Here is a 65,232-nt window from a genome sequence, read left to right on the forward strand (position 1 = left end):
AAACCAAAGATTTACATAGGTATTATTTATTGAAGGGGAAAAATTACCAAGAAAAATTTGTTTAGAATACTCTTCAGATAACCTGTTTTTAATTTTATAGAGGCTATCAGATAAACTCTGCAAATGTAAATATGGATTTCTCACACAGTAGGGAGAGGCCATGACTTGTAGATATTTTCATGAGCATCGTGCACCGTGACCGTAATTTGTATTATGGACGTACTTTACAACCTTTCTTTGTTTGTGTGTGTTTGTAGATGTTTTTATACAAGTCATGATAATAAACATCTTTTATCTGATTCCTCATTATCTAATTGCATTACCTGTATTATTTGTCTTTGATGAGGTCTCATTTTGTATGATGTTGTGCATAATGAATGCGCGTCTTGTGAGACGTTGTCCCTTCTCACAGTAGAATTGTAATGAGCATGTTCCTCTCCTCCCCGTTGTGAGCAGCATGCCTACCTGGGGAACTGAGGTGACAAGACAAACTCATATTGTCAAATAATACCTACCTTTGTCACAGCTCCATGCTATTATCTTACGAGATGGGCATGCCGACTTCAGGAGGTGGATACACATACAGTGGGGGGTTCTACTGTCTCATCTGTCTTCATTAAAAGCAGCACACCACTGGGGGAATTGAAAAATCAACATAGACAGTGCTGCTAATTTATGTATTCATCATTGTTGCTACATGGAAATCTTTGTTTGTCGCTGCTCCCCATGCCCAGTGAAGCTACTCACCAGGCTGATTAACCAAGCTGATAAGTCAGGATACACACCAGCCAGTTTCTTTATTGGAAATGGTTTTATTTAAATATAAATATGTGTACAAAGGTACAAGCAACGATAGCTCATTTTTAGCAAATAAAATTCTTAATACATTATTAAAAGAATGAACAAACAAATGGCAATTAGTTGTGTTCCAAAAAAAGCATAGTAACTGCATTCAATGATTGATGAACAACTTAGACAAGAAAATCTGTGGGCCCAAATAAATCAACCAAGATAGATACATATATGTATATAAAGATACTTTACAATAGAGCAGCTTACACGCTGTACATTAAGGCTTATATAAAATATAAAAATAAAGAGAAGCGATGATGTTTGCCTCCTCACTTTAAGTGACATTTGTTCTCTCATCAGGCTGCCTGATAACAGCTTTTTTAGACAAATGGCAGTACAGGCATCCAAAGTGACACATCCAGGAAGTGGAATGCAACCGGGCCAGGTGAAGAAATCAATGTCTCAAACATGAAATGGACATGAATATAAACGCTGAAGATTTTCACTAGACACGTCATTTGCATGCAACAGAGAGAAAGTATGGGCTCAGCCATTTGTACAGATACTTAGTGTTTCAGGGTAGTACTGTTTCTTGTAAACATACTGAGACAATTTGATTGAGTTGTAAAACTTGAGTGTATGGTCCACATTAGAGGACTGTCTTTCCCCAACTGAGCCTGCTGAAGTTGACACTGCATTCAAGTTTACTTCAATTTCAGGATTGCCACCATTCCAAACCACCTCTTTTGATTGTTCTGGTAAAAGCCCACTCTTCATTTTACAATCAGAAAACAGTACCAGGGGTAGGACAGTAGTATTCAGCCTCAGCTCGCTCTTTTCCCCCCATAAAATTATCACCATCTTTGGGTTGTCACGGCCTTACCTTGTCCAACAATACACAGTTAACAAATAGTCCCCCATTACAATGAAGGCAAAAATACACATTCTCCCCTGATGTCCTTTTGCGGTAAGCATTACTGCAAAGTCCAACATGTTTAGGGTTATTATCAGAAGAAGCTCCAGGAATACAGCTCAGGCCAGGAGTATTCCACCGCTGATTAGACTCTTCATACAGTAGAGTGCCTGTAGCACTTGTTGGTCAGTAGAGCTAGCCTGTTGTGCAGAATAGTTTATGTCTTTCTCAGTGGATAGCTCAGTCAGTTGTTGATGACAGAGACACAAATGTGCTTAGAATTCCTTTCGCATGCCAACAAAACACCAAATGACAGACAACGATAGGTTGTTCTTATCTGTTTTTTTTCCTCAAATATGTCGTAGCTTGTCATATCATCTTTCAAAGTATTTTAGAGGTCATGTTTGACATTAAGTTGTTGTAGTAGTTGTTGACACAAAGTAAACCCTGGAAGGCAGGTAAACAGCTACCCCATTCATCTGGACCGCCCATATTCTCAAGATGCATTTGTTGGCCCTTGAGCTGGCAGAATATCTCCACAGGTTGTGGGTGGTCATCAGGTAGAGATAACCTGGTGAGGTATCACGCTGCAAGTTTGACTTCAACATCACAGTCTGCTGATTTCTCCAGCACAATAGCTCCACAGAGAGCATCGTTGTAGATCCCACAAACCATCACAACAAATAAAGATCGGTTATCCCATAACCTAAAATCACGTGACTCCCTCCAAATACTGTCCAAACACCTCCTTGAAAGACTGAGTAAAGAAAGTCTCTGTTCATGTTAGTCCAGCCACACCTGTGTGTGGAGGTGACAATGGTTATCTATTCACTGTTCCTGTACTCTTCTTTCTTCAAATTTTTTTTGTCCGATCAAACATGCGTCTGCATACGTTGGGAGGGCCGGCCATAGTCAGACTGCTGGGAGGACACTTGTGAGGAGGCATAAGAGAAGCGAGATGAGCTGGACACCTTGCTGGCCTGATCTGATTGGTCATACGCATCCACCTTCTCATAGGAAGCGGGCTTAACATAGCTGGTAAAGGCGCGGCCATAGGTAGCAGGTAGGTAAGCAGAGCCACTGTAGATGGGATCAGTGGGGTAAATGCTGGCAGGCTGGGTGGGCTGCTGCTGGGCAGCTTGCTGCTGTTCATATGCGGTTCTGCCTGCTGTGGTGGTTGCATATCGGTGGGAGAAGTCATATATACGAGGCTGGGTGCCATGCTGACCGTACATGGGGCTGGGGGAGGGCAGCTGTGATGGAGTGTACACTGGCCGAGAGTTAGGCACATATTCAGAGAATCCACTGCCGCGGATATGGCGGTCCTCATGGCCACGGACATTGTAGTAGCCATTGGTGGGATCCTATAAGAGAAAATTACATCATGAACTTTGCATAGGTCACTGTTCTGTATGATGGATAAAAATAATGCACTCTTCCTATCTTGAAAGTGTTTCTTCAAGTAAGTGTTTTCAGTTTTACCTTTATGTCCGATCTCTCATCCTCCTCCTCTTCCAGGAGGTCGCTGTGTTCTGTGCGCGACGTCCCAGGAGACTCGCTGCTGTTTGGAGCCTGAGGGAACACCATGCATTTTTGAAGAATTACTTGAATGAACAAGACCTCACTTGAATGAGAATAAAACAACATCTGAATATTATATCACAGTGTTAATGTGAATTTTCCCTAACATCAACAGAAATATCTGGCACGCAGAGATGATGAACATAGAAATTTACCATGGGCTCTTTGACATCCTCCTCATCATCATTGCCACGTGTAGCGTTGTGATCACTGTGAACAATCTGAACTCTGATGTCGCTCTTGGAAAGACGGGTGCACCGTTTACCTATGGGGATTGAAAATAAGGGGCAGACTTGTACATCAAAATTTACACCAAAAATTGAAGTGAAATGATGCACAAATTGAACAAAAACTGCTCAATTTTCAGCACACACATTAAAAAGACATAAGTCAGTTTGATCTGAAGAATTGGCTGTTGACCCTCTTGCCCATACTAACCGTTGAGCTCACCTTTTCCTGTGTGCCTGCAGCAGAGGGAGACCAGAGTGATGACGCAGATGAGCAGGACACAGCCTCCACCTACTGCTCCACCAACAATTATCAGCATAGGCAGGGCTTCTGTAACAAGAGCAGCAATGGAGGGGAAGTGTGGTGTAGAGGCAGATGGTTGTCAAGAGAAGGGGAGGGATGAAATGAGAGACAATAGAGTAAAAGTGTCAGTGTCAAGAAGATGCAGATCAGAGCAAAAAAACAAAAAAAACAAAAAAAACAACAAATAAACAAAAAACAGAGATCCATTCATTTGTCTTGCTAATACCAGAAACGTCAGTGCCTGTATGAATTCATCCGCAGTAATCCCTGGGCTGCTCACAGCTAGCATATACTCATGCAGGAATCCAGCAATCCACAGCCGGGCTATTGTCTCTAATCTCTTTGAAAGAAGGGTAACAAGGCCTGACACGCAATGAAGCAACAGACAGTAATCTAATTAGAGATTCCACGAGATACCGCTGCCCATTTCTCTGGAGACCCCACTCTGCTACATTGATGTAAATTACTGGCGAGGACCTTATTTTTGGTGTCTGCCGCAACAAAAGCTTCCACATGGATCAGTGAAGTAGTAATACTGCCTAATTCTGAGATCACTTAGATGCTGGACTTGGCTCTGAGACAATGATAGAGAATATGAGTCCAACCACAAACACATGTGACTTCCTCTAATTGACTTTTGTTCCTAATCAATATCTGTGTTATGGGGCAAACATATTCATTAAAGGAACCATCTACTGATTAAATCATATCGATTAGATGAGTATAATTAAGATAAGCACAAGACAGGAGCACTGCTTTCACCTAATCTGGCCTCCTTCACAGCTAGAATTGAGAGCATCACTACAACTTCCGCAGAGGGCTCTGGTGGGGATTATTACTCCTCAGTGATAGTGTGTACCTTGCTCTTTCAGTGTGACCAGGGCGGTGCCAGTGCCGAAGCGGTTCCAGGCGGTACAGTTGTAGCGCAGCTGGAAATCCTGTGCCAAAGTCTCAGAAAGCACCAGAGAAGACACGACCCCATGATCGCTGGTTACTGTCTGCACAGAGTAACGACCGGAGGAACCAGAGGACAGGCTCATGTCTCCAAAGGTCCACACCTGTGGAGAGAAGCAAGAGAATAGACAACAGGAAGTAAGTCACTTTTCTATGAAGAATTACTCACTGGTGAGCAAAGCAGAGGGCTGCAAGCCTGTTTATCCTTAGATCCCTGCCTGCCATGGACTGAACACCAGTATCTCTCTCTGCTCTGCTTTCTCTCTGTCGACCTCTAAGATGCTCTGTGGCTGACACAGCTCACAGGCTCATGTTTAAGCTGCCTCCCACGTCTGCCCTGCAGGTGAGGCCTAAGGAGGGTTAGGTAGCTGCACTATGAAATAAGGCTCCTCTCTGCCGACTCCAGCGCAGGGCCAGCAGGGCACCTGTCTCTCACTCCTCCTCACACCCTAATTATCCTCTCTCAGCCCAGCGTACATTCAGCAGTTCAACAGGGTCAGCCGAGTGATGCCTCTTGGGCCGCTAATTGAATGTGGTTTGGCTGAAACCTGCAGGAAGCCAGTCTCCCACAGCTCCCCCAACTCACCTATCTCTCCAGTCAGTGTCTGTGCAATTATAGTTGTGAATATGTGTGTATATGCATTTGTTAGCGTGTGAGGTGGAGATGTGCTGGTGCAAAGGTGTGAAGGTGAGGTCAGGGATAAAACTACAGTGAGTGATCCATCTCATGTGGGTGTGGCTAGGAGGAGCTCCCAAACACAAGTGAATGATGTGCAACCCAAATGAAAGGCTCACTTACAATCTTATCAGGTGGGGGACTGCTTCCCACTCGACACTCCAGCTTGCCCTTGGAGTGCTTGACAGCATGCTGTGTGGCGTCCGCTGTGATGATAGGTGGGCCTGGTGGGGAGATGAAAGAAAGACAGAGCAGAACAGAGAAATGAAAAAAGGTTATTCTGACGTATTGACCAATGTCAAATTTTCAGATATAGATGCTGATGCTGTTTATTCAATAAATCTGTCCAAACATAACAAGCAACCCTGTAGGGTTGGCCACTCACCGTTTACAGTTAGAGTGACATCTCTTTCTCCAACTCCAATCCGGGGCACGATGGCCTTGCAGGTGTATGTTCCAGCATCCTCCTGGGTAACAGCCTTCAGCTGCAGGGTGTTACCATTACTGAGCACCTAGTGAGAATTCAAAAGAGACAAGTGAGAAGCATGTCAGAGAGCGAGCGAGTGAGCGAGAGAGAGAGAGAGAGAGAGAGAGTGAAGCGGTGTGGAGGAAAGGCAGACAATGGAGACTGGGACCTTTATCAGTGACCCACTCATTGTGGAGGAAGCGCAGAGGTGGGCTGACCACTGTAACAAATGCTGGTGGTTTGAGTTTAATTTCATTGTGAAGAGCTTTAATCACAACATTAAGCACTCCTGCCACCGCTGAGTGACCGTGCTGCTGGGGAGATTGTTGTAATTAGACAGTGGGGACAGAACAGAGGGTACTACGGTGTGAGTGGGCCCTAGCCTTTGGAGCCACTACCCTCACTTACTCCTTAGCTCATTGATCCTGCCATTCCATCAAGCTGTGATTAATCCATTTACCCCCCCTCTTTGCCCCCCCACCCCCCCTCACACTCACCATTTTTTTATTTCAACACACTTATGGAGTAACCCAATTAATCCATTACTCATGGCTGTGTGAGGGACAGTGGCCGTGGGTGGATTAGAAAAAATGCCTGCGCTATTCCCTCAGAGGGGCTGAAAGCGTTCACTCTCTGAAATGACAGCATCGCTTACGCCATTCCCGCAGCATTCTTTAGTGGGGGTGTTTTTTTCTCCGGCATCGCCTCAGAAATTATATTAGTTGCCAGGAGAGAAGCTCCTGTGGGATGTACCCACCGATAGCGTGTGTGCGCTAAGGTTTTTACCAGGATGATGTAAAGTGAAGGTGGAAATGTCACATTTGTTCCACCTACGAAATTGACTTTGAGGAAATGGATACTCAAGCGCAGTCGAGTCTTTTTAATGCCTAAGAGGCAGAGATGCTGCTCTAAAAGTTGCAGCGCATGTTGTAATTCTACCACAGCTTGGCTCGCTGGTTTACTGACTGATTGACTGAGCGATTGATTGAGTTAGAGTTAAGGCAGCACGTCATTTGCCTTGATGATGCAGTATGAATCTGTCAGTGGACAGATAGTTTTCTGCCAGAGGCTTTAGCCCTCAGGGGGCAGGGAGAGAGGAGGTGTTGAAGATTCAGCCTGGAAAAGAATGTGTGGGGGAAAAGCGTGAAGGATTCATGCCTGAAGGCCATGTGTGAATGTTTCTCTCTAGAGGGATGGTGTTGAAGCTTCACCTTACCAAGAGGATAAAGTGGTGACTAGTGTTTGTTGCCTTACCACACTAGAGCCCTGTTTTGTCCAGGCCAGGGTCAGGGGAGGATTTCCAGTCCATGCACAAGTAAAGGCTGCATCCATCCCTGTATCCACTGTCATTGGCTTAGGCTCTGACAGCAGTCTGGGGCCAACTAGGGTGAAGCAACACACAGACCCACAATCACAATCAATATAAGAGATATAAGCTTTTAAAATAACACAGACCTCGAGAAAATGTCAAAATACACAGCTTAGCCGCACTACATAGAATGTTGGCTAAAATGAAACTTACACTGGACGTCGACCAGGGTGCTGACATTGGTGCTGCCCACAGAGTTGGACACCTCACAGGAGACAGGATCTGTGAAGTAAGAGTAGTCCACCGTGACCTCAAGGCTGTCCCCATTTGCTTCAGAGATGGGGACTCCTCCTTTTGACCACCTGGGACACATGAATAATCACATTATACAGTTGCATTAGTTCAGGGAAGGTACTTAGCCATGCGTATCAAAGTGGCTATTAGCTGATTCGTGGCTTGTGCCAGTCACAATCAAATGCTGCCAATCAAACAGACCATTTAACACAATGAAGCTAATGACATTTGCATGTTTGTACTGATTTTTTGGATGACACCTTCACTCTGGCTAGCATGTCCACAGCATGTAATATATCGAAACAGTTGCGTGATTGTAGTGTATCATCATCCTATAATGAATGAAGGATGGATACCTGTATCCAGTGATTTCAGGATTAGCCGAAGCAGAGCAGATGAAGAGAACCTTGGCTCCTTCAGTCACAGTCTGAGGCTGGACTGACAGAGTCACTGAGGGAGGGTCTGTGAGAAGGAAAAGCCTTATTACTGACATGAATGTACAATTTAGGTGTTCACTGGATTTAGTAATCTTACAGTGTCACCGATTTAAATGTGTTTTCCAGATTACTTAAGATACCATGCACTATTTTGGTGGTTTTTATAGACAAGCTGCTGCTGGAACACTCACGCTGGACATTGATGGTGACCGATGTCTGTCGTCCAGCAGGGGCAGCTGGGTTAAGAACCCTGCAGGTGTAGGTGCGTCCAGTGTCACTATCCTCAGGGATGATGGGAAGCATACTGACGGCCACCTCCCTCTTCCCGTCCTCCATCAGTGTCTGTGGAGTGGCAGAATAATTCAGAGTAACTGTTAGATGCCGCTGGTTTGGAAACTGTACTTTTAAAAAGAGACTCCATTACAACACAACTGAACTCAGCTCAATGTCACACAAGCCAGTCACTTGCCATTTGTGATCACACCACTTAGGAATATCTCTATGACACTGCAGGTCTTATTTTTTCATGCATGAGGCATTAAAATTGTCATCCTGTTCTCTGGCATGGCAGTTAAATCACATATTTTATGATGCAGCAGGGGATATTGTGCTGTTCCCACATTTCTGAGAGTGTTCCCCGTCAGCGCTCCTTGTTTGTCATCATCTTTTAAATCTATTTACTGCTCACAAAAATCAATACGCCTAAGTGAGGAAAGGTGTAGATTCTGAGAATATGGCTCAGTGCTCTCTCACTTTCTCCCTTTCTTCCTTACACACATACATGTACACACCCACACACAAAGAAAAAAACCTGCAATGGTCAAGGTGCCTGTGTGTTTTTGGTGACAGAGAAGAAGTGTCACACATCTTTGGAAAAGAGCAAGGGCAAGCTGAGCCTTTTCCCTGGACAGCCAAATCAATGGAAGCAGGCTTTCACTTCCTCAGCCAGCCACACAAAAAGCATTTTTATGCTAGATCAAATCACATCACTCCCTGTCATCACCCCTCACTCGGACAAAGCTTTGTTTTTAGCCCGAGTCTCCCTTCTTAACGTTGGAAATTCTGTTTTTTCACAAAGCTATCTCACTAGACAACTCTATATTCTTTATTCCCTTGTATCTCTCTTTTTCTCTCCAATCCCCTTCCCTCCCTTCTCACTGCAGGCTCTCGGCTCCTTAAATGTGGCGCTTAGCGTCGTTTAGCGTCGTTTAGCGTGGTCAGAGAGCATGAAAAATGTGACACTTTCCCAGCCGTGGCTGGCTTACGCTCTGGCGCATCCCCATTGTGTTTCTGCATTGTTGTGGGTGATTTCTTCTCTGCAGAAACTCTACTGTATGAAACACTCATGCCTGTCTGAGCTTTGGCATGCTCCAGTTATGCTGTAGTGTCGCTGCATTAGCGAGCAAAAGGGGTGGAGGGGTTAGCGAGTTTGGGGGTGGGGGGTGGGAGGTGGGGTGGAGAGAGAGAGAGAGAAGGGGGGTGAGAAGGGGGGTCAGGCTTGAGTGAAAATGGGAGGGGGACTGCAGAGAGTGAGCGAACAAATCGCATGTGAGAGTACAGTGGTGATGAAATAAAAACAACCTGTAAGACCATGGTAGAAAGATGAGAAAAATAAAAGAGAAACAGAAGAAAAAGAGGAATATTATACCCTAAGAGAAAATATTTCTGTTTTGAATAGCTTTCCATTTATCTCTGCTCGCTGTGAGGTTTTGTAATATCATGTGGGTGTTAGTGATTGAATGATAATGCTCAGCATAGATCTGTTCTCACTGTACCTTGGAATAAATTGCAGACTCCATGACCTCTCCATCTCTGTACCAGGTGATCTCAGCAGCAGGTTTGGCTCCCGAGGCTTTGCAGGTGAGGTTGTGTGGTGTGTGGGCCTTAAGACGTACAACAGGGCCACCCTCCACCACAGGGTCTGAAGGAGGAACTGTAAAGCAGAACAAACATACCACTCAAAACAAAAAAACTCATTACAGCTCCAGGCCAGCACAGAGCCAGAAAGCAGTCATACTGATATTGAGTTTACTATTGTTCTTAGCTCAGCCAGCATCAATATATCGCTACAGCAAAAGAAGCAAACAATATCTCCTTATGGCCATGTGTCTGTTTAACAAGGTGTAGTTTCAGACAGGAGAAAACACCACGAGCAGTTGTCCATTGAAAAAAAGAAATATAAAAACAGACTCAACCTTATTTATTTCCTTATTTCTTGGGACTAGCATTATTACTCTATTTGCTCTTACTGTTGCAGAGTGATGTTTCAACTGAATTGCTTATTTGTTCATTTATTTGCATGGTTTCGCACGCACCACTGGCAAGCCAAGCGTGCCACCCCTGATGAAGGCGTCTATCTCCCCAACCAATAAGAGAAGGCGTAAACATGAGGTTTGTGCTGGCCTTTTTCGCCTCCTCCACCGAACCAATTTCACTGTGTGTATCTGAATTGTCAGAGGTCCTTCCGCTACTGCGGCACGGACACTAATGGAATCCGAGTGCTAGGTGATTTTAATTTCCATGCCGATTCCCCTGACTGCACTCCTGCCGTTGACTCCTTTGACTGTGCAGGATTGCTTTGGTCTCATCTGGCCACATTGATTTACACACACACGCATGCACATACACTTACAGGCATGTGCACGCCCATACACATGCACAGACCCCCCCCCCCCTCCCCCCCCCCAACACAAATAAACTGCAGGTTCTTGAGTGATGCAATTGATTTCATTGATATGTTTATGAAATGCACATAATCTTCAAGAACCACAAGTCTTTCGGACTTAATGTAGAAAGGCAGGCTTATAAACTTTCTGTTCTGCCTCCAGGTGTGCATCGTTATGGCTGTATGTGGGCATGTGAAGACCGCACTGCTTTGTGCTGTTCTGTGCAGCTTTGACAGCGACACGCTGGAAGGTGGGCTGATGAACACAGGTGAGCTTTCTCTGAATCTAATCATTTAGTTGAAATGTTCTCCCACACTGCTCGTGATCTCAGTCTGCTTGCCTTCCCATGGCAACCCTATCTGCACCTCTTGCCTCTCAAACTCAAGCTACACACCATACTGGCAACATATTCAAGAACAACAGGCCCTGGAATGAAAGCTTTGTGTTGTGGCATAAACTGCAACATCATGCCTGTATAGTTGCTCCCTCTGTAAAATATTTACTTTAGGTAAATATATGGACAAATGATGAGACTAATTAATGAGTAATATTCCTTTGCGTGCCACCAGATGCCAGCAGTGCTTTGCCGATTATAATTCCCACAAGACCTGGCCCTCCCCCTCCTCACCCACCCCGCACATCTGAACGCCTGTGAGAAGAAGTAGATCACTCACATCATGTTAATGTAAAAACCGCCTTGCGTTTGACAAATGTTGTGGCTCACTGTAAAATGTGCTAACTGTGCAGACCCTGACTTTCAAGCGACTACGCAAGTCATTTGTGACTGCAGCAATCACATTATCCTAGACGTCCACAGTCTTGATTACTGAGAGCAGAGAGGTTTCATTTTTTTTCCTAGATAAATCTCTTGGCTGAGGCTTGCTTGGTTTGAATTATACTTTCAGGACATGATTTTTTATTTATTTTTTTTCCCCGAGGAAACTAGATTTAGAATGGGGTTATCTTTGAGTGGTGATAAGAGATTGTTTTATGAATTGCAAATCACTTGAAGTGTGTTTTGATGAATTTTTTATTTGCCTATGATAAGTTGGGTTTTGAATGTGATTATCTTTTGTGAAGTACACATGTGTTGTTTGTATATTTGTCTACATGCTTTTGTGTTTTGTGATGAAGACACTCCCCTGATTGTTCACAAGCGCTGCCAGCCTGAAGGCCTTGGCACGAGGGCTGGCTGTGAGAATCATGCATGAGCTGTGTATCTTACCTAGTACAGTGAGCTTGGCACGGTGGGAGCGCAGACCCGCCTGTGTAGCCTGACACTCATACATCGCGTCATCCGCCAACTCTGCCGAATCGATCAGCAAGCTGTGCTCGCCTGATAGCGGGTCGCCCATTAAGGAATAGCGCGTCCAGCCTGTGTGACGCCAGCACAGAGAATAGAGTCAGAGACAAACGAGCCAACTGACAACAAACACATGAGGACAAGACTATAAAATGAACAGACTTGTGCCTTGAACAAAGGCGAGAGAGACAAGGGAAGGCTCTGTAAGACACAAATGAAAGCAAGCAGCACCTCGCTGGGCCAGGAGTTGAGCCGTATTGCTAGTGTAAAGCTGGAAATGCAACACGTGAGAAGGCTGCTGCATGAGGAGTCTGTCCTTTAAACACAGACGCAATAAAGATGGGTGGCTAAGGTCAAGAGGAAGCCTCTCCACCTTCTCTCTAGTCTGCCACACATTTAAATGTCAGTGCGTGACAAAAGCCAATTGATTATCTACCTTCCTACAAGAGCCTTAAAATGCTAAGCAACAAATTAAAGTTCGCCGTGTGCAGCAGCCACTGACCTGTCTGCAGTACATTGTTCTCAAAACATTAATTTGTGTAAAACTCCAACGTTTGACAGAGAGAGACTTGGTCTCTAATGAGACCTGGCAGAAAGAGCAATAAACACTCAGAAAGCAGTAGAGGAAAGGGAGCAGGAGACAGACACACAGACAGACAGAAATAAGAAGAAAGTGATAATACCTGGTAGGTCTCTCTCTCCACCCAGTGCCAGGCCATCTTTGGTCCACTGCACCATTCCACGATAACCCACAATGACACAGGGCAGAGTCACTGACTGACCAGCCACAACCACCTGGTCCTGGGGCTGCTGGGAGAAGTAGGCTGCTTGGGTGGCAGCTGGTAGAAAAGAGAGAAAGTATGATGAGAATATAACATCCCTCGGAGTTCATATTTTCATGATGGTAGATGGACAGTTCACACTGAAATTCACAAAACAGATCTAAAATATATATGCACACAGAGTACTGTTGGCATTTCAGAGGAAGTAATGGCGGTATGTTTCTGCAGAGCCAGCAGCTAGCCTGCAATGTAAGGGTTATGAAAAAAAAATTATGAGTTATGAAAGACAGCAGACTCCCATGAACTGTTCTGCTCACTCACTTGTTTTCATCACACTTGCAGAGAGCATGGACAAGGCTTGCATGTGTGAAAATATTTTTTTTTTTTCCTGATAAATGTGGCTTCTAAGAGGAAGAGTCAGCTGTGCCTCATAACTTATTTAACTCTTTCCCAAGGCCATATGGTTATATGCTCGCTAACATGAAGCAAACACACTTCTGGAGAGAAAAATCTGCCACTCTTTCTGTGTGCTTTTTGTAAAAATGGATGTTAAACAATCAAAACTCCATTAAAGTTCCCGGGGGACCCATCCGTTTGAGCCTGCTGAAAGTCAGCAGAGACACCTGCTGCCGTTCCGCTGCGGTGTTTAAGTACGCCACACAGTCTCACCGGATTGGTTGGCCTGCCTTCACACGTACACAGAAACACAGCGTGAATATGGATCCACGTTTCCAACTGTTTGTGCCTCTATGCTAAAGATTGAGTATTACAAACCCTACTGGCAGGGGAAGATGGCAACACTCCAGAGGTAACTAATCCGCAGGGGAAGGTAGGAGGAGAGCAAGAAAAGCAGTTGGTTGGTTATCTAAGTGGGGTGTCTGTGTGAGTCGGGAAGAGGACTTAAAAAAAAACTTGCCTCATTCTTCTTCTCTCTTTCTTTGTTGCTCAGTGGAGAATGGAAGGGAAGGGGGACAGAGGAAGATAAAGAGGGTTCTATTCAGGCATGGCTAAGCCCCCCCTGAACTGCTTCTTTTGGTGGGAGCGCTTAAACAGACAGGGTTGCTCCCCCCCTTCCAGCGAAGAAAGCCTCTGAAAGGAGGGCAACATACGGCGGCCAGAGACGCGCTATTGTCCCCTTGTCCCTCTCTTTTAATAGGCCTCTTCATTTCCAATCAATCCTGCTAAATGCAAGTTTAATAGCTTTTCAATAGCAGCTTTTCCCCCCAGAGGGTAGCTGGGATTTTCTCTCTCTCTCACTCTCTCGCTCTCTCACCCCTTTTCTCTTTGCCTGTCTCTTCCCCCTCTTTCTGGCTCTGTTCTCTCCAGTTTTTCTTTGTTTTTGAAAGGGGGGCTTCCGAGGTTGTTGGCAGTGTTTATTCCGCACTCAATTATCCACTTCATCTCGGGGTGCACCGTGGACTGAACCCTGCCCCTCACCTCCCCTTTCCCTTTGCACCCTCCTGCCTCTGTGTCCCAACAGCACAATTAAAGCCGCCAAACAGTGAGTTCATCAGGAACGTGACTCCTCCATGGCTCAGACTGTTGTAGTTCTCATCAACTGCTTCAAAACCAATTTTCATATGCGCCTATGCTCTCTTACTCTCCATCTGTGCCACAGGAGATGTTAATGGATAGATGAACATTAAAAAAAAAAAATCAGAAAACAGTGCAAGTTAGCTCACCGGTGATGTCTCCCTGTACATCATTTTACCAATGCTGATCGAGCTGAGGATGCAAACAGGTAGGCTGTATGTGTGTATGTGTGTCACGCACTGTGGATCAAAAGAGGCCAATTTAAGAGCGTCAATGAGAAGTGAAACGTCTTCTAGCTGAGGCTATTAGGCGTTTAGCGAAGGCTGGCATTTTCCCATCATACCTTCAAAAATGCTGTTTTTACAGTCTCGCTGCCTATCCCTAACATCGTGCCTTTATGAGCTATTGAGCGTTTTCATTTGCCTCGCCTTCCAGAGCGGGTTGGGGATTTTCTTCTTTTAGCTTGCAACAGTACAGACATTTTTAAGTATCTTGCCCAGAGTATCTAAATGTTTACAACGGGTAACAATTCACTGCATTGGTTGATTGTTCAGATGGATTACATGCATTGAATTGTTTCTCTTTACCTCACCCACATACAATTTCTCATGCTCGCATATGGCAATTAACGCCACGTGCACTCGCACATACAAATGCAGGCGTACAAATATAGAGTACAGACTATGTGCTGTATCGAATGTCTTCACACTATATGAGTGATTCATTGCTCTCCAGATCCCTTATTGAAAATGCTCAACAGAACATCTCGACGGGCTAATGACTCATGCCAGATTCCTTTAATTCCTCCTTGCTGAATTAGACAATTCTTTGACGGTGTATTAGCAGCTTAATTACATGAATACATTTCTGACGGGGAGAGAGGGAGGAACAGAACCAGACAAAGAAACAGTGGAGGAGAGTCAGTCAGAAGAAGTGGAGAGCTGTGGGTGTGAGGAAGCTTGTGCTCAGTGTGCTGCAGTGTCAGGCACACACATTCGTGCACACACACACACCACAACACCATAACTCTCAGTGTTTTCACCAGACTCAAAATGAGGAGCTTGTGTTTTGGCTGCAGTTTAATCGCGTTCAAGTTGAATCCCCTTGAAATCCCAACATTGCTGCAGTAGATGTAGGTTTATTTACCATGTTGTCTTGAATGTTATGCAGGTGAATATGAATAGAGTAGATTATTTGTACAACATGTGGTGTGCTAACGTCACTTTAACGGCAGTCAGAATTTAGATTTACAGGTCCTCATTACAAAAAATGCAACATTTACTGCATTTCTTACCTTTACACTCTCTCTCTCTCTCTATCTCTCACTCTGTGTATGTGTGAATGTGCGCTTTTCCATCCCCCAGTAACAAGGTCGAAACACATTTGGCCTGATGCATTTAAATCTGGATTTCTCTAAATGGAATATCATTTCACGCTGCTGGAAACACGTAGGACTAACTTTATGTGTGCATGCATTTCTGCCTGACTGCGTGAGCTCAGTGTGTGTTTGCCTGTCTAAAAATGTGCCATGTATGTTTATGTCTGCATGTGTGTGTGTGTGCATCTGCATGTGTGAATGAATGTGGAGGGTGGGGCAGTGTTAATAGGAAAAGCAACTTGTCAGGCACCGGAGGGCACATTTAGCAGTTACTTTGACACAGTGACTTTGCTGTTGCTGTCACATGGTCAGAGTTAAGTGCAAAACAGCCTCTCTGACTTGGACACAACCTATTAAAGAGCTTTGTGTCGATCCTGGCACTGCCTGCACTCTCTCTGCTTCATCTGAACTGATAGGGATATACTCACATCAGGAAGGATCAGGAAGAGATGGACAGATGTCAGCAATGATCCGTCCACCACTGGACATCTGCCCTGATAGAATTAGATTGAACCAGTCACTGTGTGTGTGTGTGTGTGTTTGTGTGTGTGTGTTGTACTGAGAATGTGTATGTGTAAATGCCAGTCATGATGCTAAAGACTGAGAAAGATAATGGCACAGCAGATAACCTTTAGATAAAATGTACTTTACTACCAAGCCACCACAGTCATAATCTGTTACACCATTCTGGTAACCTGGGAAAAAATGCATTAAATAAATTTAACCCAGGTCCTTCAAATAAAACATAAACTCACAATAGACTCTCTTGTTTGTTAATGCTCAGCCGATGCACTCTGTCCATTTGCCCATGTTTTACAATGACACTCAACTGCATATGTTCATTCACTCTAAGAGGCTACAAGCTGCATTCGTAGAGAGTTCCTATTTTAGTGCTGATTTTATCCCATGTCCTCATTCCCATCCAGTGCAAAGAGTGCAACATGCAGTCCTGTGGGGTCTATAAATATAAGTGCTCTCAACTTGACTGGACAATTTGCTCTGTGCAGTAATAATTTAAAATGTTTTTTTAAAAAAAGCACCCAATATCTACTTGCATTTTGGCCCCAGTTGTGGAGGCAGAATCCTGCGCCCAACTGGTGTGAGTTTTCCACAGTAAAAGCCAGAGAAGAGAGAATGATGAGGGAGGGAAAAAAGAAGCGTAGCACAAAACAAGGCAATTGGCAAAAAAGTGTCAAGCTTGGAATAAACAACCCCTTTCCCCAAATGCCATCCATTGTGCCTTGTCTAGATAAGGCTTCTAAATCGGGCTGGAAAATGCAAGCTCCATTTCTCTCTGTATGGAATTATTATCCCTTTGTTTTGAGTCAGGCTCTTTTGTCTTCCACTTCCTGTGTGTGTGTGTGTGTGTGTGTGTGCTATACAAAGTAGACAGTAGTGCTGAGGTAGCTGAACCAAAGAGTATGTCCCAAAGGGGACCGTGCACCCATCTCATGTTTGATCTGGCTACTAAGCTCATTACCAAGACTCCTACTGAACTTCTGAGGACTCAAAGGGGACTAACAACAGATACCACCCACCAACCCAGGGCAGTATGGCAGCCAACACATGCTCTACATGTGTGAGCACCTCTGTGTTTTTCTTTGACTTGGACCGTTGCAAAACAGCCTCAGCTTGTGCCGCTGCAGATGGCCTCCTCTCTCACACCTTAATGCGTCCCGTCCTCTCTTCAATCCTTTCTCTGCCACACTGCATTCCAGCTGCACTTCCCACCCACCCACTCTCACTATCTTTTCTCCCATTCTGCGTTTTTGTGCCCAAATTGCAGTCTAACAGCTTTTTAAGAGCTGTTTTGCTGGAGTTTAATCCTCCTAGCCTCCCCTTTCAGCCTTTATTCCATTGTGAAAATCTTGGCTCAGACCTAGACCCTTTTTAGAGAGTGGACCCGCTCATCCACCCAGCCCCCTCTGCTGCTCTGCTGATACCCCCAGCCAGGGCATTCCCCCTCATTCCTGCATCCCTCTACAATCCGACTCCATCCTCTCATTCCTCTGTTTATCACTCATACGTCTACAGTCAGTGAGCCATGATCCCTGAAATCAATGCCTTGCAGGCTCCCTCTGAGAGTTATATAAAGTGTTGCTAATTGTTGATTTGCTTTCTCCATGCCCCTTTCTGCCATCACTCCGCTTTTCCAGACTCCGTGTCAGCTGTCATCTCTTGCCAGCCTCTCCCTTGCACTTTCTCTCCCCATCCTCTTCCCTGTATCCCCTGTCCCTTTCTCTCGCTCTCTGCATCCCTGGTGTGAAAATCACAGGGGTTTGTGTCAGCCTGTCAACACAACACTCAAGAAAGCAGGGTAGAGGGAACAACAAGAAAAAAAAAAAGAGCCACTACATGTTCGAAAGACCGGAAAAAGTGAGGAAAGGTAAAAATGGAAAAAGTGGGCTCCTGTCAGCTTCCAATTGCAAAGAAGCAGGTCTGAGAGGGGATTGATGGAACGCTGTAATCAGTCTGTCTCCGAGGCTGTCACCACGAGGTTTTTCTCTGCTGGAATAGGGCACTGTTCGATCAGGGGAGCAGTGAGGCTCATCACAGTGGCAGAGTTTCTCCCTGATACCTGCTACAACAGATGCAGTGGATAGAGTAATAGAGTGGTATGCATACAAGGAGGAGAACAAGGGAGGGGAGGGGGGGCCAACAGTGCTGATGTGACATAGTCAGTGTGTGAGAGTGTGTGAATGGTCCGTGCAGTCACTGTGCTGCAGCGCCAGCATACCATGTGCCATAAATACACTCAATCTTATACTGTCTTCTCGCACTTGAAGCACACACATGCACACATAGATGCACACTCACTGTCAGAGTAACATATCTTTAGGGTTTCTAGTGGGCAGAAGCATCTCTCTGAGTATAATTCTAGCTTTTAAACAGCTCCCCCACTCTGAAGCCAAGAGCCAAAAGAGCTGACTCCATGTAGACAGATAGCAAGTGACTGGCTGGCTGGCAGGAGGACAGGAAATAAAAAGCCATATAAAAAAAGAGAGAAAAGGGGAGGGAGTCAGCGGCGGTGGTATGAAATTGTCTGTGCACATCAGCCAGCAGTGTTGACAAGATGTTGATTGAGCTAGTCTTGTCATTTCGTGTCATTCCTGCTTACCCCGTGGTGTTTTCACTGCAAGACAGCTGCTGGCTGGATCTGTGTCACAGTTCCAGCCCTTTTCTGTCCCCCCCACCCGCCTCGCTTTCTCTCTCTGTCTCTCTGTCTCTCTCTCTCTCTCTCCCTCTCTCTGTCTCCCCCCACCCCCCCCCCTCGCTTTTTATTTCTGTATCCCAATTTACCTCTCTGGCTTCCTCCCCCTCTTTCACCAATGTTTGGATGGAAGGGCTTTCAGTATAATTTACTGTGCTTTTAAATCATTAACTTCTTGTGCTGTTTGCAAAAGCCGTGGTTTAGTGTGTGCATAACAGCTGACATGGTGGATAAAACAGCAATTGTACGCAACATGTGACGGAAAGGATTCTCAAAGATGGGACAGGATTTTTTTCAAAAAAGCAAATCTTTTCATTCCCTGCCACAGACATGACAAGCAAATGAAACAAACAAATATATAAATAAATAATAGATTAAACATCCATAAAACAATGAAGAGATCGTGTTAAAATTGCCTCCATCTCTTGCTTTTTCTAAAAGGTAGTGGAAATGAAAACAAAGGAATTCTCTACATAGATTCTGTACTGGGACTCTGGGCCTAATGCCCTGGAGTGTCAATTAATTTAGTCTTGGGATTTGCGGCCTACTCTTCCTAATTGAGCCCGATGGAGACCCCCTTGGCTCTTCATGATGGGAAGTAGTGCGTTTCATAATTAATATTTTTTTTCCCCTTTATTATTATTATTTTTTAATGAGGGTGGTAATGTTGTAAATGTATGCATCTCATTAGAGTAAAAGGGCCATCTACGCTATTGTTCACTTCTGCAGTGTTTGCTGCTGGTGAGATGAATAAGAAAGACAACCTCATTCAGAAGCAGCAATGGCACATTAAAGTCAAAACTATGCTTTTGTGTGTGTTTGAATATAAAACAGAGCTAGCTCAATGAGAGTCTCATTAGTGTTGCTTAATATGTGTGCTTTTTAAAGCTTAGAGGTTAATGCCCGACTTGCCTCCATTTCAGTGGAGCTCTCTTTAATTTGATGCGTAATTCTTTTTTGTCAGCAGCTGACAAGAGCCCCTTCAGAGAAAGCAGCTGAGTTGTGTTGTGAACTCTGCATCCAACAGGAAAACAAAGGCGCAACAACACTTCTAATTAAACCTGTTTAAAATGTTTTTCTTCACTTTTCTTCTCATGCTCACTCCACATTATAGAAGATATTTCAGAACTATCCTATCTTCCCATCTCTCTGTCCAGAGAACATAACTCGTGGCGATTAAACAAATTACCTCCTCTCCCAGGAGAGCCATGGATCCAGTGGAAACAATAAGAGTGTGATTCACAATGCTGCCACCTCTCCGTTCTTACAAACCGCCTTCAAATTGCCATTTATTAATCACTGTCTGCGGTCAGTCTGTGACCAGAATTCCTTTTCCCCTTTCATCTAGAGGTGGAGAAAAGGCGAGTTTTAATTTAACATCAAAATTTTTATTCTCTTCATCATATTGTCTGTAACTTGAATGATTCCTTTAAAATTACTGATGACTAAGAGCTTCGAGAACACAAGAAAACGAGGGAAAAAATGTTACCTGCCGACCTCAATACATCCTGCTTTGTGCTGAGAAAAAGAAGGGAAGGGGAAAACTAATTTCCTGAAACTCCATTTCTTAAGCGTTGATTAGTAAAGGAGCATAATTAGAGTGAAATGTAAAGTCAGGGTTTTTTCAGATTGCACCGCTTCCTCTAGAAAAATCAGGCCATGATTAATGAATAAATGATTAATGAGTGAACTAATTAATCAATTAATTATTAAGCAAGCACTCTGAACAAGAAATGGGTAGGATGGCGGTGAACAGTGGATATAAAAGATGGTTAGGTTGTGTGTTAGAGAAAAAGGGATTCAGGATAATCTGCCTGTTTGTTCTGTCAGTTTGTTTTATCTCCTCTTACAGGGGAGGATGAGGAAGAGGGCGGATGGGAGGAGAAGGAAGGCTCAGCCCTCGTCTTGAGCTTCCTGAGCCTTGTATATCTCAGGGTCAGGTCTTTAGGCTACGCAGCAGTGAAGCCATGGCATAACATTTGCAAACTACAGTTGATGATGCTTGCACTGAGTTGTGAAAGGCCACGCGAGTCACAGTCAACACCCCGAAAAGGGAAAAGAGTGATGCAAAGCTCCTGTCTCTAACCAGTCGTCTCTCCTCCCCCTGTCTTTAACTAGGACACCCCATCAATCTTTGATAATGTGCAGTGTGGGTCTCTCCTGTGTGACCAGGCTGATGAGACATCACAGCAGGGATTGATGTATGAAATGCTGGCTTCGAATGTAACTGTGATATACTGGACCGTTTCAAGTAAGGTTTGACCTTTTTTTGCCGGATATTAATCGCTGCAGTGAAAGAATATATATGTGATATATCCCTCCCCCATGAGCTCCTCACACTTTATTCTTTGGCATGGGCTTCTTCTATACCTTTAGCGTAGTGGTGGTGGGGGCTTTTTCAAGTCTGCCAAAAGTCCCCAGGGCTGCTACACAACAGGATATGGGGCACAAAATATTATTTTATAAGCGGACGGGTTTATTGTTTCTATTAAAATGCAGCATTACTCTATAAAGCTGCATTTTCCCCTACCTCCCCTCGACACCCGGAAACACATCCTCAAAGCGAGGAACATGAGAGAAGGATCTTTCATCCCTGCATATCTTTCCTGGCGTTTACTGCTGGCCTTATTAACAGAGTTGTGAGTGACAGAGGCAGAGTGTTCTGGGAGAATCTCAAGAGGCTTTGATGGAGGCAAGCGATGGAGCTGCAGCAAGCTGAGGGCAAGATCATGCTTACGTTTATCCGCTCAAAGTGCTTTGTAAAAGTTCTTTGTCTACCTGCTCTTTTCCCTAACACTCCTTTTTCTTTTCTGTCTTTTCTCGTCTATTGTTTTTTATCTAACTGCCACTGGCTGGACTAGTGCTGCATTCTGTCCTAATCATACCATGGCATTGCAGATTTCCTCAGAGTCAACTGGCTGTGAATAGGTCTTTGTCGTGCTGGGTGGGTTGGCTCATTGACTGTGAAACCCTGGACATATGGTGGCAGTGTGTTGGGATGTATCATGGCAGAGAATGCTGTGGGTTGGGCTCTTGACCCGACCCTGGCCTTTAACACCTTACCGGCTGCACCAGACTCTGTGGCTTGATGAACTTAAACACTTTATTGTGTAGTCTGTTTTGGGGTGTGTTTTCTTTCGGGTTTTACTCTGGATGAAGAATGTACGGTTCACGGTAGGGGCAGATGTGCGCTGTGTGACCGTTTTACCAAACACGTAGCACGCGCCTTTTCTCACAGTGGCAGGCTGCAGTGGCACACTCAGAAGGACACACACTTTTTCTGTAACACACTGTTTGCATGGTAGGAGTAAACAGTGCTTATATCTTTGATGGCCAGACTTCTACAGAGGAATTTCCTTTTGTCCTGGTGCGATAAGACTGTTAATTAAGTGTCCAACAGGAACGTCTACAGCTTCCACTATGGTGACATTGCCACCCGAATAGAACAACATTACACAGGGAATTGAACTGAGCCTCTTCTGGACATACTTAAAAAGACAACAAAGGCAAACTTTAAACCTCTGAAACCTTTTGTCTCTCATAAAATCTATCTGTCTGTCAGCAAAACAAGACTTTCTTTGCAGGTCACATCTACTGAAAGTCCCCAGGTTTGGGGCTCTGATAAACAAGTGGAGCGTTACATGCTCTTAAGCCCATCTGGTAAGATGATCGATCATTAGACAGAGGGTGGAGATAACTCCGTCAGCTTGCCTGCTGGCTACCACTGATCCCATATCACCCTAGCGGGATATGGTATGAATCACAGGAAGTTGAGCTCAATCTATATAGATTGTGCCGCTTGATTACAAATGAAAAAAAAAAATCCCATTCAGCTTAGCCACTTGAACGCCTCAGTGTCTGGCTGCATTTGTGTGAATGTGTGGGTGTGTGCAATGTGCACATCTATGTGTGTAAAATAATAGCTTTTCAAATTTCTCCTTTTACTGATTTCTGATATTTGCTGAGCCGTCTCTACAATCAGCCCTACCTTCATTCATTTACTTTGCTTAGTCCATCCTGCTCTTAAATCTCCCTTCTTGAGGGAGTCGTCTTTTAAATCTTAATTAAAACAGACTCCAAACCCCCCCACCCTCCCAGGGGCTGGCTGAAAGCAGCTTAGAACAATCAAGAGGACGGATTAGAAGTGAGAAGAAAAGAAGAGAAGAGGAGACGCGAAAGGCAGGGAGGGAGGGAGGGAAAAAAAACAACAAGGGAAGGGAACGGCAGAGAAAAATATTGAGAGGAGAGAGAGAAATGACCCCTTTCCTTCATCCCCCTGATCCTCTCTCCTTCCCCCTTCGCTCTGTCTCTCCCTCTCTCTCAGGGCTCTGGAGTCTTGGCCTGACCTATTGACATTCAGCTTCTCGGCAGATTAAGCAGCGAATGGAGCCTCTGGAAAGGGTAAACACACTGGAGGAACAATGACCAACAGGCGGCAACCTTATTGGATTCTAATTAACTGCCAGGAGAGATGGCTGGGGGCATGTTAAGTGCTGTGGGACACAAGTTAGAGTCCCAGACCTTGAGTATCAAACCTTACATCACCTACACTCCCCTCCGTTCTTGTAGATTGTCTGTGTGTGCAGTCTTCCTTTATCATCCTCTGTATCTCTCTCTTTCCTTACGATTCCTCTCCCTTTCAACCTATTTGCTGTTTCACATATGGCCCATGAGAATGGCCATATGAAGAAGAGTCTTTTAAAGCACTCCTCTGAGAGCTATCTGCCATCTCTCTTCCTCCCCCTCCTCTTTTCTTTTTTTAACAAGGTGGAATGTGGCTCATTCCCCAGAGGTAGCTTTTTGAGCGTTAAGGTTAAAACAGGCTGAAAAATTGGGAGAGATTATTTGATATTGAAGAGATTGAATTATCTGGAGTGAGTGAGAGATATGAAGGAGAGCAAAATCATTTTTCTGCATCGCCCTCGGGAGGAGCACTGCTGGAGGGAGTGAGGTAACTAAACAGGAAGGAGTCAAGATCTAAAGCTCGGTGGTCACATATCTGAAAACACAACCTGTTCATTTCTCTCCTTTTTTTCCCTTCTACTTCTATACCAATTAACCCAGAAGCGCTAATTTGAGTGTGAGTCCAAGCAGGTCTTCCTATATGTGTGAACTTTCTCATTGTTGCAGTGGGTCCTTGGTCTTATAGTGGTCCCTTGATTAGGCCAACTCACAATGGTGCTGTGCTTTCTGGTATCCCCTGTATGGAACCACAAGCACTAATTAGACTGGTCTCTTTAATGTGTTCGTGTGTGTGTGTGTGTGGGGGGAGACAAGGAGGGAGGCAATGCCCTGCTAGAGACAGGCCATCGTCACCTCAGCAGGCATATAAAGCAGTGCATTAATTGGTGTGAAAACAGCCACACATGCGCAAACACACACACACTGTCACACCTCTGTGCGAATACACACACAAACGTTATAGGTATTCCATGAACCCGCTGCTTGTTAACACATTACCTGGGATCAAGCAAAGGCTAGAAGGAGACAGGACCAGAGGAGTCATTATTTGTTGAGGAAAATTGCAGCCCAGTGTTATGTTTGTCCTTCGGCAAACCTGGCAGAATACGTCAAAACGGAGCGATGTCTTCCCTCGTCACCATCATGTGAGAGTCTTTGAATCCCTCAGAGTACTTTTTTTTTTAATCAAAGCTTGGAGGAAATGAATTGGAGCTTCAGTTGTGATCCAAGCCCGGAGGTATAGAAGGGATCCACATGACCACTGCCCATTTTCACACCATTACAGCAACAGTCATGGCTGTAATAGGTTGAATTGGGCCATTGATTTCTCTCATGCATGATTTCTCTCTTTCACCCCAGAAAACTAGTCGGTGCCAGTTCTGAGAAACACCCAGTTCTTTTTAACAAAACACCACATGCTCAAAGACAGCTCACACAAAACTTAAACCTTGGCCCAGTGAAAGAGCACACACACACACTCACAACCAATACAATATGTCCCAGCTTGAGTTCCTGGGGAGTTAAACAAAGCACTGAGTTTAAATTGGCTTTTAAAGAACTCCCCAGCACAATCAGAGAGTTGACTGAGCTACTATAGTGTGTGAGAGGACTGTTTAGAGAAAGAAGTGTAGTTAGGCAGAGGTCTATAGTGTAGTGAATGGCTAATCTAAAGTGTGACGGCTCAAGAGCTTCCCTTGACCAGCTTCAATAGGCCTCCAATCAAGCTTGACTGCCCCTCAATCTTTGGTCAGCTGTTTTAACTGGCTTGTGATTGAGTGGCTTCATTAAGGGCCTATTTATCTTCCCCTGTATCACGGTCCTGAAAGACTGGTGACATACTCAACACACCCACGTACCGCCTACACATGAACCTGGGCAGATGCACAACTGTATTAGCGCACGCTGAACATTTAGCAACTCATCATCAAACAGCTACAAACATGGTCCTTTACAGGCAGTTGAAATGATGTAAAATTGCTTTATTTCTTAACTGTGCTGGCTTTAACAAACTTTCTCTTTTATGCACATCTCCTTGTCAGCTTTCCAGCAGCTTTAGAATGCTGCCAGTTCTCTCTAGAAACCTGTCCCGGGGTGTGATACCTTCTAGAGTTTGGCATGTGGCTGTGCTGAAGTGTGATATCATCCGAACAGAATAGCAGGCCGGGTCAAACAATGACCTCACGCAGACAGAGACCCTCCCAAACAAGGCACAACAAACAGCTTTCTGTAGCCTCTCTCTGCCTTTGATCTGGAGAAGCAGAGATGAGATCTATCTTCTCTTTTCTCTCTTCTCTTTTGCCCTTTTCTCTTTTTCTTTACGACTTCTCCTTATATCTCCCCTTCCCCTCCTGCTGAGCAGGTGTATTAAATGAGGTGACTATTCCAGCAGCACTGGGCCACACCTCAAAGTGCAGTCTGTGAAGAGGGCTTTTCTCTCCTTCCCTCTTATCTTTTATCCCTTCCATCGCCCCATCTCCTTTACTCTGCCTTTTCCTTTTCCTTTATCCCTCTCCACCCCCTTTACTTCTTTTAACGTGTTCCCTCGCACTCGTGAATGTGAAATAGAGAAGGACATGCCTCTCATCTATTTGAATTCATATACACCTCCCTGTCTATCTCCCTCTGCGCATCTCTCTCTCAGTCTATTGTCTATTTAGCTATACGTCTAATTATGCTGTCTCACTTATGTAATTAGTGCAAAAATAAATGGCTGCTGTAGCTTTGTCTCTACCCTTCACCCCTCCTGTTGCAGGCTCCGAGAAAACAAATTATGGAGAACAATAGGTACAAATGGCTTCTGCACCAAACCACATGATGGATGCAGCCTGGGCTCCCTGCATCTCATCCCTTCCTTTTTCCCTTCCTCACTCACTCTCTTTACTCTCCCTCCCTTCTCCATTATCTCTGGCTCTATATGTCTCTGTTTGGAAACAGGGGAGGACTTCAGCACTCTCTCGCCCAAATACCCTATCATTGTATGGCTGTATCATCTGTCTTCCCTTCTTGGCACTGACACTATATTCACACTGACATCATATTAGGCAAGGTTCTTTTTCTATCCCTTTTCTTTCTCTTCCTCTATGCTATAGTGTCTTTTTTGCCTTCCCCTGCTGTTGTCTCCACTGGCACTCTCTTCTCCTCTATCCCCCTGAGCTTTCTATACACCACGACTGCAAAGCAAACGCCTGGGACTTTCTAAAGCAAACAGCCAGCATCCTGTGCCGTAGCCCCATCTGTGGATAGTATGAGCAGGGAACAATCAGTCCCTCTCCTCCTCTGCTTCGTTCTCCTTCCAGCCCCCTGGGATCTGCACAGCACTAGGATGCCTCAGTCAGACGGGTGCAATGTGCTGGAACAATGGTTGGGCTGCTTCCTCCAAAAGGGGTGTTAGGTTCGCCTCAGCCAGCTTGGGAAGCACTTAGCCATGTGTTTATTCCCTCCTTGCTGCAGCTTCACAGGAATGTGGCAAAAGCAGAAAAACCTCCCACTATACACTTTCCTTACCTCAACTTCATACACCCCCTGTCCACAACTCCAAGCTCACACACTGACACATACACGCATGCACGCACACAGCCACTTTCTGCGTGTCCAAGTGTACACCTGAGATCAAATTTTTCGCCTGAGGTGTTGAAATATCAACTCTCTATTAATCCCCCTCAGACTTGCACCTTTGTTGTTTTTTCACCTCTGCCATGCTGGAAAAAAAACAGCAGGTTTGGCTTACACCAATACAAGCATATCCATTACCTGTAATGCTAGGCTCCTGGCAGTAAATCCCTTTGACCCCTCTGTCTTCTTTTTTTCTTTCTTCTCCCCCCCTCCCCCTTTTCTCATGGTGAGCCCTTTGCTTTCTCTCTCTCTCTCTCTCTCTCTCTCTCTCTCTCTCTCTCTCTCTCTCTCTCTCTCTCTCTCTCCATAGGCTTTTTTTTTGGCCAAACAGACAGCAGAAGAGAGACACACCTTACCCTCCTACTGGTTCAACCACCACCCAGCTCAACCACCCACACAGCACATTGTTCCTCATGTTCGCGCAGCTCAATAACATTAACATGTTTTGCTATTGAGGGAGCTGCAGTTAAAAGCCCAATCGATAAGCTTTGACTGACACCCCTCAGTTGATAGCAAATTGGGTGCCTTTTCTCACAGACCTCCCAGGGCGAGTTCCTCAGCTCTGTCTAAAATGGAAAAATAAAAATAAGAGACATTGCTACACTTTCTCCAACCCTGCACCCAGCCTCCTGCAACAACACAGAGCAGTCTTTCATTGTGCAAAGAAGAGACTGAGCCACAGCCAGCCCTCTATTTTGGTTAATGGTCGAGTCACTAACACAATATTAGCTCTGGCATTTCAGGGAGCTTGAACTGACAGGAAGGAGAAATGAAAAGAAGAATAAGAATAGGGGTGGTTGTGGGGGGTGGACTTCAAGGAACAAGTAGTTGCAGCACTTAGTCCCACAAGGGTATGCACTGTTTCCATTGCTAATAAAGTGAGCAGCAGGCAGGCAATCTCTTGTTTCCTTGAATGTGTTTTTACCCCTAGTCGGTGAAGGAGTTGACATGTCCTGAGAGCTGGAGCATCATTAATTAGACAGTTGGACTTTGACTAATCGCTCCAGAAAGGGCACACAGCCCTGAAGATGCCAAACACTCATCTTAGCTTATCATCCTCTGCCCCAGTGTGTGCCCTTGACCTCTGCGAGTGCATGTGTGTGTGTTAAGGGTGTTGCTTCCATCGGCTCCTTGTGAGTCATTTCTGGAAGATGTGCACATGCCAGAAGCCCTGGTGCACCCACTGACAATTACAATTCATATAAGGAGACTAAAAACCCAAGTTAAATAAATCGGCATCTATAGTGTTGAAATAAATATAGTCTGATGTTATTCCAAGCTGAACTTTTCTTTTTCCCGAGCCCCTTCTCAGCTGCCAGAATCCGTCTCCAACAGAACTATCTTTAATATAAGGTTAAGGAACACGGCTGGTGAAGATAACACAGGAACAGATATTGCTGCAACGCAGAAGATAAATTTCAATTTGCTGTTGGTTTCCGTGTCTCGCCAGGAGATATGAAATTCTTGTCTTGCCGGGAAGGAATTGATTGGAAAATAAAAATGAATGTGTGGTCTAGTATGTCTACAATTTTTCTCTTGCATGTTGCTTTCTGGGTTTAGGGTTTTTTTGAAATGGTGATGCATCTCTGTAGCAGGAAGTGACACTTGCATTTTAGGGGGAGATAAATGCAATCCAAGTCTTTCTTAAAATAGTTGTTAATGTATAAACGTGACTGTTTTCCTTGGGGGACTGTTTTAATGACATGCACAGAATCTCAGTTTTTCTCTCTCTCTTTTCATTTTTCTTGTATATAAGAATAAAAGAGTAAACAAGTTTGTGTTGCTGTCCCCACCAGTCTGTACGCTGATGATACAGCCTGAAGTGCTGTAACTGGGGAAGAAGAAGACTCCAGGCAATGGCAGGAAGCTGACACGGCCCCTCCATTGTCCTATTCCCTGTCATTTCCTCCCGGATCCTCCGACTGCCCCAGAGGAAGACAAGGTGAGGATGTGCAGAGACAGACACAAGGAGAACGCAAAGACAAAAAGAGGGGGGGCGGGAAGCGGTAAAAATAATACCAGAAGAGGCCACGTGCCATCCACAGTTTGCTACCTGGCCATTTTGGCTTCCTGTGTTGAGCCATACCAGCGTACATATCCAGTTAAGTTGCTAACAGCTGATAACAAAGCCTGAGGACACGCTGCCAAGTTCTTTATCTGTGTTTACCCGCATGGCAAAGCTGATTAGAGACAGGCAACATTATGAAGCCCCATTGTTTCCTTTCTCCTTCCAGTTTCTCCTTCTGTACACGTAGCGAGTGCGTGTGCCGGAAGGGGGAATGGGAGGATATCTGTTTATGAAGAAGGGCAGAAAGACAATGGCATGGGTGAATGACACGTCTTCAGGATGTGGAAACAAAACAGCAGGGAATAGTTTAAGATCTGTATCATTCAATACTGTCGGTTTGCGTGCGCCTGTGTGTCTCTCTGCATGAGCAAATCATATGTGAAAGTGAGCATTTAGAGGCTTTCTACAGGAAATGTTCAACAGCAACATTCAAAGGTTGACTTTTTAGTTGTCTGGCTAAAATTCCCAGGAGAACTAAACTCTGCTAGATGCTAGATATAAAGATATCTACGGGTGCAACAAAATGTACAGATCTTCACTTTTGAGACCAAAATAGAATCTTCAAAATTCAGATATAATCTTGAATATAACACCCCAGCAGCAGGACCATTACACAGAGCTCAGGAAAACAGGAAAACCAAAGTGGGCCAAAATTCATCTATACGGCATCTTTGCCATGACTATGTCTCCTAAATAATGCAAAACACTTCTGTTCAAGACTCAGCTATGTGTTCAGGTTCTGCTGTGTCTGCACTATCGTGCACCTCCTATCTAATACCCCTAATCGGCTGGCTGGGGTTCTTGCCGCCAAACTTTCTCCCGCTTACCCACTTTATCTTCAATCTCTTTGCATCACGGAGGCGTCCAAGGATTGAAATTGATAGAGGGAAAGGAGAGTAAAAGGAGAGATTCGAGAACATGAGTGCGTTTGTGTGGGTTTCTGTGTATGTGCGTGTTTGAGAGAGACAGAAAGAGAGAGAGAGAGATAAGAGTAACAAGATGGAGAAAAGGTTAACGATGCTCAGCGGTCTTCCTTTGTGTTTCCCCACTGCTTGTCAGCTTAATCATCAAGACACTGGTGACACATCTGAGTCTTATCCCTCCAACAAGAGTCCCCTCCCTCCATCCTCCATCCACCTCCTCATCTTAAACTGTTTTCTTCTGTCCATCCAGACTCTAGCAAGAGGAATTCAAAGAACAGCAGATTGGCATTTCATGAAAAATGCACAGTTCCCTAAAACCAACCTCCTGGGTCAAACTGCCACTGTGTCCGCAAGCATATCTGCACCGCATGAGGAAAAGACAAATGTGTGGCAATGGGAAAAGGAAGGATGATGATGTGAGAAAGAGAGGGCTTATCACTTTCTCAGCTTAATATGAATTCTCTGTTTGTGTCTGTGTGCGCCTGCCTGCATGAAGTATGTGTGCGTGAACAGGCTTTCAACCTTTGGTGAAAGTCTGCCAGCCGCCTCCGGCCCATTAAGCAGACACACTCTCATGTCCTCGTGTCCCATAGTCACACATTCTGCAACCAGGCAAAAGAGTTGTGAGAAAAAGTAAGGTGGAAAATTTCCACAGCGTTACACTATAGTGAGACATGACAGGCAACACGACTTAAGAGGAAGGGAGAGAAACTTGTAATCTCGGCTCACAGCCTTTGAACTTGGCCCAATGAGACGCAAGCGACCCAAAGCAAAAGGTTCCAAAGAAGAGCTCACTGAAGATTACTCAGAATACTGATGCAGTGTGGAATCCAATTCCTCTGGGAGCCAAGGGGACTTTCCGAGAAACTAAATTATCAATGTTGTGCAAGACTATATACATACAAATGTATGCTATATGCCATACACACACATCTCAAAGTGAAGCTGAGTGCTGTGGCCAAATTTTTATACTTTGCAAGCCTGGCACAATAAATGAGGTCTAAGGTCTCTTAGGTTCTAATTAGGGCAGCTGTTACCATTTCCATTATTTGTGTGTGCGTGACAGAGGGAGAGAGGAGCTGTGTGAGCATGTGTCTGTGTTGAGGTCAGAGGGAATATGCCACTGTCTGGCTACTGCCCCTTCTCATCCAGCTGTTGCTAGTCTGTCAGGGAGCAGAGTGTCATATCCCTCCCCCGAGCTTTGAATAATGACAAAACCACGCAGAACCAGCGCAGAAGGTAAAGATGTATTTACAACAAATGGCCATTAAGGGAGCTTTGAAATTTGCGATCTTGGAAGCTGGTGAAACTGCATGTGACTTAGTCTGTAAGCTGCAAACGCTGCTTCTGGTCGAGGCAGAGAATAATTAAAAAAGCCTAAAAGGATTTTGATTTCATTATTCCTCCTTTTGTCCCTGAAGATCTTTGTCAGTGAGATACTGTTTTCTTCTCTTACATTTTACTCTTAGATTGTTATTTCCCCTCATCTAATTAATACCATGCATTAGTTTATCAGCGCTGAAAAATGCTGATAAATCAACAGTTGCTGAATGTTAATTACTCAAACCTTTTTTTTTTTTTTGCATCAAGACTTTTACAGCACTTAGTCAATAAAAAGTATATTTTGCCAGCTGCTCTGAAAGCCTGCTTGTTCATAATGATTATATTTATACTGAAAAAATCATAGATGTTCTGCTCTCTGGCACATTCTATCCTGATTCTATTACAGCATCACATTAATAAAACGATAGGCGGGTGATTAAAAGCTGGAAGAACTACCTTTATAACAACAGGCATCAAATTAACCATGAACTGTTTTTCACAAATCAATTAATTTGTTTCATTTCAATCATGAAACACACTCACAATACGATTTTCACCGACAGACTATAAGGATAAATGTTTTAAGGATTCACAAACTGCAGTAATCACCTCAGTTGTGCAAACAAAAAGCAGCAGGGGGTGGTGGTGGTGGTGGGGTGTGTGTGTGTGTGTGTGGGGTGGGTGGGAGGGGGGGCAGGGACAGGTGCGTTATGTCTCCGCATGTCTCCCGCAAAACAAATGCTCCCCCTCTGTCTCGCTGTCAGTCTCTCTCTCACTTTCCACTTTCCATCTCTCTATCAGTCTTGCACCATCACAAACACGTACACCCGCAACACTGTGCCCCCCCCCGATGGACCATGCACCCTTTATCCGTTTACGCACCGTAAGATGCCCATGATCGCTGTGGACTGCAATTCAACAACAAAAACTTCTGATCAGTTGGCTAAAAGACTCAATTCCCTCATCGTACAATCAGGCGAAACGTCTCGCTTTAGTTTTTTTTTTTTTAATTATTTTATTTGATTTTTATTTATTATTTAGTGGGAATCAATCTGGAGACAACTGACTAACTTGGGGAAAAGGGGGATGCTGATCTTTGCACGGCGCTGTCTGATTTCTCAGCGCTGTAGTTGTGTTATCACCTACCTTATCTTCATTTAAAATGAGAATTTGTTGTGAATGGACAAACTGGGATATTAGAGCAAACGCGTGCACACACGTCGAAGTCCGGAGCAATGAATCCCCCGGGTAAAAACAAAAAATCTTACAAGTTAAACTTTCCGTTCGTGCGCCCTGCATCCGTGAGCTCATGACTAAAACGGAGATGGTCTCTCTCACACATCGGCAATCTAAATCAGAACAGAAACAATCAGAGCTAACCCGATTTACGCAGTGCCACTATTCTCTGCTGGCCCGAGTCGACTTGCAGACAGTGGAGCCTCCTGATGTAATCAATCTATTAAAACTAATTAAACATTTACCAGCAATTAACAGCAGTGAACTGTAGCACTGCAGCACATCAGCTGCCCCTCTGTAACAGCGCACTGGATGGCTTGACGCAGCGCGCCAGTACGGAGCGCGGTCCATCCTCTCTCCACCAATGAAGACCTGATGAAAACGAACAAAAGCATGTCTTACCTGTGACCATAAGGCAGAATATGAGGTATAGCGCCGTCATTTTAGTTGCTGTGGTCGCCGATTGTGATGCGTGGAAGGATTCACTCGCGTCCGTCTATGCGACTGAGCTGCTTATGGTCCACCGCGGCACCGGAATATCACCGGACTGATAAGAGGACTGGGGTTGTCTATAATAGCATCCACTTTAAAGAAATGACTCTGAATGGTCCGAACAGTTTGGAAACTCTCAGTTACCAATGCATCTCCATAGTTGGTAACTTTCCCCACAGCATCAGCTTCTTTTCCAGTGTCCGTTTCCCCCTCAGGCTGGCACACCTCTCAATGCGCTCTTTAACAGTCCATTAGTGAATCGCGCGTTTCAGTCAGTAGGCTCATCCACGGTCCACTTTTTAACCTGCCTAAACATGCTGCTATCCAAAGCGATCTCTCCTGCTCGACGCTGCGTAGTGAAGTTGCCTCTCGCCTCCTCCGCTGGACTCCCTCACTCTGTTCTCACTCTAACACACACTCCTTTTTTCTCCCTCACACACACTCTTCCCCCGTCAGTCTCCTCTGTTTACTTCTCACTCCCTCTTACCAATAGGAAATGTGCACTGACAGTCATCTGGTGGTGGTAAGGGGGTTCACGGAATCTGGCAGGAGCTGAGTCGGAGGAGCCCCTGTGCCTCAGACGCTTTCCAGGGGGGGCCCAGTGGCCCCCTCCCCAGGGGCCCCGCCATTGGCTGAGCGGGCGTCACGGGGAGGGTCTTTAAAACATTTATGCCAAGTTAAATGACTGCCTTAACAATTTAGGGTGGAGTAATCCACATGGAGATTTGAATTCTGTTCATTCATAGAAGGTCTATTGTAAACTAGAAATAGAAATTGCACCCCAAATCACCAGTATCACGATGCCATTCATGGTAACTCACTCAAATATAAACCTTTATTTTCATAATCTTTAATCTTTCACGTGAATCCATAACCATGTTGAACAATAAAAGTTAAAGTAATGTTTTACACATCAGCCACTATGGGGATGCATGGATATATATCGAGACAATAGATGATGACTGTTTGCAAACTTCTTTTTAAAATACAAGTGAAAATACTGGTTATCTTATCAGTATCAGCCATGAGGAGCAGATAATTATGGGTTATCGTATCAGCTGAAAAAAATCCATAATGTGCATCCCTATCAGTCACTAAACTTCATGCTGAGGTTTAAGAAATATTATCTTCAGACTTCCCAGAATACATTATTTTTAATGTAACTACTCAAAAACTTTGACTTCTTCTAAACAAAGTTACTTAGAAGAATCAGCTTTTATTGGCAGCATACATATTTTTACATACACTGAATTTGTCCTTAATCATCCTTATCCTTGGTTGTGACACACATGCAACACCCCGCAAATTACAGGAGCAGTGACTCCCACTGTCAGGTGCCTAGGGAGCAAATTCAGGGTTAAGTGCCTTGCTCAAGGACACATCAGCCAGAGGAGCATTTTCTTATTAATCACTCCACCACACCCAAATTTTTCCTGCCAGTCCAGTAGGGGAATCAAACCGGCGACCCTCCGGTCACACACCCTCTAGGCCACGGCTGCCCTACCAAACAAACTCTTCACTTTTGTCAATCATTAATTTCTGGGTCACTTTCTAATCTAAAGAAAATGTAACTATTGAATGTTGGTTTCCAGTTCAATCCCTCTACTATCCAACAGATTTGGAAGTGAATTGCAAAGTGAACTATGTGGAAGTAGCTGCATTAGGACAGAGTCAGCTGCAGATGTTTTGTCAATTGGTGAAACAACTACTTGACTCAAAACCTCAACACTTACACAAATAAATAATCAGTTACTTACAACTTATTGTCTTTTGTTTCCTCAGCTTTACCCAGACAACAAATGTTATTAAACCTAAATATGAACTGCTATTTCACAAATGAGAGTTTTTAAATTAAAGCACTTATAGTAAGTTCATCAATTTATTGAGTATGAAAACATAGCCTATTCTTTTTAGGTGCAGTTTGATCTAAAATGAGCTTATTGTTCATTGTCTTACAATGGGCACTAAAATGAACAGAAGAGAATCATTATCATATTTCAACAAAAGCTAAGGCTTTCATAAAGAGATGAAAACAGTGCAGTCTATCACTTCCCTGCGGCTGTTTATAGGCTTGCTCTTTGATGTTGTTCATTAGTTATTCAAGGATCTATTGATTAACCAAAATAATAGGCCTTGCAGTCATCTGGTTAATCAGTCTTTCACTTGTATGTGTATTGTAGCAAGCACCAATTTAATTTAATGTTAACACCCCCCCCACACACACACACACACACATGCAAAGACACACACACACATGCACCCTGTTAACTCAACCAGGTGGCTTAGCGCTCCACACAAGTGTGAAAAATTCATCAAAGTGTGTAAATTTGGACACTGAGGACTTCAGCATGTGTGGATTCTAGAAAACATCATCTACAAAAATAACTCTGTCTCTCTTTCTGACATTTCGTGTTGCATTTAATTAAAGGCGGAAGCACACAATGATTAGGGCTCACTCCTCACGAGGGTTCCCCCCCAAACAGTAGTTTTCAAACCCTGAGGCCGGCCTTCCTGTTTATTGCCTCCCCGTAATGCAAACATAAGGGTCCCCTGCCAGTAAACACATGTCGATGGGAGAAACAGCTTGCACAGCTGGGAAGCCAACCCAGGTTAGTGTGAGTGAGCACATGGGTAAGTGAGCGTGTCTGAATGAGTGTGTCTGTGTGCATGTCTGCAGGAATAGATGCTTGTTTATACATACGTCAGAGTGCGATTTTTCTTTGTTGTGTCAGCGCTTGAATGTGAGAGATAGCAAGTAATGAAAAGAAATTGTGCTATTTGTTTTTGTGTGTGTTTCTAGGCCACAGTGTGTGCGTGTGAAACCATCAATGAGTGACTGAAGGCGGGGGCTCGGGTGAGCCGTAAAACAGTAGGGTGCCTCCACCAGTTGTGCTGTGATAATAAAATCAACATCCATTGTGCAAAGGCTGTCACTGGGCATGAGGCTGTGATTGAAATGTATGCTGTCCTATGGCTCACACAGATGGACAGATAGATGGGGGCAAAACAGATGATACATGCACTTGCATTGGTTTGAGCCAATAGTCTTAATTATGCTGGCCTCCATGGCATCAAATGGAGGGCGCCCATACTCCCCAAGCTTTTGAGTGTGTGAATAATTTATAAATAAAAAGGGGTTTTTCAGCTGTGGGTTTATTAATAATAAATATGGTTTGATATTTACTAAACTGTTCAGAGGGAGAAAGGGGTGACAGTTAAGACGTCGTTTGCATGGTAATTGTAAGGAGGTAATAAATAAGGCATGAAGTGCAGATATATGGAAATGTGATTCAAAGGGAAATGAGAATAATTTAACAAAATATTATCCCAGTCCCTATTTGACCCAGGGTCAATTAAAAAAAGAGATGTCAGTCGTGGTGAACGGCATGCTGGGCCTTAAAATTACAATCGCTTGCTTCCTCTTTTGTCTGTCTGAAAAGCAGATCTAAAGTGTTCAAGTGGAGGAAAATGTATTCATACTGACACAAACCGTGTGTTTAGTTTGTATGAATATTAAACTGAATAAAATCAACCTCATTATCTACCACAGGAAAAGAAGACACTTCTCCCTCAAAAGAAAACTCTGCAAAATATGAGCTAGTGCTTGAGGAATGTGAGTTTTGTTTTGTTTCAAAACCTTCTAATGCTGTGGGAAAACCCCACATAGTTTTCAATGAAAATACAAATTGTACATACATTATAAAACATTCCACATAAGCATATGAAATAATCATGTTTTATTGTTAAAACACACTTCTCACGTCCTCCTAATTGAATCTATCATAATTAATAAGCTTAGTCTTGGGGTTTGAAATATAGCCTGCTAGACTGATGAATATTAACATGCTGCTCTATATACTGTGGCCCATGTTGCAGTGTTTGGGGTTCTAAGGTTTATGCTGCTATCCATATGAGAAACATTACACCAGCTTTTACTGTAATTGTGATATTGAATGTTGGGCTGATCTGTGTCAACCATAACTCTAAATGTTGCTACAAGCTCATAACTCATAAGGACGTATACCTTTGTTGGGCAGTGGTATTCATCTGTGCAGCTCGAGAGCAATTCAAAACCTGTCTTCTCTCTCCCAGTCCAATAACATGACGTCACTCCAACACACTGGTTTGAAATTTGCCAATTAAGCATTTTCTTTATGTGTGATTGACGAGCAGGAGGAGGGCCATTAAAGCTCAACATGGATCTGGGGCTCACTCTGCAGTCTATAGGACTATTTCCAGCCTCATATCAAATCCATGTCCTCTGCCCTAATATCAGAATATGACTCTGGCCACCCATGGATTTTGTTTTTGTCTGTAATGAAAGTCTCTCTGGGGATCTGGTTGAGGGATTCTTTTCCTCATGGGTCAAGGAGAGGTTGAGGCTTCTGGTTCAAGCTGCGATTAGAAAAGGGTGTGGATTACAGGAATGTGGCTGTTGACCTCAGTTTCCACGGATTTATAGAAACGGTCTGCAGTCTGGCATTACAGTAGTCATGATTACGGGGGCTCTAAAGTATAGGCTCACATGGTGATAAAATGATCTCGACAAAAAGTAATATAAAGGTACCATACTTTGTAGCTCTGACGCATCATTTTTTGGATGCTGGTAATCAAGTTTACTTGACTTTATCAAGTCCTGATAAAGTAGTTTTCCTCCTTCCTCTCCTTCTTTTTGGAAGTCAGCACTTCAACCTTGTGGTGCGTTTCCAGATCAGAGTGATCAGAACGTCCCCAAAATTTAAGATCAGATTGACTGGGTCCTCGGCCAGTCTAGCCATGTCTTCACTGATAAGTACAGCAGTAAGCTGTCTAAAATATTCATGCACTGATTCAGAGTTGTTGTCCCTTGATGGGCCTCACCATGTGCAACATCTGTTCCTGATGTCATGTGTGTTCCTGTGTGCCAGAAATGCCCTGATGGCGTCCGTGGCATCTCTGCTGTACTAAGCCATGTGCAGATACACACCAGTCCACTCAGCTACAATAAATATCAGAGACAACAATAGCAGTCCAGTCGCCTGGACAGAACTATTGAACACTTCCGCTAATCCATACTCATAGATTAGCCACTGCAGCCTCACGCTGAGATCAGCAATTTCACTGATGAATGCGTCGGTTGATTTTGGCTCCATCATGATTATTTGGTGAATATCACGACAAATAACTCTTTACATAGATTAGCTCACTGTTTTGTGTTATGATACAAAATGTGCCAAGACATTAGCCAGTGCAGTAATGTAGTTAACTCAATAACAATTTGAGGAATATAGTTGCAACATTGTACTTTTATTGACACAGCAGTCAGAAAAAAAGCAAGTCAAAAGTTAAGGAGCCACATTGTTTTGACCCGCGCACAGTTGACACTGACCTCTCTTGTCTATGACATGAAAGAGAAACAATGAGACGGACAGAGACAGAGTCAGCAACAGTCAAGGTGAATCCTGTCCTGAACGCAGTGTCCATACCAGGCTACAACTACAGTCACAGCTTCCTTCACCACTGGGCTTGCCTCACTGTCTGCTGACAATCACATGAATAGGCCACGACTGGCTGCTTGTTTTGTGCCATGATCCTTTGCTGCTCATGCTGTTGAAAAAAATAAATAACCCAGCTCTGCACTGCTATAAATAATGGATGACTCGTCCACTGTCACTTTTCATAGCATGTCAAGCCATGGCCTGGCCATTATTAGGGTCTGTCCTCTTCCCCTTTCTGCCTCTGACTCCAGTTTTGTTATTGTTCTGGTCGACTTGCCTGCACACCTCTTCAGTGGGTTTGCTGTCAGTATTTCTCTGGGTTAGTCCAGTTGATGGTTGTCACAGGGAAGAAAGAGATGCTTTGGGGGTTCAAAACAAGATGGATGATACAGCAGCTCTTTGCTAGAATAGCAACAGCAGGAAATCTGCCTTGACCTGAAACAGGTAGATAAGTACTTTCAGCTAAGACGTCATCTGTCCGCTTGCACATTGGATAACCTGTGCTAAAGTGCTGGCAGTGCAGTGGTTAGGGATTGACCTCATCATCTTGACGCAGACTTTCTGTCGCCCTCAGACCCAATGAAAAACTAACAGCGTTGCTTTAAAGTTGAAAACAGGTCTGCACCCTGGGCGCAAAAGAAGAGACTCCTTACTTATACAGACACACAATATGCCCCGATCCACCCATTCAGCAGGAGAAATCATGGATTATTTACATATGCAGCTGTGTCTAAGAAAAATGAATGAGGAACATCTGGCTGCAGAGGGAATATGAGAGAGAGATCCGACTGGCCTCTGTAACACAAGCACAAGGGTGTGTTGAGGAATCACAGGAGGATGTTGTTTTAGGGGGAGACACAAAGAAAGTAAAAACTGTTTTTCCCTCTTATCGGTTTCCACTCTCTGTTTGTTCAAAATGTGCCTTGCTGCCACCAGGCCAGGCCTGAGGCAAATGTTGTCCACCAGCAGCTCTCGGCTCCCACAGACTGAGCCAGTCTCTCCAGCTGCAGAGTAATAGCATCAAATCAAGGCCTGCAGCAAACAAACCCTGACAGATACTCTCATTTGGGATTCACTTTGGGACAGCTGTGGTGCCATCCAAAAGGGGGGACGGAGAGGGGGAAGCCAGCAGTCAGTAATGTATGCAGAGTGTCTGCACGTCCTGGATGACAGCAACACGAGCGCTTGTCACAGGAGACATCAGTTCTACTTAGTCACAGCGCTGCGGGGCAATCCATATGACTGCAGTGCTGTGCGAACTCTATTAATAGTTATCTACCTTTCAGGAGTTATTATGCTGAGTAGGGGATGACAGAGGAATAAAATGGATGAAGTCCCAAATGAGGGAAGGAAAACAGGGTCTGTGGAGCATCTTTTCACTTCAGTTCACTTCTTGGCCCATTACAACTTAAGAATCCTCCTCCAATGTTCTCTCTCACCCTATTCCTGTTAGCCTGTGTAGCTGGGCAGTCTGGTGCCAGACCCACAGTTTATGTGAGAGGCATAATAAGGATTAGTTATGGGGCAGGAAGGGGGGAGAGGGGGTGTTCAGGAAAAGATCAGCAGATCAGCAGAAGTGGGGTGCAGAGGAGGGACTGAGAAGCAAATAAGATAGATGGTGAAGAGAGGGGAAAGGAAGACTTAAAAAAAAATCAAGGTCCTGAGTTGGCCACAGTTAATTTTTCATCATACTCCTAAATTAAAAATGTGACCGGTCATCACTTATTTGTCAGATTGTCTTAGCTCAAAAGGTGGATGTCACATTGGGTTTGCAAAAGGTCAGGGGAGCCAAGTGGAGGGAGGAAGGGAGTGGATCAAAGACTGCTGATCCAACCAAATGCCCTGCAAAACTACCTAGTTTAAGGGGCATTTATTGCAAATGGAGTTCCTGGACTGTTACGCTAAGTGGAGATGACATGATTTAAAATGTAACATCTGGAATGGCTTTGGCATACTTACTCAACATACCTTCAAGGTCTTACATGAATATGGCAAATATATAAACAAAATATACCACAGCGCATTTACATCCCCTACTTAAGTCTAAAAAGCCTGTAAGTTAATACCCATATGCTCTAAATCAATACCACATTCCTTTCAGTGTAAGCATAAATATGTATCTTACTTTTCCTGCGATTATCCACTTACTTTTGCAGTAATCATCTCATCTTGCTTCTCCATACGCATGAATATTTAGACAAACTCTAATGTAAAGTGAATCCATTAGAATTCTGCCGATTATTTGACTGACTGTTGCTGTCCATCATCCCTAGACTTTCTGCCTTCTTGTTATTTTGGTGCTCTTTGGAAAGGAAAAGCAGCATGTCTGAAGGAAAAACCATACAAATAAACAGCTCGAATAATCAACCTCCCCTGGCGATGCTTAGTGTGCCTCATTTCCAAGATTTCCAAGATTAGAAAGAAAGAAAAAGAAAAAATGACAGACTGGTTTTGCTCCTACCTCTTCAAAATTGCAAATGTGTAGATCTATGGATGAGTGCTTAGCCCACAGCTGCCAGCCAAAGGAGAGAGAGACACAAAGGTCCCTTGTGTTCAGGGCTAAAGACTGGCCAAGAAAGGGAGCTAAAGATCTACTAGTGTACATCAGCTGTCTTAAGGGTCAATAGATTCTTTCCATCACACTAAATGAGCCTACAGCCCTTGCTGTTCTGCCATAGATAGGTCGGCATTGGTAAATCAATGTTATGAAAGAAAACACTATGTCAAAACAATTGAATTGCGTGTTCTTCTATTTGAAAATGTTACAACTTAAACTATTTAACAACACATACCAGCTCATATTCAGTTGTTTCCTTTTTGAACAGGAAACAACAGCACTAAAAAAATACAGGGTGAGGAGACAAACAGATCCCCACCATTGAAAGCATTGGGCTTTGCTTTGTTTTTCACATCTGGAGAGCTGGCTGCTTTAGCCTCATTCCCCTCATCTCTTCTTGATAGGGTCAGGATAAGCATCTGTTGCTGGGGACATCTTGGAAGATAGGGTAGCCTAACAGATTGTGTTTGAGGATGAGGGAAAAGGTTGTTTTGATTCAAAAAGGAGGTGTGATTTCCTACACAGGCTTCCTGTTAGTCTCCTGACCTCGCCTCATGGAGGAGATAACAAATTATGATTTTCAGTGGAGATTGTGTTGGAAGATTGTAGTTAGGATTGAAAAACTCTAAAATACTGGTTTGTTTTTGTCTGACAAAAAAAGGCGAATACAGGCCCATATTTTTTGAAACTCTGAAATAATCCTATTGGCATTTAATGTGTCTCTGATCATTCAAGAAATGTAAAACTGAACTAGCTTCCCTTCTTTATCTGTTCATGTGCATCTTCTAATCTTGTTGTAGGCTATTTAAATTTGGGGGGGGGGGGGGAAATCTCAAAAATGTGATAATATTGGTATTATTTCATCTGCTTCTGCATATCCAGCTCATGAGGACTGCTGGAATTGTACAAATGAAGAACTCATTTTCCGGCGAGACCAGCTTTAAAGCAGTTAGTCTGCGCATTGTTTGGGTTACATTGCTCTCTTATCAGCTCTATTATTAGCTGGCCACTCGCTCTCTGCAGTTGCCTTCCTTCCAGTATTTCCTGATTGCATTTTTCATCCCTGTCTCAACTGCGTCCCCAGTTCTTGTGTGCTGTGTACTTTCCCTGGCAGTTCCTGTAAAAGGCCACGTCCTCACCATGATTAGAACTTTTTTTAGAAAATAGGATCTGAGAGGAAGTTCATCATGCCCTTGCCACACCAAAGCAGCATGCCCCGATTGTCCGTCGAGACTCGCCCCAATTACCTCTGTGACTTAATTATATTTTACACCGGAGGTTGTAAACTAAGTTTGTGCCCCGTGTCTGTCAAAAGTAAAGCCAACAGCACGTGGTTTATATGAGTCGTCGGTCAGTGTTCCCAAACCATTATACCTGTTTAAAAAATAAAAGAGGTAGGTTGAACTGAGACATTATGTAAATATTAGTGTTATTATTTCATGGCTTGGCACAGACTTTCATCCCAAGTGACTCACAAATTCTGGAACCCATTTGCAAAGCTGAGCTTTGCACCAGAGAAGCACAGGTAAAGTACATTGCTCAAGGGTACAACCGTTCCACATAATACGTGTTGTATTAAAACAGGTTGTGCTCAAATTAAGTGGACCCATGAATAGAAATGAAAAAGGGCCCCTTTTGAGAGGAAAATAGATTAGTTTTGCTGATAGATGATCACTTGAAAGCTCTGTGATGTGAATAAGTAAATTCTGACCAGTTGCAGTAAAGCTGATTTATCAGTTAAGATGCTGTCCTGAGGGCCAATGCAGGGGTGGGGTGGGGTATATGGCAATTTATCCATGATTATATCAAAGCCTTCTACAGTGGCTTATTGCTATAGATATGCTTGTTCACTGTTTACGTTGTACAACCTAATTTAGTTGGCAGAGGAATTCTTAAAGAGAAAGCTTGACATTCATTAGACTCTTAACATCATATTAGTCAAGTTAGTAACATAAAATGTCATAGGCACATGCAGCACTTCTCCCTGTGTAAGTCTGGTGCAGTGCTGACCTTTTAATAAGAGTATAGTTAACGGAGATCCCTGTGGTACTATTCATTATTGTTGTAACACTAGCTCAAGTACCTTAGTGGAAACTAGAAATTGTGGTTCCCCTCAACCAAAACCTGCTCATTATTGTCCATGTGAACAGCTTGTCTAATTCATTAAGTGTTTCCCGCACTATGTGCTCAAGAGACACAGAGAAAGCAAAGAAAGAGGGAACTATAGGAGGGAGGGAGGGAGAATGATGGTAGGTTGTGGTTTGGCCGGATGCGTGCTTGAAGTGAAATATGATTGATTAGTGCATTCTTGGGCTGACATGCCTTCACTGCAGCTGAAATCTGTTAACTCAATGTGCATGGACTGGGCTGAATGAAGAGTCAAACCTTTTGTGACTGCCACATGGCAAATATTATGGTTGGCTGGCCAGGCCACTGCTCAAGTAGGGTAGAATGGTATAAACAAACAGTCTACTAAGGGACTCGAGCTGCGTGTGACACTGTATGTCCATGTTTGGCAGAGTATGTGTACGCATGTGTGCATGTGTTTGAATTATGGATGTATGCATGAAATGATGGGCTGCATTTTCCTTGGTTGACATGAATCATAATACAACATGACAGATGCTGAGTGTTCCTTAACATCTGTTTGCCTGTTTTAAACAAACATGGCATTGTGTAAATCTGACCAGAGACAGACAGAGCTACACCCTGTGGATTACTGAAGGAATTGAACCAGGGGAGTGTAATAGTACATAGGCTATCACATTCAGAGTTAATGTCACCAGCTTCAGTCATCTTTGTTGGATCACTATAACAAATAGGTTCTTTTCTACTCTCTTCATTAATCCTAGATGGGTTAATGTGGATTTAACACAACTCCAGCAAAGGTCAGATTAAATCAATTCTTGGTAAAGCCAGAGCTTGGTCCTAGTGAGGCTGGGAAAATACAATAAGACAGGGCGTGATGAGCGGTGTGTGAGCCTATCTGTCAGCAACCATTAGCGGTCACATCAAAGCTTCAATGAAATCAGAGCCTTGCTGAGAGCTGTCATTATCGGGCTGTTTGAGAGTCTACGGGGCCAGGTTCCGGAGCTCCCTCGATCCGACAGTGCTCTATGGGGACCAGAGCCTCTACAGCAGGAACCACTGATCAGTATTCATTCAACTGGACCAAGTTCACACTGGTTTCCACCATTAATTGGTGAACAATAAGGTGAGGAACGGAGGCATTTTGAATTCATGATGGTATCAAAGAGGTTATTTAAATCACTGCTCCACAGGTGTCTTTATCTCTATAATGAAACTGGCATTAGCACGATTCCTTTCCACAGCAGGTCATTGTAATGATTTCTCATGCAAAAAGAGAAGTAAAATATACCTTTCCCATGAAGGTGCTAGTTAAACTACTAAAGTGGATGATTTCAGGTGAACTACCACTATTCACATCCAAAAAAACCTGTTTGAAAGGGCTTGAAACGTTAATTCATAAATACACGCTTGCATAATTCACCACAGGAGTCAGGTGTCACACAGCTTCACATGCTGATTTCAGAGAACTCCTGTCCACCGCCACACACACACACACACACACACACACACACACATGAATTTCAGGGATACCCAGCCCAGTCTGTCTAAACATCTGTGTCTGCAGCTTTATGGGTGGCCTGTGCAGTGAGGACAATCACTGTAATCTTGACCATAGTAGGGGAAATAGTAGCTCACCAGGACTTGTGTGGCTGTTGGAGGAGTCCATCCTTGACAGGCTTGCACTTGAAAAGTCCCTGTGCTGTGAGCGACTGTCCTCTCTCTCCTGTCTACCCCTTATCTTCTCCCCTCAGCCCCTGCCACACACACACACACAGACACACACACACACACATTTCATTTCTTCACCCATCACACAATAGTATGCTGCAACAACTGTCTCCCTCGGCCACCTCTGTTCCCTGCCCACTCAGGGAAGATGACATGTGTTTGATGGCCAAAATCACTGCACTGCCTACCTTCTCCGTCTCCTCAGCAGTAGGCACACCACGGCCTGAGGCCCGTGATGGTGGGGAAGTTGAGTGAGTGGCATGTTTGTACTGCTCAGCGCCTTCAGAAGAGATTTAATGTAGCTGATATGTTGTTTTGTTTGTTGCATTGTGTGTCGCTCCTAATTAGTTCCATGAACAGTTAGGATGTGCCCCCTCAAAGCAACTACAGCTAATCAGGAAAGCTGAGGAGCCAGAGATGAAGAGCAGAATGATGCTGACCTCAAAATGTCAGCTGGTGTTGCATTTCTTATTGTTTACTCTCACTATTCCACGCACTGGTGTGCATGACCATGCTAAAGGCTCTTTGCATATTTGAACTATGCTTTTCGTCCTTAGTTATTTCTTATAGAATTAGTTTTGACTGGGAAGAAATTAAAAAGGCTAGAAAAGCCTTGTGGCTTTTTTTTGTTGAAAAGATGGAAGCTCATTATGGGGAAACAGCCTGAACCTTGGCTGCCCACACCATTCATTTGGGGAGCCATGAGGCTCATTATCCTTTTGGAGAGACTACAGGTCAGGGCACCACAACCTGCCCCCTGCAATCGCCACAGCAACAAGACCTGCAGAATTCAGAGGTGACGTTAGACAGCACATTACAGTCTTTTGCTGTTATCTCATTTGGTAGTCAGGTGGCAAGCCAGGAGGAGATGAGAAGGATGAGATGAGAGCAGGCGACAGCCGCCAGTCACTGTGAACTTGGGTGATTGATGGTGGTGATTCAGTCTGTTTAGGGATGTCTGCATCACTGGTTCTGTTGTTCTTAAAGTTATGTCCCTGTAGGTCTTGGTGTAATGTCCCCCAGCAACAGCTTTAATTCACTGAAACTTCAGCTCAAAAGGAAAGATTTGAATTGATCACTGTCAGTATGTCCTGCTTTTCCAATGTAATCAAATAGGAAATATAGTAATACATACATTATATATATTTCAGGCCATATTTTATTTATTTGTAAGAGCACATAGAGGAGCCTGCCATTATTATTTGTTTGGTTGACAGAGAACATTTTTCCTCTTGATTGTACCCTGGATGTGTTATTTACTTCAAATCCTGTAGAACAACAACAAAATGAAAGTGAAATCAATGTGAAAGAAATAAAAGCCAGAACAGCTCTTCTCTCCTCGTATGTTAACTGGTATGCCAATACAGAGAGTTCTCAGCACACCACTGGTCTTTTTACATGATCCTTCCAGTCAAACTGCCTGTGCACTGGGCATGAATCAAAGAGCCCAAGCAGAGTAACATACAAGAGGCACATAAAGGATTCTGGCTCCAGACTACTTTAGGGTTCTTGCCTCTGTGGAGCTCTACTTTGTGAGCATGTTTATGACTGTAATGGGTGTGAGAGGTCTGATAATGCTCCCGAGAGGCTCTCCCACACACTCCGAAGAACTTAATATTATGACTACACAGATGATGAAAATAAATAATGTAATGGACAGGCTGCAAGGTCTTGATAATCTACCTGCCAAAGCACATTTTGAGTCTAGCCTTCATCCTTCTCCTCCACTCCACGTGTACCTCACTTGCCGTGTGTCATAATGTGGAAGCAGCTGAGCTGGCATGCTCCTCTGGTGTCCACCATTTCCATAGTAAACTAACAGCTGATTGTTGCGAACTTTGCCCATTACTCATGTTCTGTCCTCCCACTAGCACAAAGTTCTCGTATGACTGTTTTCCTCGTGCTTTTGCTGATGTGTTAATAGACATTCTCTCATGAACACCATAACACCATAACACCATCTCGTTTCTTTGCATCAAAAGTTTTGAACATACAGTTAATGCTGGCACTGTATTTTATAGGCATGAACAAACTGATTTGCAAGAGTTACTTATCCATATAAAAGAAAAAAGAATATATCTCCAGCAATGAAATGTGAGCACCATATTTCTATGTTACTCTGGCAACCCTGCTTTTTTATATTTCCCCTGTCTTCTGTCCTTGGGTTAAACAATTCAGTCGCAGAGTTCTGCCACAAGCACCAGCTGTTTTTATCTGCTCGTTGCTATTGGAAATGATGGCACTTAGACTCAAGGGCCCTTTCTTAGCCTTGATAGAGCTAGCTATTCTGAGCCTTGTGGCTCTTTCCATACCCCTGCTGACAGTAGAGCCACAATCTGCCCTTATCACTAACCCCAACATGCTCCCCTCTCTGAGTCTGGCTCAGGGGAAAGGAGAGGGGGGCAATGGTGGTTTGGATCATGTTTATGATTCCCGCGCTTGATGCCCTTTCCTGCTCTCCACCCTCCTGTTCCCTGAATCCCATGGCTGGCTGATAATGGAACAAAGCTGCTGTCCACTCATCTGTGTGTGTCACATGTCCAGCTCGAAGCCCCCCCTCAGTTATGGTGAATCATCTGCGACAGAGTAACTGGAGCACACGGTCACTCTGCCCACTGGCTCTGCCTTGCCAGTGCCAGTGCTGAATCCATCGCCTGTCTATGTAGAGTAGAGAGAGGGCAGGCAAGACTTTGCTGAGCTCTCCCCACCCTCTTCCCTGAAGCCCGCAGAGATCTAGCCTGCATGGGTGGCCCTGTCTAAGACTGTTTGCTATTAATTGAGTTGCTCACTCAGCCACTGGCCCTGGGGGACACCTCTGTGTCACTTCCAATGATTAACCTAAATTTCATCCATCGTCCATGACTGCTGCCAGATCTGGCGAGGGCAAGAAGTATGTGTTGAGACATCCACAGTAAAAGAGCAAGGAGGGGAAAAGGAAAGGGGTGAGCAGAGGGCCAAGGTAAGATTTGATGATGGTGGCAGAATAAATCCACCCATTAATGTGCACATCTTTACATAAAACAGAGAAGTGAGGATAAAGATAATTAGGATACCTGGTAAAAGGCCCAACTTTCCTGCCTCAGCAAAAGCTATATTGCATTGATGTCGCACAGTCTGCATTGAGCTGGTCAAGTGAATTTAAAAATGGCTTCTTGTCATACGGAGTTCCATTAAACAGCATTGGTGCGGACCAATTTGGGCCTTTTAGCTCTGGCCTAGCTCCAGGGGATAGGACGGTAATGTATGGGGCTTTCTCTGAGTTTGTCTTAAGCCAGGTTGCTCATTTCCCCAGTAAGTAGCAGGAGATCAAAGGCAGTGAGTGAAGAGCCATTCTGTCCAGTTCTACACTGGGCCAATCAGACCTTTCATTTATTGGCACTGTAAGAAGTGGGATAAATCACGTCAACCTGCATCGACCAGAGCCCTAGTCATGAACAGTAGCTCACAACAACACATGGATTTGCTGCTGTCTTTGATAAATGTGAAGTTATTTAACAGCTTTGATGGGCAACCATCGGCGCGCACCATTTTTTTTTTCCTTTTCTTGGATTTCACAGCTTTTTCTCATGTTTGCTCTCACTTGTTTTCTTTCTCACTTGCTTCCTTTTTCATGCCTATTTTGTTTTCCAAACACTTGTGTGCGTCGGCAGCCCTCTCCCTGCCAAGGCACTCATGGAGAAGTGATAGGCATGGGGAGTCTGTGGGCCAGCAACCATGAAATAAATATGGATGGTCATGAGTGAGATGAGCGAGGATCATCTGTTTTGCCATCTGCTTGTGCGAGAGCGTGGATGTAATGACTGTAGTCCTGCCTAGCCCAGTGAGCCCTCTGTTGCTGGGAAGGCGCCTGACAGAAACGCACTCTTACTGGGCCCACAAACACACACACCATGAATGTACTAGTACACATTCATTCATGCATGCACACACACACACACACACACACACACACAACTGTACAAAGAAACAGCACTCATACTGTACCCAGTCACTTGTTTCCCCTAAAGGGTACAGTCCATCAGTGACGACACACAGAGACACATAGACACAGCACAGCAGCGGCTTCCCTACGACGCTCAGGTACAAAGCCCGAGCTGCTGCATGTGTTCAGCTGCCCTGCCTATTCTGTGAGCATCTGGCCTGCCGTGGCCATTAGAAATGACAGGTTGACAATCGCCAGGCAGGATTGGTGTTGGTGATTGTTCAGCTGGCAGCACCCTACCATCTGACAATCTGTTAGTGTCTCTGCATGAAGAACAACATGGGAGATGTGTTCACAGCACTGTGGGCATCGAGGGGAATAAAAAGCTGCACCAATCCACCAACACCAGCAACTCCCCTCCCACCCCTGCGCACTGTCCCCCGAGCCGACAATCCTCTTTTTTCCTTGGATGGCTTCGTCGCTGAGGATTGGTAATAGTATGAGTGCATGTTTATAAAAAAAAAAGAAGAAGAAGAAAGGAAAAAACAGGCTGTTGAATTATACATATTCCTTATGGAGGGTGACACAGTAGGAGCTCTCAGAATCAATCTTGACGCTTGGATGGAATCATAGAGCGCAGAGAAAATGGCAAACATTGCTGTGGCTCAATGGCCTGATGCTCTCATAAATATGTTTTTATGGCCCTGAATGAGTTGGGGCACAGAGATGTTTGGTGCTCATAAAGGTGTGGATATGTGTGTGTGTGTGCGCGTTGGACTGTATAGTACAATGCCTCATACTGCAGGTTATAAAACGTTGTAATTTAATTAGCTTATACAATCTGAAAATCAATAGCATGTCAATCACATTTTAGTGTGACAGACATAACAAATCAGGAGTTCAGTGTAAGAAGAGGACTTGATTGCGGACACTATCTTGTTTCTTAGACTGTTTTACAAAGGATGCTATTGCTATATTGACCACTTGCACAACAACAGATACAAATGCATCTAATCCAACACAACACTCTCAAATCAAATCCCATCTCATTTACCGGATCCTCTGTGGAGAAATTGAGCATTCTGCTGCCTCTGATTTTTCATCCATCCTTTGGGTTAAGCGTTGTCTTGGGAACTCCAAGAAAAGCAGGCGGCTGGGGGTGGAGTGGGGTGAGTGAGACTGTTAAGAGGCTCTTGAACTATAGTCTACTGTCAGTGGAGAGTGCTGAATGAGAAAACTGTCCAAGAGGAGAAAAGAGAAGCAGAAGAAGCAACAGATTCATGGCAAGGATGATTTGTTTTGCTTGTCTACACCCCCTCGAGCTTCCAGCCTCCACTACTCAAAGAAATACACTTGAGCAAAACCAAGGAAAACGCCATGTACAAAGTCATGGGATGGGAGAGTCAAAGCTGCTTTACCGCTAGTCATGTAGCTTTGCTGCTCTGTGTTGTTTATAGTCTGTGTTTCCAAGTTCCCTGTTTCTTTTTGTCTGATTAGGAATTTAACAATGTTCTCTTTGGTTAAAAATAAAAACAAAAAACAAAAAACCCCCCACAAAACTCTGTGTTGCGAGAAACAACGAAGCAGCCATCCCTATTCAGCTGTGATGTTTTTCTCCCTCATTCAGTTTGAAGCTTCACCAACTGGCACACTCTATGGCTTTTTTTCATGTTGCCCTGGCATTTAAGCTACAGCGAAAGCACTCTTTGAAATCTGTGGCTCAAAAAAAAAAAATGTTATATCTATCCCCAATGATGTGTGGCAGCCACAGGACACACCACTATGTTTTGAACCTGTGTAATTTAGTGATTAATGTTGACCCTGTCTGCTCTATACCTTATTTATCTGCAGCTTTATTGAACCATAGGGAATCGCAAAGACTGCAGAAACTCAGACTCTTCATACCAGTGGTGTGTGTGTATGATGCAAAGGGAGTCCCACACCTCTTCCCAGACTGGTCTTTTATGCCCTTTAGCTCTCTGATGATTCACCTGCCAATAATCAAATGTGCTTCACTTTCATGTCTTGTATGCTCCAATAAAGCTTAATAACAAGTCGTGGATTTAAATAGCACAGGCCAAACCCTGGCACCAGCTCTATCCCTCACTCTACACATGGCTAGAAATAGCCAAGATCTGGCCCAAAACGTCACAGGGAAATTGGGATTAAGTTCAGCTTGATGTCGCCCGCCTTTCCGCTGCCCAGATTTCGACTTGCACTTTCCCAGCAGCACTCTCACATCTTTGTGGGTCACATCACAGAATTCCTGTCATCAAGGGCGGCGGGTTTTAACGTCAGGGATTGTGATATCTCCTCCCCAAACCCTTCCCTCTCCCTCTTCCCTACCACCGATAACAGCTAATCCTTGCCTCACATTAAACTGTGACCAAGATCAATTAAAACCCTGCCTCACCCCGATAGCAATCTCCCTTCGCAGCAGCCAGTGGTGAGAGAAGTTTGTGTGTTCGTGTGTGTGTGTACAGTATGTTAGTACACATGTGGATGTGTCTGACTTTGTGTGTGTGTGTGTATGTGTGTTGAAGGAAAGAGCTATAACAGAGAGCCATCTCCACCCTCTTCAGTGGCTTTCAGCCGGTTGCCAAGCCGCAGGGAGGGCCTACCATTGATTTTCATCGCCTCTTAACAGAGATGAAAGACAATGAAAAAACAATAACAGTGATGATCACAACACTGCTGCCCATGTATGCACATAATGATTATCCATATCTTAATTAGTCTACTTTTCTTTGTTGTAATTATTTTTATTTGGCATTGGCCTTATCATTGTTATGAATTCTGTAATGAAAAAGAAAAATGTTTTGTGTGTTCGCATGTGTTTGTGTGCAGCTGCACTAATACAATACTGCTGAATGTGGGTCTGTACCCCACAGCACATTGTTCCTCCCTCTCTCATTTCATATTTTTTGGATCAGTCCAATGGAGATCTCTTGCACAACAAGGATTCTCCCCGCCTTTCGTTTTTATTTAGAAAGTAGAATGTAAGTGGGCAGTATTTTTGTGTTGCGTATGGTGTGCCAGTTTCATGGTGCGGAGTTGTTTCCAAAACTATTGGCATCATGGTGAGACTGGTTGGCAGAAATGGAAGGCTCGGTCCTGGGGTGCCAAATGTGCTTTGGCATGTGAGATGGAGGGTTGGGTTGAGGGGGACGCCATGAAGGGATAGGGAGGAGATGGTAGTGAGCAGGACAGGGCGGGAATAGAGGCGGAGTGCAGTCTCAAGCGTGCAGAGTGGCTGCCAAGCCGACTGTCATGTTAGCCACTGGGATTGGCTGCTGTGGGCCTCAGGTTGTTTTGGTGTGTACATCAAAAGGACAGGCTGTGAACATGAAAACACAACTCATTTTCCCCCCGTCTATCCCATCTTTCGCTTCTCCTACACTACTTTTTTCTCTTGCTCTTAGGCTCTCTTTTCGTCTTCTTCCCACGAGAGGCACATCCAAGGTGCTGCAGAATCTTTGAGCTCAGGAGGAGAGACAACATGCCTGCAGGGTTGCCACGACAGAGTGCATGAAAGACCCGGGAGAGGAGAGGAAGAGATGGAAGTGAAGAAAAGAGGTGGCCACCAGTTTGAAAGACACAAGCCTATCTATTGTGTCATCAGAGATAACAGAGGAAATGTGTCCACCATATTTTCAACAAAACAGACGACCCAGCAAAACTACAGACAAGCTTCTCATTGCATCACAAACCAGAAAAAAAACATACCATCTGCTGTCATTTTCACCCTCATTCAATTGAGTCTGTTTTGTACCCCTGTCAGCACTGTTTCAATTACATTCTGTAGCTTATGTCTACAGTCGATTACACCAGCTTGGTGTTCATATGAGAGGCTGTTGGTTGACTTTGTAGCAGGGTTTTCTTCTCTCATTGTCTAGTCCAAAGACAATGGCGTTATTGGCCTGCGAGCAATATCCACTCCTTTGCACTACAGTGCAAGAATTATGTTGTGATTGATCCAAGTGCAGAACAAAAAGATCCACGTTTGATTCCTCAATGTCGCTGTTTGTCTTTTGTCTGTTTCTTCCCTTTTCTTACATTTTTTATTTTTAGTTGGTGGGCCTTTTTCTTCTCCTAGATTGGCTTTGCTTAGTTGTGACCTAGTTTATTGGGGGAGGGGGGTGGGGGTGGGGAGGCATGGGAATCAGGGCCAGATTAACTTTCTATTGGTTCTCCCTAGCACAGCTCCATATGTCAGAGCCACTGCTGTGCAAAAAAGAAAAAAGAGGAGGAAGTCACTAAAAGAGTAAAATTGGAGGAGTTGAATTTTATTAACATTTATATGTTTATTTATATATATTTTGGGCTATATAAATAAAATGTAAAAATCCCACTGCAACTGAGCAGCTGTATCCAAAGCAAACTATTTTCAGTTGATCACAAAACTGTAACTATACACCTGAAGTAACCATGTTTACAGTCTCTCACTCAGTTATTGACAGAAACAACAAAAGCAGCAAGGAGGTTTGAGCTGAAATGGTTTTGCCCAATAACAAAATAAGAATTCACGAGCATTACTGCAAAGGAGAAAATTACTTAACCTTTCTTCAACCTGCTGCATGTTGTCTCCTCTGTCAACTAACACCACAAGCACTGGAAACATGTGGGAGAAAGCATCGACTTGTGAGGGTCAATCACAATTCTTTCAGTCTCTACACATCCCTGTAGCCCTGATATGTACTGTAATTGCATTTCTGTGGAGGTGTACACCACATCACGTAGGTAACTCAAGACCTTGAAGCAGAGACATCATTCAGTGTTAAGTTTAGAAGTGGCTGGCTAGTGGAAGAAAGTGGAAATGGGTTGTATTGCTTTATTAAAATTGTATTTCCATCTGGAAGTCTGACAGGAGTCAATCACAGCATCTATCAAACACAAAGTGGTTTTGCAAACAAACAACACCAGAAGTGAAAAACATGTTACTGATTAATCAACTATTGGGTAGAATAACATGGACCGGTGGTTTGCAGCTCATCCCTGTTTTTGAGTGATGAGCTAAAAACATGTAAGATCCATCTCAAGTCATCTGTCATCCGCCCCATATCTTCACTGTTTATGTATTCTTGTGCTCTTGCCCTTTGTATTGTAAACAGATCTATGTTATCCGCAGCCTTGCTTGTAATTAAGCATATTCAGGAGTGATAACCTCATTGAATCTCAAAGCATTTACGGGGTTATCCAACTGAAGTCGGCTTACAAAAGAAATCGGGGATCAGGAGTAAATGACAAGAGGATAAAGGGGTGGGAGATAGGAGAGCACTGGGGAAGGGCGTCCTGCTTCTTGTCTTACTTTACTATAGTCAGTGAGCTTGTGATTACTGAGATTGCAATGAGCTATGAAAGATCTTGAGGGTGTTAGCGTGTATTCTTTCTTTCTTCAGTTGCTGAGTGGTTCCTTTTTTTCCTTTTTCCATTTTCGAATAATACAGTTAAGAGTAATATCTGAGTAATAGCTGCCATGCAGCTGTCATACCGGTGCCCTAACTCCTCAGAAGCATGTAAACTGAAATTTTAAAGAAAACAAATATACTCTGATATATACCATTACCATCTGTGCAGTTTCATAAAAATGCCCCTGGTTGTTGCAGTGTCATTCGGTACCAAGTTGGATTTGATATACAATATACAAGTTATAGCTTTAACAACAAGGGTCCCACACACACAGCTTTGCTGCTGTTATGAAAACTGAATCATGTGTGAAAGAATCCAAGACACAAGATGTTTTTTGTTTTTGTTTTTTGGTTGACTTTATAAAATACACTGCTGACGAAGAAAGTGAAAAGAGCCGACACAGAGAACTAGAAAGAAGCGGCACAAGTCAGTGCGTGTGCAGCAGAAGTGTAGGTGTGTTTGTGTGGGGAAAAGAGAAGTGAGGAGTTTAAAGCAGTTGGTGTGTAAATACGAAGGGTCCCCACCACAGTTACACTGTCATTATGTGAGAAACAATGAACAGACTCAAACAACAAAAACCTCCTACTTTTACCACCTACACAAGAATCGTGTTTTCTATTTACCTTTTGATACACATATTATTTTATATTTTGCTACATAGTTAATTGAAAATTTGCACAAATGTTCTGAATATTAGGAGAAAAATAAACAAGTAAATAACGTTCGTTTTATTTGTTGTGTATCTAATTCAAAACGTACTAAGAAATAATCTTTTCCACGTGGTCATGTTTCCATGTGTATTCGCTAAACTTGCAGAAATCTCAATTTATATGATGACATGAGATTTTGGTCATATGTAGTTTCAATAATAAGTACTTTATTTTATTTTATTTAGTCAAGTACTCAGTGTCCAAACTTAACTTTTTGACTCAACAGCCAAGTTGACTGGTAGATGAAAATAATGCACCAGCCAGCATATTTTTGCTGGCCACAATGAGTGCATATCCTGAATGATTTCAGTATTTAAAGATATTGTAGTGTAACAATTTGAAAATTACCAAAGATGTACACCTGTTGTCCAAAAAAGACATTTGCTCATAGCAACTGGATTTGAACTGGATTTTTAGCGTGCAATTCTGAAAAAAATCTGTAGTGAAAGAGCAAAAGAGCGATGACAGATAGGACCTATGTATTTTGACAAAAGTAAGTTAAGTAAGTTAAGTTACTTCCTTCTGCTTAAGTGGTATAATATTCTAGTACTGTTTACACCTCTGCCAGGGTTTGTGTCAACCCTTTCACCCAGGTTACCAATTATCACATTTTGAAGGCTACTAATCTGGAAGCGGCATTAACAACAACATTCTGTACACAACATACACTAATTTATTCTTACACTACTACAGTCACAATCATGCAAAATAGCCTACAATAATAAGCAGTATATTAAAACCGGTCCATCAGATGTTGAAGTCAATAGATAAATGAACCGTCCTCCTACTGATAAGTCAGTATATTGTGATGTTAAATTCAAAGAACAACCAAATCAGTTTCCTGATGATGCAATCCTGATTGTGCACACATTTGCATGGTGACACAGGATACATAAATGGTCACATCGTGTGTATAAGGCACTCGAGATGGACAAAGTGTTCCCAACCGAAATGGACCAAATGGAACATTTTGAGCAAATGCTCTGAATTTAATGTGGAGTGAGCGATTTTAATGACAGCATAAACAAATCACGCAGTCAGAACAGTCAGAACACAGAGAAGTGCACAAGCACTAATCAAGACCAGTGAGTCCTGCTGGCAGATCGCTCATCTGTGTTTCTGCCTTTCATTACCTGCCCTGCTTCATGTGAGGGAAGCTGGATAGAGCTGCTCGCTGCCTCTGCAGAGCATCTCTGCAGGGCCCCCTCACGGTGGTCCCTCCTCCCCACCACTGAAAAACTACCCAGGGCTACTTTTAAACTTGTATCGGATGATTAGACTTGGGTTGCATCCCAGAACACCGCTCAGCCCCAGCAGGGATTCAGCAGGGAGCATCGCAGCCAATGCATAATTTCTCAAGATGGGGGGACTCACACTGAGCCAGCGAGTCCCAATCCTGCAACTGCAGCCATGTGAAAAGCTTACTGAAGGACTAAATAAGACAGTACTGATCAGATGAAAAAAAAAACAAAAAACAGATTGGACCTTTTTGACACAGTCAGATGGAGTGGCCAGTTTGGTAAAAATTCAAAGTTATTGCTCATTATTGGATAAAAAGGAGCTATTTCCTTTTTTCTTTCTTCCCTGGAGAAAAAAGCTCCACTTTCCACTTCTGTCTCCCGTTTCACCTGCTTTCTACATCCTGCCGTCTTCTTCTTTATCTCCCTCACTCGCCATAAAGGGATGCCGCCGAATATTCTCTGCTACTCTCTTTTCTCAAACTTATCCTCATCTTAATTAAAGGTTTTATGGCTTTCCTAAGTTCATTTTGTATTCCTCTTCGGTTATCTTATCTAAATGCGATAATGGAAGGCAATTTTCTAAATATGAAGAGAAAAACAGCATTTTTGGAACAACAACAACAACAGCAACAGCATAATGTTATGAAGATATCTGTGGGGCTCTCTGTCTGCCAAATGAGGAGATTTCAGTCTCTTTTATCCAGTTCTAATCAACACTGAACATGTGGGAAACTAATGGTGTTTTTCTGTTAGCGAAAACAGTGCCCGCTTCACCTCTGAGTGGGACAGTATACTGGATTGAACAGATTATAGACTGTGCTGTACATAACAACGGGTCAAATGTGCAAAATGTGCATCTTTTATTTTTAATGGCTTATGAATATTTAACTGCCAGGGTCACTCTGCAAAAAAAAAACTGCACAGCGGAAATCAATAAATTGGTTTTTTAAATGGAAACCTGTGCAAAGCATTTAGTCTCACCCAAAATACTATGAATTACCCTGAGCTTAATCTCTTGAGCACTCTGCGAGGGAGAAAAATGTGCAATTCCTGACAGCATTGAGTGTGTGTGTGCGTGTGTGTGTGTCTAAGAGAGAGAGCATTTATACATGTGTGCATGGCTGCATATGTGCGTTCTTGATTTTCTGTCGCGAGCTCTTTCTCGTGCCTCTTGCACTGTTGACTGTACTTTTTTTGGTGTTTGTGTGTACAGTGTGCGACTTGATTCCAGTTGGATTTATGTGTACTGTATGTGTCTCTGCAACTATAAAGGCATCTTTCATACTGTCATGCTCATAAATTTAATTTCTAAGTCAAGAAACATGAAACAGGAATTAAAAAAACAGACTTCCACTGTGGCTGGATGTGCGCCAAATACTTTCAGCCAATTTTTTTTTCCTCCTCAGTTTTTTTCTTTATCCAACAGTAAAACGTTTTAACTGAGGGTGATTGTGCAGACCTATCTGCCAAGGGTTTTAGGGAGAGCAATAGTGTTACCATGGTGCTTGCACCCCTCTCGGTGTTGTAAACAGGAGCCAGTGATTCCCCATTGGGATGATTTTGCATGCAGGTTGGAGAGAGAAAGCTGCTGGCCCCCCAAATGCATTCCATCACCATCACCCTAAGGGTTCACTGCTGGAGCCTTATTTCGACACATAGAGGAGAGTAGGGACAGAGTGCTTTGGGGGCATAGAAAGGGATGTAGATTTGAAAGGGAGAAAGAAGGTTTTCAGAATAATGTGTTGAGGTGGATGTGAGGAAGAAATGTAATATACAGATACAGAAGAAAACAGATGCAGAGAATGGTGATGGAGGGAAAAAGAGAGCAGCAAGAATTTTGAAAAAAGAAAGGATTAAATACTTTGAAAGTATAGCTGTCTGAATTTACATAACAGCTAAATGTTACCCAGGATGATTGCTTCACTGTAGCCTTGAGGGGAAAAGTCTTTTGCATGAGACTTCAAAAATCACCCCAAGACAACTATAAGCAGCACAATCTAACATCAAGGGTTTCTCCAGGAAAATGTTATCTGAACTGTCCCTGGCGGTCTTAGTGAGGCCCCATACAGAGCCCTCGGTTAGTGATAGAGGCCATACTGATGAGCAGTCACGATGCAGTGTGAGTCTGAAGCAAACCGGTACAGCTTAGATGCTGGTGTCTTATCTCAGGCTTGATTTTTTTATTTACCTTTTGGAGTCCAATCCTTTTATCTGTGATCTAACCTGCAATGACGAGATAAAGCTGTGCTGACTTTTCCATAAATGCACTTATCAGAGCTGTACAAGCTCTCCAATGCCAATGAGATGGGCAGAATGATCACTTAGAATTCAGTATGCATGCCTTCACCTGTGCTGCCCACAGACACACAAGCAAGCACACACACACACCTACAGTACATGCGCAAAGCACCGAGGCGCACACACAAACACACTTTTCCACTTGCTGCTGTGTCTACAGGCTATTCACGGTAATAGCTTGGGCTTTCAGCCCTAAGTGTGTTTTTTTTTCTGTTCCAATCATACAATAGTGCCTGCTGAGTTGGCAAGTAAGAATATCAAACAGCAAATGAAATTCCAGAGAGCCTTCTGCACCAACACCAACTTGTAACATGAATTTTTCATCATTTGGTGTGGTAATATTACCTCATTAGAGTACTCAGGCAGCCATTCAATAAGCGTGGTCATTCTCCCTGCCAAGATGGGATCAGTGTTTGTATCAAAACAGCTCAATTCATTCCCCCCCACGCTAATATCTATACACACAGACACACAGGCGTAGACACACACACACACACACACACAGTATTTTGCTTTACATGCACTGACACGAAATGAGGGTCATGTGCAACACTAGAGATGGACACTGAGGAGTCATATACTGGGTATACAGTGCTTTGTCTCATGCACAATCAAATATGCAAGATGAATGTATAATGGCCACACAAACACCCAGTCTTCTTCTAACACACAGTCTTTCTATATTTTTCTATCTTCCGGTCTGTCTCCTCCTGTCCCTTCACTCATCTTTATACTCCCAATTGGATCAAAGGGTACCTTATGTGTGTGTATGCAGTTGTGGTTGGGGAAGGGGGGGGGGTGTCACAATTGTGACTTCTATACAAAAATTCTAAACAGGTCTTAGAAAGTCACTCTGATCTGATGCATTCATTACTTCAGCGGCTTTCCAGCCTTATGCTCACCTGCAGCTGACAGCTGCTAGCTCTTTTGGTGGGTTGAGCCCAGTCTCCTGGTGGAGTCGGGAGAAAACACCATTTTCACCTGGCTGCTATTTATCTGTGGGATGAAAACATCAGAGCATCTAGCAGAGGTTCAGCACACGTGGTAAGGAAGGGCTAGCTGGTTATTTATTAATTCTTCTGGATAGGAAAATATTTACTTTTCTGCCGCATTTGCTGCAGGTGTACGTTGATGTTTATGTCTCTCAGCAATTTAGAGTTTTATAAATTGTTTTGTTAATTTTCATGGAGGGTACTGGAGGCCATGAATGGGAGTAATGAATGGGAGTAAGAGAAAAAGGCAAGTGGAGCCTTAAAACTTGACTTAGGAGTGGCTTAATTTAGAGATTGAAAACGCCATTCAAATTGAAGGACGGGTTAGTTTTTAGTACTGCAAAGTCACTGACAAATCAAATTACCTTATCACACCAATAACAAAAATCTATAAAAATCCAATACTGCTAAAAACCAATCCTGATCATTGATTTCCAAGAGTGGCCCGAACACCCACAGATGTTAAAGGGATAGTTCTCACTTTATGAAACAGCATTGATATCATCTGATGCTGTCATGGTGGTACCATAAGATATGATGAGCGTCATATTGCCCTATCGTCTATCCTTATCAGTAATGTCATTTTTTTTCCGGGGCAAACAAGTAAGGATTTGGCAAAGAAGTCTGCCCCAATCTGTTCCTGCGATAAAACTATATATATGTTTCAACAGGTCATAATCCACATTACACGGATTTAACATGAGATACACAGGGATTTGAGAAGATCAGCGTCTGCTCAGAGACGGGGAAAGAAAAAAATCTCTCTTTTCCCCTCTTTTTGTCATCCCTTTATCGAGTGTGGTTGTGTGTGTGGGGGGGTGCTGCATTTTTTTCTTTCTCATAATCTTTTTGCATGTTCATGTCAAATATATTGTGGTAACAAGTCCCACATCTTTTTGCTTTCATAAGCCCCAAATCCTTTATCACTGTTGTTGTCATGTATGCTTAGCGCAGTGATGTTTCTTACCCAGCCCCCCAGCCCACATTATGTTTCCCGTCATAATCATCTTATTTACAGGTTATGGTCCCATAAGAACTGCCTGTGATGATCTCAGTCACAGGAATTCATCTTGATGAAGCATGACATTCATGACAGAATCAGGAATCACTCCCTGACTAACCAGTCTGTGGCACAGCTCCACCGGCAGCCTCTGTGTCTGGTGGAGCTGGTGTGCATTGTGACGTCTCCGACTTCCTCCAACCTTCTTCGTGCTGAGCCCTACAGCACGCTGTGCAGCTTCAGTTTGCCCCATGCTAAGAACCAAATCTGGCACAAGGCCACTTAGCAACAAGAGGCTTCCATGCTTTATGTTGAGCAAGACAATTAGGAAAGAGTCTGAGCATATAGAGATCCATTAAGACTTTGCTCTTTTATCTTCAAAATCCGATTCATACTGATGACAGAACCCTCAATTTCAATGGCCGAGCAGCTGAAAAGACATTCTTTCCTAGCAGCAACCTTCAGAGAGTTCCCTTTTTTATTATTATTTTTACAGATTTTATGTTTTGAGTCTGAAATGAAATCAGAGAAAGGGAGGAAATAAAAATGGCTGGTTGGATAATGAAGCCTTCCTCCAAATCCAATGGCAATTTATATGTGACAGAGAATAACGTTTGACACAGTAGTACATGCTTCATTCCTATGGACAGCGATCATTTTGCTGCCACAACATATGAAACATCAGCTAAAGAACAAAATCTACAGTCAGTCCCAAAAGGAAATAGAAAGATTTGTTTGAGGAAGGAATTGTGTTCAGCAGCCATGGCTGCCTGCGTCTTGGCCTCTGTCAACCTTATTGCTTTGGTCCTGTTTCCCAGCCCCTCTCCCTGCTCCAATATGATAAGATTTACTGGCATGTCCAAATGGGTAATCTTGTTTATTCTCTGTAGCTGTTTGGATCCCAACATAACTAGGAGAATTAAAGCTGCTGAATCTCAGCAGGAGGTCAAGAAGGAAAAAGGGAAATGTAGTTTTCTATCTCCATTCTGCCTATGTGTTGGTGTTCATTAGTGCTGTAACAGCTGATATTATTTTCACTGCGGCTTACTCTTATATTCCCTCCTCTGGTGTTGATCTCACTTTATATATCTTTCTCTTGCTTGAGCTCTCCCCCATGTGTGCACAGAAGCATAGATGTACGTGTTTGCGTAAATGAGTATGAGCAAAATGGAGACAGAGGAAGAAGTACTGTGTGCTGGATGTTGTGTATCTAAAAGATTCTGGTGCAACAGCTGCGTTTGCAGATGCAAGTTCTGGAAGCCATACCACTAATCCAACATCTGACCAGCAAATTTCTACATTGCCACTAAATTATTTAATTCATCAGCTGCAAAAGTCCTGCAGTAACTGAGCCGAAGAGAGCTGACTGCCGAATGCAGGTCAAACAGAGAGTTGTGGTCTGTCGTAGGAGCATGCTCTCTCTCTCTCAGAGAGATCTTCAATTATAAGAGGCTTGTACAGCTTTTGCACCCCCCCATCAATCCTTCACCTCCATTCAGATAAGCTCAGGCGTTTACCACTTGGTCTTATGAGGGAAATCTGCAAATACTGAGAGCTGATCTCTTGCTTTTTTTAAAACCACAAATCCTCTTTGCAGATCTTTCTTTTATAGACATACTGTATTACAGACTGTGATACTTTACAGACACTGTCCTGCTCTCACCCAAAGACCTTTGAAGGCAAAGATCGACCCACATCTTAGCTCATCATTGCCCAGAATGTTGTGAAATAGGTTGAGCTTAATCTCTGATAGAATTTCACCATCCTTCCATGAGAGCAACATGAAAACAATTCCATCTGAGCAGATGTAATCTTGGGATTCAGATAGCAGCAATATGTAGCGACTGCAAAACTGGCACAACACAGCCCTAACATGGCAATGTGCATGTCACACTGCAAACAGAGTATGCTTCTCTCCTCTTGGGGCCGACAATCTCTCCATCAGCGAAGCGGTTGACTCACCAAATCAATTCAGCAGCAAGGAAGAAACAAACCGCATGGACAAGACATCTTAGGTGACAGAGAGCCTTTATTTGCTCTCTTTCTCACTTTCACTTCCTAATAGATACGACATCAAGATACCCACGGGGAGTTGTTTGTGATGGTGTATATCTGTCCGTACATGTCTATGGGTGTGTGTGTGTGTGTGTGTGTGTGTGTGTGTGTGTGTGCGCGCGTGTGGGTGGGTGGTTGAAGGGGTGGAGATGGAGGAGGTGGGAGGAGGATGCAGGTTGTATGCGATTGCATCAGCCATAGTGCTGAATGTGGATTCCTGGATTTCACTCACGTATAGTGAGGCCATTGAAAGGAAACAGGTGGCAGAGTACGGCAGGGGTGAGGGAGGGGGGCTATTGTAATTAATGCTGCAGATGCTGCTTTCTGCAGCGCATCTGGGCAGTGCTCTCATTTCCAGAAATCTCCTCCAAATTCTCTGCAAATCCCTTCAGGCTTTCAGAATCCCTTTAAATCTCCCTGCAACTTCTTCTATTTCCCATTGTTTCTTGACCATCACCATTTCGCTCCCAATCTGATAGCTCATTATTTCCTTTTCTCTCATCTCATTTGCTTCCCTTGCATTTTTTCGCTACCTCCTCCAAAATGTCCTTCAATTCTTCAGACCTCAGTAACTTCCACTTCCTCCTGCTCCTCCTGCCTCCACACCCTTCCTGCACCCACACACCTATGCATATATAGTTCAGCAGACCAATGGCATGTGTTTGTGCAGTCACAGTGGTAGGAAGCCCAGGCTCCTCTGATTACAGTGTGTTCAGGATTAGAGAGAATATGCTCTAACATATTCAGTCTGGTATTATGCTGATATCCCCTGACACTGCTTCACAGGAACACCGCAGCCAGGCCAGGACGCTGCCTAACCACAAACAACATGCAGACACCAGGTGGAATCAAAACTGTCCAAATGGGACAACGGGGGGTTCAGCTCTGATTCAGAGGAAGGATACGCCGAGTTTGTATGGATTAAAATAAATATTGAGACCTTTTAAATAAAACATAGGGCAATTTAGAGGGCCAGGGAAATAATGGAAATCATATACTGTATGCATTATCATCTGCTCTATTCCATTCCACTGTCATTTTGCAAAATATCAACATGCAATACTTTCAGGAAAAAGAGCAGATCTATTGTGATTTCCATTCGTTCACACATCAAGGGCACATTAAAATAAGGGCAAAGAATTCTACAGTCTTCTGAATTTTCTCCCCTCTTATCTTCCTCAGCTTGGCAAGCGCTGTTCCAATGGAGCACGGGGTAAAAAAAAAAAAAAAAAAAAAAGGAAAAAAAAGCATCTTTGCATAAAATAGCAAGCGAGCAAAATCTAAAACAGTTGGTGAGAAACTCTAAATAATCACGGTGCTTTTGGAGATGAATTCATTAGCATAACTTAGTCCCAGCGAAGTAATCACTCGTCTCAGGGTGAGAAGATCCCCTCCAGGCTCATCTCGCTCGTGCTGCTTCTATTCCCCCTGAGTTCAGCCTCGGCAGAATGACTGACCCCCTGAGACTGAGGAGTAGACAGGACACATGGTAGAGAGAAACAAGTTCAAGACCCCCATTGGTTTGTAGCAAAGTGCCTTCGGCAAGTGATAAGATCATACACAAAGAAGGAGAAATGGGCTACAAAGTATCGCGTGGCTCTTCTTTATCCCCACTGTGTGTGTGACCACATGTACTGAAGAGACAGAGAGTGTACAAATGAAGCCATGACCAAGTCAGCATGTATTGATCGTAGGGAGTCTAAGCCTACAAGTGAAGAAAGCAGCATCCAGATAAGAGAAAAATAAATACTTAATAAACACTATCGGAAGTTAAAAGCATAGTTCAATTCATGACTTTTGCTGTTTTTTACAGATCCTACTTGTGGCCTGACAGGGCATTTTAACAGGAGAGGTTCACGTGAATTATTTTGATGTTTGTTGCCTTGATCTTACATTTTAACATGTCAGAAAAATTCAAAATGTTCAAAAGTTTAGATTTTTATATATGATAAAAATGCTGAAGAACAATGAAAAATGAAACACATGGTAAAACGATACTGTGTTTGTCTATTTGTAAAGCAGCAACAGTTTCTCTGGTATAAAAAGGCAGCATGCTATTAGTGAGTATCTAATGACACTGCATAGGGACTGGAATATAACATGCATGAATAATCTATAATATGTTTTTGGATGGGTTTGTATGCCCATTTGTCAGCAGGATTATAGAAAAATGTCTGGTCCAATTTTCAGAAAACTTAGTGAAAGGTTGTAGCATGAGCCAAGGTAGAACCTATTAAATTTGGGAGCGGATCCAAATCTTGAAGCAGATAAACAAATTATTTTTCACTTCACATAACAAAATGGTAATAAAAATTCACTAGTCACAAAATGTAGCCAACTGTAGAAGTGAGATGACTCCATATCACAATCCACACTGTACACATGTACGCCTACAGATGTAGTTACTCAGACTTTATAGAAAAAACAGTCATTATGGAGAACTCAGGTACAGTGGTGCCATGGGAGAACCAGAACAGCTGTTAAGTCACCGGAGTCATAACAACACAACAAATTGATTTGACATAATGCAAATAGTTTTGAAAATATATCCATATAGATATAGTGCTTGTATATCATAGAAAAGTGGAAACGGTAGAAGTGCCTTTTTAGTATTATCAGTTGAAACCAGGTGGAATTAAACTGTGAGCGGACAAAAATGTTATTTTTCAAAGCAATTACTTAAGTGATATTTGAGATTGTCATAATATTATCAAATGCATGCAGTTAACAGATTTTTTACAAGTGAAAACATAAAATAATGAATTAAATCTTCAGTGTGAGAATGTGTATTTCCTGCCTTTGAGTGGAGCA

At 43.5% G+C, this 65,232-nt stretch overlaps 1 protein-coding gene and 2 long non-coding RNA genes across 4 annotated transcripts; 2 read left to right on the top strand and 1 right to left on the bottom strand.

The window, feature by feature from the left end:
- Window positions 1-532: 532 nt before the first annotated feature.
- On the bottom strand, window positions 533-33,532 carry kirrel3l (kirre like nephrin family adhesion molecule 3, like). 2 transcript variants are annotated; one of them, XM_046399750.1, is made up of 15 exons: window positions 32,852-33,532; window positions 12,606-12,761; window positions 11,845-11,994; window positions 9,729-9,886; window positions 8,145-8,295; window positions 7,873-7,978; window positions 7,436-7,584; window positions 7,168-7,295; window positions 5,833-5,959; window positions 5,571-5,671; window positions 4,677-4,875; window positions 3,725-3,844; window positions 3,442-3,551; window positions 3,188-3,277; window positions 533-3,069 (listed from the first exon to the last, which is right to left on the bottom strand). In XM_046399750.1, the coding sequence occupies exons 1-15, from the start codon at window positions 32,889-32,891 to the stop codon at window positions 2,578-2,580; spliced, it is 2,277 nt and encodes a 758-aa protein (XP_046255706.1). In that variant the 5' UTR covers window positions 32,892-33,532; the 3' UTR covers window positions 533-2,577. The 2 variants fall into 2 exon arrangements, with proteins under 2 accessions (XP_046255706.1, XP_046255707.1); XM_046399751.1 differs by having other exon boundaries at window positions 3,737-3,844; window positions 32,852-33,531.
- LOC124064897 lies at window positions 9,829-28,890 on the top strand. The gene is made up of 3 exons (XR_006844333.1): window positions 9,829-10,344; window positions 10,782-10,887; window positions 28,696-28,890. It is a non-coding gene; the product is annotated as an uncharacterized LOC124064897 (long non-coding RNA).
- Window positions 33,533-51,091: 17,559 nt separating the features above from the next.
- LOC124064973 lies at window positions 51,092-53,092 on the top strand. The gene is made up of 2 exons (XR_006844343.1): window positions 51,092-51,162; window positions 52,139-53,092. It is a non-coding gene; the product is annotated as an uncharacterized LOC124064973 (long non-coding RNA).
- Window positions 53,093-65,232: the final 12,140 nt, after the last annotated feature.

Source organism: Scatophagus argus, chromosome 9 (genome assembly GCF_020382885.2).
Source record: "Scatophagus argus isolate fScaArg1 chromosome 9, fScaArg1.pri, whole genome shotgun sequence".
NCBI lineage: Eukaryota > Metazoa > Chordata > Actinopteri > Scatophagidae > Scatophagus > Scatophagus argus.

What these genes read in the sequence shown, in the direction of transcription:
- kirrel3l (XM_046399750.1), bottom strand. Translation starts at nt 32,891, where the DNA reads ATGACGGCGCTATACCTCATATTCTGCCTTATGGTCACAG. An exon ending in ATTCTGCCTTATGGTCACAG is followed by an intron (nt 12,762 to 32,851) that starts GTAAGACATGCT and finishes CTTTTCTACCAG; the next exon opens with CTGCCACCCAAGCAGCCTAC. An exon ending in AGGAAAAGGTGAGCTCAACG is followed by an intron (nt 3,552 to 3,724) that starts GTTAGTATGGGC and finishes CAATCCCCATAG; the next exon opens with GTAAACGGTGCACCCGTCTT.